Here is a 72,089-nt window from a genome sequence, read left to right as displayed (position 1 = left end):
TCTGCTCTCGGGCTGAACTTGCTGGGGCGGCCTGGCCTGAACAAGTTGGCAGTTGTTTCGAATCTTCTCCACTTGTAGATGATCTTCCGGACAGTTGAATGATTGATTTCAAATTGTTTGGAGATCTTTTTGAATCCCTTCCCAGACTCGTAGGCATCTATAACCTTCTTTCTGAAGGCCTCAGAGAGCTCTTCTGATCTAGGCATGGTGACGCCACACACTTCAACAACAAAGAGCAAACCAAACAAAATGTCTAAGGTTTAAATAAGACAGGTTCCTCCACGATCCTCTCTAACGATGTTCTAATCATTTGCACCTGAGCTGGTGCACCTGATTCTAATTTTAGGTATTTGAAGTAGTGATAAATGTAGGGGTGTACTTACTTTTTCCACATGCGAAATTTGCATTTATGTTTATTTAAATTATACAATGGACTACAAAATGTAAATGTTTCATGATATTTGTTATATTATATCACCTTTATCTATCAATATTGGTGAAATGAGGATCAAATAGCTGTATGATGAAATATGTTGAAAAATTCAAAACTTTACATGGGGTGTACTTACTTTTTCACGTGACTGTAGGTGTAATCCCCCTAACATTTATTCTAACCCATGTGTGCGACATTCTTTGCACTAGATATGCCCCCCCTAATGCGTTGAGCAGCTATTCTATCAGACTCACCCCCACAACTATCCGTGTATTTTCGGAATTTTCAAACTAAACACATAGCCGGTGGACACATTCTTATATTTACAAGCACAGAACTTAACCCTTATTTACAATACTACGACCCAGGACCTGCACTTTAGGAAAGAAATTGGAGGAAGGAAATCAAAGCACTTGCTGCTTGCATCTTCTTTTTTTGTGTGTGTGGCTAACAAAACCGGCTGGCCCTGACCGGCATACAGGCCATGTGAGACATCAGGGCCATCTAAGTCTTCATGTCTTCATTCTTGGCCCACAATTGCACCCAATTTCTTTTTCATTTGCCAGCAGGGCCACTCGTCATGTGGTCCAACTGCGTGGCGTCATTGCCACTCAACAGGTGGTCCGAAGGTGCAAGGTGAATTGCAGCAAGCTTCTGCACAGCAGAGGTGTGGGCCACAAGACTTGTGGTCCATAGGTGCAGCAAAATGGATTGGCAGCAGGGTGGTGCACAGTTCGGCCTCCAAATGGTCCTGGAGCGGGGAGGGAAGACAAGGCACAACAAGCAAACGGAAAGGCACACGGTGGCAAGTGACAAACAAGGTGACCAGGCACCACCATACCTGGTGCGGTGTGAGGGATGCGGCAGAGCGAGCGGAGCAAGCTTGTTCCTAACCGTCCGTACCCCCCACCGTTGGCTGCACTACCCTAGCCCCCCTTGTATTCACAATCCGTCTCTACATCTGGTCTCCCATATCCCCCTCTAACTCCAAATTCGTCCCCATATCCCTCCCAGGAAGAAAGGGATGGAACAAAACAATGTCTCACTCACATCATGATGAGTCTCACTGTCCAAACAGCTTACAGAGCCTTATTGTGTGAAGCTCGTCCTCCTCGGTGAATGGCTGTGGATGGTGTGAAGGGATCTCACTTCTTAACTACACTACTAACATTTACATCGTTAAACTACCCGGGGTCGTACCCTGCCAATCGGCCTCTTTAAACTATGTGGTTCTAAGAAACCAAATTCCCATTGCCCACACTGTGGTGCCCTCCAAATTTGGGTCTCACCCCACAAATTTTCTCGCTGTGCCCTCACACAATTTCGGGGCTGGGTCATATGGCTCCACTAGCAGGTCTACCTACCTGCGCACCTCTGTCAATGCAGCCGCCTCCCGCGCTTGCCTGCTCCTCACAACTACACTAACCGGGGAAGGCCCTCCCTGGCACTTACCCCCTCGATGCCCACCTCGGCATTTGGCAACCCGGGTCCTTCCCTGGGATCCTCGGGCCCCACTCACGCACTAACCTAACCGGCTCCCAGAGCCTACCTGCGGCCTTACCTGGCCGACAAGCTACCAGTGACAGAGTGCCTCAATAACCACACTCACCAATTAAGCCACACGCCCAGCCATTCCACCGTCTCCTGCACCTCACAAAACACTACTTTCTACTACCCGCACCACAGGTGTCAATATCCATTCAATTTACCTATGCCCTCTACCTGGCTTTACACTACCCCCCCCCCTGGGCTTTCGTGAATGGGTTCCACTCCCCCCCATTCAATCCTTCGCACCATGCATTCCACACCAATTATTCCACACCATTTATCTTGCACAACATTTATCTCGCACAACACTTATTTCCACACGCCTCAACACAATTCCATTTGTCTCACTCACAATTCCTCAAACACACAGCATCATCTATCTAACTAATTTCCCCGACAACTTGTGCTTCCCTCGTCATCCCTTTACACTATGCACACCCTTTATTAACAACCACCTAAACTCTCTACGTCCCCTCTACAGTTCAGGTGTCCTACTTAATTCTTGTCCCTATGGTCTTCTAAATCCCTATCAATTATCCTAGCCCTCCCTCGGCTAGCTTCGGTGCCCCATGGAGGCAACCATTGCTGCCCCCTACATGGGCCTAACACTGCCATCCCCCTAAACTAATGCTCATGCCCCCCCCCCCACATGGGAGGAATGGTTACACTACCATTCCCCCACGTGGGGTACACTACTCTCCACAGTCCTCTAAACTATGAGCCCCCATCTACGGAGGTGCCTTGTCACAGCTCGGCCTCGTAGGGCTGAGTGATCCATGCGGGTGGTTTAGTCGCCTGAGTGGGTTATCTGGCCGGCATTGACGATCCGAGGGGGGAGGGATTGATGGGCCCAGGTGCCGGGCTCCATCCCTGCGCAGGGCCCTTCGGTCCCACGCACCATGACCCAACCGGACACCTTCTGAGCACCTCACCTGATAAGGTGCGTGGCTCCGAAACTGCAAACCTCCCTTCGAACCCGGCCGACCGCCATTGCCGCCATACAGCGCCAACCATAATGTGTGGGTGCCGGAGGCACGAATCGTTCATGCCGGTCCTTGCGAGACCGACGCAGCACCGATTCCCTCCGGTCCCCATGGTACACAACTCACCGGGGGCTCACGTACGCTACTCGTCCCGCTAAGCTCTACCCCGGTCGGTGTCGATGCTTGAGCCACGTCCTCACATCTCGCGACCCACTCCACACTCGCACATCCAGGCACACACGCGCCCCCCACACACTCCATCATCGCACACTCCGGTGCACACTCTTTTTCACACTCCGTACTCATACTTGCACACCTAGGTGCACTCACGCCTTTCACACATTTCATTATCGCACATGCCGGTTCACACTCTCCCTTTACACACTCGGTCATCACACACGCTGGTGCACACTCTGCCCACACACTCTCCGGTGTGCATTCTTCTCTTACACACTCAGTTATGCACTCTTTCTCCATGCACTCCGGTGTGCACTCTCTCTCGTACTCCGTAACACCCTCTCGCTCCACACACTCCGGTACGCACTCCCTCTCATACCGCACAATGGGCCCTTCGCGAACGCCTAGGTCTCGCCGGATCCCCAAGCTCACCGGGCACCCGTGTGCACCAAACACATTTTTGCCAATTTTTCTCACCTCGGGGCTCTCCTTCCCCTGCTTCTCCGTCAGCACCTGCAAACTTTCCATTGGGTTATCAAGCACGGCATCATGGTGTGAACACGAACCTTGCACATGCTCCATAACTTCCTCCCGTGATTCACTCCCTGTCTCTCCAATCTTTTCAACCCCAATTATTTATTCTTCCCAGGTTACCTCCTCTATTTCCCGGTGCGGTTCCGAAATCTCCCCTTCTATGCGTTCCTCGCACTGCTTCACCTCGTCGCATACCACTGTGACCTCCTCGCTCGGCTTGCACTCAATCTCCTCCCCCATCTTTTTCCAGCCATAACTTGCTTCGTCCCTCATCTTTTACGAGCCACACCTTGATTCCTCCCTCATTTCTTTCATTTCCCTTCTTGATTTGTCCCCCTGGGTATCCATTTTTTCATTCATTTTATTCATGTCTTCACCCATCTTGATCATATATGCCCTCATTTGTGCCATAAATAGGCCCATGTACCCTGGCACCGCGGGCTCGGCTTCCGCTGCCACGTGCGAGGCGCCGCCATTTTTTTCCCCTACTGCCGCACCCTCTTCAGCTTACCCTACTACCAACTCTTCCTGCTGGTCCTGGGTCATTAATTATTCTTCATCTGTTACTCCCACCGGCACTCGGTCGCCTTTGCCAGCCATTGTACGAACTCAAGTAAATTTGGTTTTAAACTAAATTTAGTCCGCTCGTAATTTCGAGTGCGTGAAGCGCACTCCAGGTCCAAATATCCCACTCCCGGATACCAATTTGTTGCGGATCCCAAGCCCGTCGGCATACTGAGGGGGGATTAAGCCCTTCTCCCCCTCGAGCTTCGAGTCCACGAGGCCGCTACCCACTTTACACTCGTGGGAGTGGATTGCTGAGCAATTCCAGCCACCAAACCCGCAGCGAGCGCGCGGAAGGGTTTCCGGTCAAATACCTGAGTACCTTCGATACACGTGCCGCTGCGAGGACGGGGGCTGAACCTCACACGAGTCACGCTGGGTTGATACGCCTGAGCGGTTTGCGTGTCACGTGACTCGTGCCGTTAATTATTAGGAACCCGATTGAGCGGTTTTATCTCGTGCAATGCGAGGCCAATGGGGAAGAGACATGAACGGCCAAGTTGGAAGCAAAACACAGGTTTATTACAAATGTACAGTGGCGAGAGAAAAGAGACACAGGATAGAAGCTTAACCATTCTTACCTAAAAACCCAGACAAGGGCCCTCTGACTCATGTGGGGAAAGGGAGGAAGAAGAGGACGTGCTCAAAGCACGGTCGCTTGGTGCAGCTCGCCCCCGGACGGCTCGTTGGGCATGCCCCTTGTTACGGATTCGTCACTTCCGTCGTTGTGGTTTTCATCCACTGTAAGCATTTTTGGTTCCATGTACTATTATTGTTATCGTTTAAGTGAAATGGAGATAACTGTTTTCAAAAGGTAAAAAATTAGTGTTTTAAAAGAAACCGGAAACCGGATCGGGAGAAACCGGAAGAAGAAGAGGAGGAAAAAAAAAAGGTGGAGCAAGTGAGGTCGGGAAGAAAAGCCGAGCTGCTTTGAGGTCTCGAGGAGATGCTGGCAAACGGGGGTCACGAGCGAACTTTGGGTTTCCTGGGAAAGGGATTCCTGTGACAGAGTGGTTATCGCTGTAACAGATAAACCTACATGTCGGGTTTTGCGATTGATTCCGAAGAGAATCATTGGAGAGAAGGTACGCCTCCAGTACGGGCCCGCCCGCCATTTCGCCTCGCTCCCGCCATTTCACGACACCCAGCCGTCAGCCTGGTTTGCGAGTGTAACGTCGATTTTGATTAGGAATTTGTGGTTCTCCGTTTGGGAGCCGCTGAACGTTCATACCCGAAGGTGTGATTTCCCAGTCGCCTTTTGGGTGCACCTTTGCGCCTCTTTGGCAGCGTTGACTGTCAGTCGACTTGGATTCTGGTCTCGATTCGATATATTTCTTGCGATCACCCGAGTGTGGATCGACTTTGCCTTGGTGCCGGGACAGTGACTTTGGGAATGTTCTTTAACTCACTTGGAGCACAGTGAGTTATTGAATAAGAAACTGATGGTCCCATCATTGGAATTATATGGTATTTTTGTGGTGCAAATGAAACATATTGTACTTGCGCTGTTATACTTGTGTGACCTTAATACAATACTTGTTTTTGGTAACAATTGGTTGGTGTGGTTTCACCATTGGTCATTGACACACATTATAACACATCTTTCTGCCGTGACTCCTTTTGGGGCTCGGAGGTACACCGTGACCAGAGTTTGGGGAGGAGCACCTAACAGAAATTGGGGGCTCGTCCGGGATTGAATTCCCTAACATTCCCAAAATTCCCAAATTTGGAATTTTCTAACATTCCCAAATTTTTCTAAAAATTTGAAAATTTTTGTGTGAAGGTTAACAGGTGCTATCTAATAGTCACCATGGTATTTGACGCAGAAAAGTTTGCGACGTCCCCTAACGAGGCACAGTTCCAGGCGTTAAAAAGATCGGAACTCATGATATTGGCCAAATATTGTAACTTGGAGGTCCGAGTTAGTATGAAGAAAGCAGAGATTCAGACATTGGTGGTAGAATCTCTGGTGGGGCAAGGAACATGGGAAGAGGTAGCCTTGGATTGGTTACCAGAGGAAAAAGGAAATGTGGAGCTCCGGAAAATGGAGATGCAACTGCAGAGCCAGGAAAGGTTAAAAGAGTTGGAATGGAAAGCCGAGGAAAGAGCAGAGGAAAGGAGAGCCAAAAAGGAAAGAGCAGAACAGGAACGAGAACTCGAGCAGCGGAAAGAGCAGAAGAAAGGAAAGCAGAAAAGGAAAGAGCAGAACAGGAACGAGAACTCGAGGAGAGAAGAGCAGAGGAAAGGAGAGCTGAAGAGGAAAGAAGAGCAGAGGAAAGAGCAGAGGAAAGGAGAGCCGAAAGGGAGTTAAAGGAATGGGACATGGCTTATAAGAGGGAACTTAAACTCAAGGAGCTGGAAATACTGGGAGAACGCAGAGAAGTAGTATCCATGCCGGCTAGTTCGACAACGAGTCAGAACTCTTGGGATGTTGGTAGGCATGTGAGGCTGGTTCCACCCTTCAATGAAAAGGAGGTAGCCAAGTTTTTTTTACACTTTGAGAAGGTGGCTCAAATGTTAAAATGGCCTGTGGGATCCTGGACTATGTTAGTGCAAAGTGTTCTGGTGGGTAAAGCTCAAGATATCTATCCGGCTTTACCGATTGACCAATGTGCAGATTATGAGATAGTGCAGAAAGCCATTCTCAAAGCCTATGAATTGGTCCCTGAAGCTTACCGACATAAAAATCAGGAATGCCAGGAAGAGGGAGAGTGAGACCCATGTGGAGTTTGCCAGAATGAAGGAAACTATGTTTGATAGGTGGTGTGACTCGAAGGAGATTGGGAAAGACTTCAACCTTTTACGATGATTGATCTTGGTGGAGGAATTCAAACAGTGTGTCCACGTGGACATTAAAGTATATCTGCATGAAAAAAAGGTACCGGAGTTGTATGAGGCAGCAACAGTGGCAGATGACTATGCCTTGACACACAGGATGTGGTTTCACAAACCTAACTTCCCGCCTAGAGTTAGCCAGGGGAGTTACGGCTAATCAGGTTCGGAGAACAAATTTTCATGGAGGCGGCCGAGAGAGGACTATGGGGACAAATCTGATACTACGACTTTTAGGGATCAGAAGACTGCAGTTCCAAGGCATACCTATCTTCCGGGGGGCCCGAGGCAGACCACGAGTTTTTCCTCCGGGCCAACTTGCGCTTTTTGCAAGAAACCTGGGCATTTGATGTCCCAATGTTACGCCCTGAAAAGGAGAAATCAGGAGCGGAGTCAGACTAGTGCAACTCCGAATGCATTGGCCAATGCGAGAAATCGTCCTTGGAGGACAGTGTCTTGTGAAGGTTCCCATGCCAAAGTTATGGCATCACAGCACGACCTTGTCCAAGAGGGTTACAAACCTTTTATTTCCGAGGGGTTTGTGTCACTGGATGGGGACTTAACTAACCAGAGACCTGTTAGGGTATTGAGGGACACAGGAGCACATCAATCTTTGATGCTTGAGGGCATTTTGCCATTGTCGGAGAAGACGGCAATGGGGGTTAGTGTTCTTTTACAGGGGGTTGGTGGCTATGTTAAAGCTCCTCTTCATGTCATCCATTTAAAGTCTGATTTGGTGTCAGGACCGGTCACTGTGGGGTTACAAGCCACTCTTCCTGTAGAGGGAATCTCTTTTATTATCGGGAATGATTTGGCTGGGGTCGAGTTTCTGGTAATCCGATGTTGGTTGAAAAGCCCAGTATGGAAAATAACACAGCACAGTTCGAGCAGGAGATTCCTGGTATCTTTCCATCCTGTGCCGTGACTCGTGCTATGGGTAGGAAGTGCTCTGAAGAGAAGGAGAAGGAAGGCGATGTGGATTTGGGTTCCATGGAGATATTGTAGGAAAGGTCTGGAAGAGATAATAGGAAAGGGAGTGACATCAAGGAACCTAAGGAAAAGGTGGCATCTGGACCAAAAGAGGAAATGGAGTGTCCATCGGGACATCTGGGAACGAGGCTGAACAAACGGTGCTTGTCCGAAAAAGACTTGTTGAAGAACAACACAGAGATTCGGAGTTTAATTGGTAAAGCCATTACCGAGGAAGAGGCTATGAAGATACCTGTTGGTTACTTCATGAAAGGGGAAATACTCATGAGAAAATGGAGACCACCGGAGGTGCCAGCAAACGATGAGTGGAAAGTTCATTACCAAATTGTGTTGCCTCCGCCGTACCGGAAGGAGATATTGAGTTTGGTGCATGAGACACCTTTGGGGGGGCACCTTGGAGTGAACAAGACATGTGACAGAATTTTGGTACATTTTTTCTGGCCAGGATTGCGACGTGATGTGGCTGAGTTCTGTAAATCTTGCCATTCTTGCCAGCTTGTGGGAAAACCTAATCAGAAAGTCCCATCCGCACCTTCAAAAGCAATTCCAGCTTTTGAAGAGCCATTCAGCCGAGTCATTATTGACTGTGTCGGCCCTTTACCTAAAACTAAGGCTGGACATCAGCATTTGTTGACCATCATGTGCGCTTCCACGAGGTTCCCAGAAGCAGTGCCACTTAGAAAAATTACTGTGGCAGTTATTGTGAAGGCCTTGATTAAATTTTTCACTTTGGTTGGCCTACCTAAGGTCATCCAGTCTGATCAGGGTACCAATTTCATGTCAACGCTTTTTCAGCAAGTGGTACACCTGTTGGGAGTGGAGCAAGTAAGATCAAGTACTTACCATCCAGAGAGCCAAGGGGCCTTGGAAAGGTTTCACCAGACATTGAAGAATATGATCAGAACGTATTGTTTTGAATGTGACAAGGATTGGGATGAGGGAATACCCTTATTGTTGTTTGCTACGAGGGAATCTGTTCAGGAGTCATTGGGGTTCAGTCCTTTGAACTTGTGTTTGGACACGCAGTGCGAGGACCGTTGAAATTGGTGAAAGAACAGTGGCTACAGGAGGAGTCGCAGTCGACAGTGGTAGAGTATGTGTCAACGGTTAGGCACAGATTGGCAAAGGCTTGTGAAGTTGCGAGGGGGAACTTGAAAGTGACACAGGATAAAATTAAAGTGAGGCATGTCAAGAAATCTCAGAGAAGAAATTTCAGTCCTGAGGACCGGGCGTTAGTGTTGCTTCCTGTTCCAGGTCAGCCACTACAGGCTAGATATTTTGGTCCCCATGCAATCGAAAGGAGGGTTAATGAAACAGATTACGTGGTGACAACTCCCGACCGACGGAAAAAGCGGCAGCTGTGTCATGTCAACCGACTGAAGAAATATTATGAGAGGAAGCCTGTGAAAAAAATGGTTCCTGTCTCACCCGTCGTGCCTGTAGTCGGGGTGCAAGAGAATCCAGAGGTTGAGGCCGGTGTGAAGTTTGATAACATTTATGATCAGGCTTGTCCCAGATTGACGAACACGGAAGTGTTGAATAATTTAGATGAGAAATTAGGTCATTTGACGAGGTAACAACAAGGACAACTATCCAGCCTAATTTTTGAGTTTGCACATTTGTTCACAGATGTACCTGGTCGTACTGACTTGGTATATCATGATATTGAGGTGGGGGAAGCCACTCCTGTGATGCAACACCCCTATCGGATGAACCCTGTGAAGATGGAGTATCTTCAGAAGAAGGTTCAGTATATGTTGGAGAATGACATCATCGAACCAAGCAACAGTGAATGGAGCTCACCATGTGTGTTGGTTCCAAAACCCAATGGCAGTTTTCGCTGTTGTACAGATTTTAAACGGGTTAATGCAGTGACCAAGACCGACTCATATCCCATCCCGAGGATTGATGACTGTATTGATAGAATAGGCCTAGCTAAATTTGTAACTAAATTTGACTTGCTGAAAGGATATTGGCAGATTCCTCTTACTGATAGAGCCAAGGAAATCTCGGCTTTAGTCACACCAAATGGGTTGTATCAGTACAAGGTTCTTCCCTTTGGATTGAAAAACGGGCCTGCTACATTTCAACGGCTGATTAATAAGCTTATTGCAGACCTTGAGGGGGTGGAGGCTTATCTGGATGATGTCATCATCCACACCATGACCATGGAAGATCATATTAAACAAATCCATGCATTTTTCAAGAAACTGACCGAGGCAGGGTTGACCATCAACTTATCTAAGAGTGGGTTTGTAAAAGCATAGGTGGTGTTCCTAGGCCATGTAGTAGGTCAGGGTCAGGTGCAACCGGTGACAGCCAAGATAGAAGTCATTGATCGCTTCCAAGTTCCAAAAGGGAAGAAGGAGCTTATGAGATTCTTGGGTATGGCTGGTTGGTACCGGTGGTTCTGCAGGAATTTTTCTGATGTGGTAGCCCCTTTAACGAATTTGCTGAGGAAAGAGACCAGGTTTGTTTGGGATGACAAATGTCAGGCTGCCTTTGCCCACGTCAAAGCGATATTAATGAGCTCTCCTGTCCTAGCAGCCCCGGATTTTCAAGAACCATTCAAGTTGGCCATTGATGCAAGTGATGTGGGGGCTGGGGCAGTTCTATTACAGGAAGATGGTGATGGCGTAGATCACCCGGTGTGCTACTATTCCAAAAGGTTTAACAAACACCAGGCAAATTATGCCACGGTGGAAAAAGAGATCCTTGCTCTCCTGCTAGCACTTCAGCATTATGAGTTGTATCTGGGAACTACTACCTTTCCTATAAAAGTCTTCACTGATCACAACCCCTTAACCTTCATTCAAAAAATGAAAAATAAAAATCAGAGGTTGATGAGATGGAGTTTGGCTTTGCAGGAGTTCAACTTGGAAATTGAGCATGTAAAGGGCAGGGACAATGTCGTTGCTGATGCTTTATCCAGAGTAAACCAACTTTGAAAATTCCTGTAGGTTGTTTGGAAGTTTTGTTGCTTTCTTCTGGGGAATATTAATTATTGTTGCTCACGCGAGTTCATCATTTGGGTGTGAGTTTTACTTTTGTTTGTTAAAAAGGGTTTTTGCATGAAAAGAAAGTTTTCACTATCTTCCAACTTTCTTTCTTGAGGGTGGGGAGTGTTATGGATTTGTCACTTCCGTCATTGTGGTTTTCATCCACTGTAAGCATTTTTGGTTCCATGTACTATTTTGTTATCATTTAAGTGAAATGGAGATAACTGTTTTCAAAAGGTAAAAAAAATAGTGTTTTAAAAGAAACCGGAAACCAGATCGGGAGAAACCGGAAGAAGAAGAGGAGGAAGAAAATAAAAGGCAGAGCAAGTGAGGTCGGGAAGAAAAGCCGAGCTGCTTTGAGGTGTCGAGGAGACGCTGGCGAACGGGGGTCACGAGCGAACTTTGGGTTTCCTGGGAAAGGGATTCCTGTGACAGAGTGGTTATCGCTGTGACAGATAAACCTGTGTGTCGGGTTTTGCGGTTGATTCCGAAGAGAATCGTTGGAGAGCAGGTACGCCTCCAGTACGGGCCCGCCTACAATTTCACCTCGCTCCCGCCATTTCGCATCGCTCCAGCCTTTTCACCTCGCCCCAGACATTTCACCGCACCCAGCCGTTAGCCTAGTTTGCGAGTGTAATGTGGATTTCGATTGGGAATTTGTGGTTCTCCGTTTGGGAGCCGCTGAACGTTCATACCCGAAGGTGTGATTTCCCAGTCGCCTTTTGGGTGCACCTTTGCGCCCCTTTAGCAGCGTTGACTGTCAGCCGACTTGGATTCTGGTCTCGATTCGACATTTTTCTTGCGATCACCGGAGCGTGGATCGACTTTGGCTTGGTGCCGGGACAGTGACTTTGGGAATGTTCTTTTCGCTCACTTGGAGCACAGTGAGTTATTGAATAAGAAACTGATGGTACCATCATAGGAATTATATGGTATTTTTGTGGTGAAATTGAAACATATTGTACTTGTGCTGTTATACTTGTGTGACCTTAATACAATACTTGTTTTTTGTAACAATTGGTTGGCGTGGTTTCACCATTGGTCATTGACACACATTATAACACATCTTTCTGCCGTGACTCCTTTTGGGGCTCGGAGGTACACCATGACTGGGGTTTGGGGAGGAGCACGTAACACCCTCGAGGATGTTCGCGGCAAGGACGTCGGCCTCCAGTCGTGCACGCACGGGACTCTCTGCAGCGTGTCCCGAAGTCGGCGAGGCAAAAGCGCATGTGCAGGGAGCCCAGGCAGGGAGATCGCCGGAGTATAGGGCCACGGGAGAGATCGTCCCGCGAGAGCATTTATCTCAAGAAAGCGGGGCAAGACGGGAGACCAGAGCCAGGGAAAACGGGGCAGCAGAGTATGGGGGCAGAACGCAGAGATCTGGGCAGAGCGCTGAGAGATTCTTTAGTTTGGAGGCAGAGAGAGAGAGTTCGGGGATCGGGGCGGGTCTTATATCCCCACGGAGCCCCACTAGAATGTTCCAAGGGCCTCCACTGGCCGCTGAGGGTCACGTGTCGTGATAGCCCCCCCCCCCCCATCAGTTACTCCCCTTAGTCCTCATTGGCCGTCGTTGCTGGCCACTCACCATTAGCTCCATTTGCTGTTTGCTGCTTCCCAGCCACTCCCTCCGGCTCTTCCCTCGGGCCTCCTAGACTTGTCCTAGTCCCAGCACATGGCACTCCAGGCCCAATGAGGCCTACCCTTACTTACCTGTCTCAACGCATACATACACTGGGAAGGAGACTATACTTAACATTTAATAAGAAATACCTGGCTAAAGCGAGGCTACATGTTGTGGTGCAACTAACTAAAGGGGGGTTGCCTTTATTTCTCAAAACCACAACAATATATATATATTATTTATATGTGTGTGTGTTTGTGTGCGTGAGTATATATGTGTGTGTGTATATATATATATATATATGTGCATGTGTATATATGCGTGTGTGCCGGTATGCGTGTATATATATATTGTTACGTATTACCTCCCCAAACCCCGGTTACGGTGCACCTCAGAGTCTCGTCCGGGAACACGGCAGAAAGACTGTCTTGTTATTTTAAGTGTTCTAATAAACCATGGTAAAACCACACCAATTCAAGGAAAGAGGGTGGTGTGGGGTTGTTGTGGGTATTGTTAGCTAGGGTGACGGTTGAAGGGGTATTTTGTGGAGATGGTGAAGGGGAGGGTGGGGGGTGGTGTGGGGTTGTCATGGGTTTTGTTAGCTAGTGTGACCGTTGATGGGAGTTTGTGAAGAGATGGTGGAGGGGAGGAAAGAGGGTGTGGGGTTGTCGTGGGTATTGTTAGCAAGGGTGACGATTGAAGGGGGATTTTGAGGAGATGGTAGGGTGGGGGGTGAGGTGTGGGGTTGTCGTGGGTATTCTTAGCTAGGGTAACAGTTGATGGGAGTTTGTGAAGAGATGGTGGAGGGGAGGAAAGAGGGTGGTGTGGGGTTGTCGTGGGTATTGTTAGCTCGCGTGATGGTTGTTGGGGGGTTTTGAGATGGTGGAGCGGAGGGAGGGGTGAGGTGTGGGGTTGTCGTGGGTATTGCTAGCTCGGGTGATGGATGAAGGAAGATTTTGAGGAGATGGTGGAGGGGAGGGTGGGGGGGGGGGGGTGGGGAGGTGTGGGGTTGTCATGGGTATTGTTAGCTCGGGTGACGTTTGAAGAGGGATTTTGAGGAATTGGTAGAAGGGGGGGGGGGGGGGGCGAGGGGAAAAACGGTGAGTGTGGTTTGGTTGTGAGTGTTGTTAGCTTGGGTGACGGTTGATTTTTTTTCTTTATTGGAAAATTGAGATGCCTTAAAAACCAAGTCCATCTAAGTTGAACAGAGATCCAACAATAGTACCAATGGAAATAATCAAGAAATCCAAGTCAAATCAGTTGTATCAGCAGAAAACATCCTCCAATAAGAGATGGCAGAAAATGTGTTGTACGCTTGGAACAAGACCGCCAATAGGGTCGCCCGTAAGGTGGGTACTCTGCTAGTTGTATTGAGAACTCACATACACAATAATAACACTATTAAAGAAAGTACCATGAAAATGTCACTTGCATCAAGTGAACAATACATATGATGTTACCATCATATGCCCTCAATGCTCTCAAAGCAATAAACTCATGACACGCCAAACGTGAGTGGAATGTAACATTCCCCAAAGTCCGTGCACGGATCCCCACGCTGGTTGAAGCCGTGTAGAACGCCGAGAACAGGCAGGTATCGGCACGACGACAGACGAGGAGTTACGAGGTGAGAGGTCAATATGGGAATTGAGCCGATATGTAAACCAACGGCGATCAACATGATGATGTTGATATAGGAATCCCAGTGACAAAAAAAGATGTACCAAGCTGACAGTCTCTTCGAGGACAAAATGGCGTATAGGCCTGTAATTGATGCGCTGGCTCCCTCCAACGATAACTCACTCTTGGTGATAAAACCTGACGCTGGTTTAATTGCAATTGCAATATGTGACGATGTCACGGGCAATCCCTCCCCCGGGAAGCCTCAACGCATTCACGACCAATATCAAAAAGGTCTGCTTGCAGCCTCGATGCGACTCATGGCTGTATCTCTCCCAACTTATTTTTTACCTTTTACTAAAGTAATCTCCATTTCACACAAAAATCTTAACAACAATATTACCAGAAACTAAAAATATTCTACAAGTATATAATAACAACAAAGGCGGAAGTGACTGCTCCGTAACAATATATACACACGGGTATATATACAGTATGTATATATATATATATATATATATATATATATATATATATATATATTATATATATATATATATATATACATATATATATATATATATATATATATATATATATATATATATACATATATATATATATATATATATATATATATATATATATATATATACATATATATATATATATACATATACTATATATATATATATACAAGTAAAATATCTGTGGCACTATATAAAGTACTATATACAGTCACGTGAAAAAGTAAGTACACCCCATGTAAAGTTTCGACATTTTCAACATATTTCAACATACAGCTATTTGATCTTCATTTCAACAATATTGATAGATAAAGGTGATATAATATAACAAATATCATGAAACATTTACATTTTGTAGTCCATTGTATAATTTAAATGAACATAAATGCAAATTTCGCATGTGGAAAAAGTAAGTACACCCCTACATTTATCACTACTTCAAATACCTAAAATTTGAATCAGGTGCACCAGCTCAGGTGCAAATGATTAGAACATCGTAGAGAGGATCTTGGACGGACCTGTCTTATTTAAACCTCAGGCATTTAGTTTGGTTTGCTCTTTGTTGTTGAAGTGTGTGGCGTCACCATGCCTAGATCGAAAGAGCTCTCTGAGGCCTTCAGAAAGAAGGTTATAGATGCCTACGAGTCTGGGAAGGGATTTAAAAAGATCTCCAAACAATTTGAAATCAATCATTCGACTGTCCGGAAGATCATCTACAAGTGGAGAAGATTCCAAACAACTGCCAACTTGTTCAGGCTAGGCCACCCCAGCAAGGTCAGCCTGAGAGCAGACTGCAAGATGTTGAAAGAAGTCTCTAAGAACCCCAGAATGTCATCACGGGACCTACAGGTAGCTCTTACCACTGTTGATGTCAAAAGTCCACGAGTCTACCATAAGAAAGAGGCTCCACAAATTTGATCTGCATGGGAGGTGTGCCAGGAGGAAACCTTTGCTGTCCAGAAAGAACATCACGGCGAGACTAAAGTTTGCCAATGAACATCTAGGCAAAGACCAGCACTTCTGGAACAATGTGCTCTGGACAGATGAGTCAAAGGTAGAGCTATTTGGCCACAGTACCAGAAGACATGTTTGGCGAAAACCAAAGACAGCATTTGACCACAAGAACCTGATACCAACTGTAAAGTATGGTGGTGGAAATATTATGGTTTGGGGCAGCTTTGCTGAATCAGGGCCTGGGCATCTCACCATCATAGAATCCACTATGAATTCTTCATTGTACCAGAGGGTGCTTGAGGATAATGTGAGGCCATCTGTCAGAAATGTTGTGGGGGGGGGGGGGGGGGGGGGGAGGAAGGTGGACCTTGCAACATGACAATGACCCTAAGCATACCAGTAAATCCACCAAGGAATGGCCGAAAAGGAGGAAATGGAGGGTTCTGGAATGGCCAGGTCAAAGCCCGGATCTAAATCCCATCGAGATGTTTTGGGAGGATTTGAAACGAGCTGTGCATGCAAGAAACCCCTCAAACATCACACAGCTGAAATAATTCTGCATGGAGGAGTGGGCAAAAATTTCTCCCAGTCGATGTCAGAGACTGGTAGACAGTTATGAGAAACGCCTACTTGAGGTCGTTTCTGCCAAAGAGGGCAATACCACCTATTAGAGTCAAGGGTGTACTTACTTTTTCCACATGCAAAATTTGCATTTATGTTTATTTAAATTATACAATGGACTACAAAATGTAAATATTTCATGATATTTGTTGTATTATATCACCTTTATGTATTAATATTGTTGAAATGAAGATCAAATAGCTGTATGTTGAAATATGTTGAAAAAGTCAAAACTTTACATGGGGTGTACTTACTTTTTCACGTGACTGTATATATGTATTTTTATTTTTATTTTTATTATTATTATTATTATTTTTTTTTTTTGTATACAAGATCGAGGCTCGTGAAAGAGCGAACATTAATCACACAGAAAGACAAACAGACACATAAAACAAATAACATCGGGAGCGGTAGACAAGATGGGGAGAGAGGGGGAAGGACACAAACACAACATTTGAGAGCAGGGACCGAGAGACATGGAGACATCGAGAGATCTGTGGGAGGGAGAGGGCTTTGGGGGGGAGGCATGTGAAGGGGGGGAGGCATGTGAAGGGGGGGGGGGGGGTGGGAGAGGTATAAACATATGGACACTGCCAGGATTTCCAGGAAAGAAGTTGGAATTTCAAACAAGGTGGATCTGGGGTGAATTAGTGGGGGTAGAAAAGATCAAGGTTATGGATCGGGGAAGATAAGAGATGGTGGTGAACAGCTGTTTTAAAGACCTGGAGGGAGGAGAGGGATTGAAGGGAGTGTGGGAGTTTGTTCCACAGGCGGGAGAAAAGAGGAATGAAAGAGTGAAGGTGAGCAGAGAGCCGAGATTTCGGCAGTTTAACCATCAGAGGGTTGCTGGCAGATCTTGTGCGACCTGTAGGAATATTTGGGGGACAGAGCACAGAGAGAGCTGGGGGAGCAAGGCCGGAGAGGAGTCGGTAGAAGACAGAAAGGCCACCTACCTGCCTGCAGTGAGTGAGTGAAAGGCCCTCAGAGATAGCTTCATCGCGGGAGATTCCAATGATTTTGAAAGCTTTGGATTCAACAGCGTGAAGCCGAGCCAGGTGTGAGGCAGGAGCACCAGCCCATAGGGGAGAACAGTATTCCATTGAGCTGCGGATGAAAGCCTTGTATGTGGTGAGGAGCTCAGGTGTGCCGAGGAAGGACTTCGCACGACGGAGGATGCCCAGTCGGCGACTGGCTTTGGAGGCCAGCTTGGAAATGTGGTTTTCCCAAGAAAGATCATGGCAGATAGTGAGACCCAAAAGCTTGAGTGACAGAACTTCTTGGAGAGGATTGTTGAGAAAGTAGATGGGAGGGTTGTCCAGTCGATCTTTTCGGAGAGACATAGTAAGAGAGTGAGATTTGTCAGGATTGAAAGACATGTTCCACTTGTTTGACCAGTCTGTGATTTTGTCCAGGTCTTCAGAGAGTGAGGAGGCTGCAGACTGCCGATCTGAGGGAAGAGGAATGGAGCGGCAGAGAGTGGAGTCATCAGCAAAGAGATAGAGAGGATTTTCCAGAGAGTCAGAGAGATCATTGATAAAGACCAGAAAAAGCACATAGTATATGTGTAGAATAAGGCCAATTCCCAATAGTGATACCTGCGTTGTGTAAAAGAAATCATAAGCTTAGGTCCCATTCATTTTGCGGCCCACCCTCCAAATCTACCTCGTTGGGCAACATCCAGTCTGCACCCCATTGTTGCTATTGCCCTCGCATTGGGATGCTCAAACCAGTCAAACCAGCTTATAGTCACTATATATCTTTTTCTGTCACTATACTGTCACTATACACTATAGTGTGTCACTATATATATTTTGTATATGTCACTATATACAAAATGAAGTGTGTCACTATATATATATATATTGTTGCGGTTCTGAGAAATGTACATATATGGTTAATAAAGGTTAAAGTTTTTTCCCCATAGCTAGTCCACATGCAACACGTAGGCCACCTTAGAACATTAGTTATGTCATAGTATATGTGTAGAATAAGGCCAATTCCCAATAGTGATACCTGCGTTGTGTAAAAGAAATCATAAGCTTAGGTCCCATTCATTTTGCGGCCCACCCTCCAAATCTACCTCGTTGGGCAACATCCAGTCTGCACCCCATTGTTGCTATTGCCCTCGCATTGGGATGCTCAAACCAGCCAAATGCCACGAGGTAGGCCTGAAAAGGGGGAGTAGCGCGAGGTTGGGGTGTGGCCACATCAAGCAGACGTCAAGGGCGGAGCCGGTAAGAGCCAAAACGACCAACCAGGGCTCAGGTGGAATGGCATGAGGGGCGTGGTCAAAGCGCGTCTGGCAAATTCCAGAGGGTTCGCTGGGCGGCGCTATATAAATGCGCAAGCAAAGCCCTTCAAAAGGACTGACGCAACTGCAATCGTTGTTTGAAGGATCCTTGTGCGAAAGGACTTGAGGGAATTGCGCATGAAGAGGACTTGCACAATTTGCGCTTTGCATAAGGGCTCGTGAGGGAAGCCAAGCCTAGGAATTGTTGTGTGGAGGACTTATGCCCTGGTATCAAGAGGTGAAGAGGACTCTCGTGCGAAAGAATTGATAAGGACTGAAGGAATATACGCGCTTTGCCAGAGGACTGTTCAGGAGGCCTCGTGAGGCAAACGCATCAAGCAGCGCGTTCGAGTGCATTTATTACATATGCGACCGTGGTCGCCAGTAACCGCCAGCCTACTGTTTGCCGCATTCCACCCTATAATTGTCCGATCCGCGCCAACGACACGCGGGGAGCGCCTGCCGTCTGTCCTATCATCTACACCGCTGTACGAGTCAGGGACCCGGAGGACAAGCTGTGGACGCCATCCCTGGACCCTCAACCCCTAACCATCTACATCCCCATGTGAGTGTGTCTGTGTGTGCAGGCCCGTTTGTCTTCGGGATAAGTTAAGACTGTCCTTAAGGCTGCACTGTGTGTTCTTCTTCTTTACTGTACATAGTGTAATAAACCAATCTGTTCTTCCTTTTCCTCTTGATTCGACCGTTTTAGTGATTTCTCCATTGGGTAAACGTGGCACGATTAGGAACCGCTTAGAATCGGGTCTAGTCATTGTCAACGGCTCGGATCACGGATCGCTTCCGCTCGGCATTCCCATCTAAAACCGTGGTTCAGGCTGGAGTTTTTTCCTTGCTTCCTGGGCGGTGTTAGTAATTAGGTAATAAGAATTCGGCTTGCAACCCTATTTAACGCCGTCCCGAAGGAACGTCATAGCTCCGGATCCCGTCGGCTAGTCAAAGACAAGGGGACTAACCCCCCCTTGGTAAAAGGGGAAAGTCCAACGAGGAGATCCGCAGCAATATATATATAATTATATATATATATATATAATTATATATATATATATATATATATATATATATATATATATATTCATATATATATAAATATATATATATATATATATATATATATATATATATATATATATATATATATATATATATATATATATATATATAGTGACACACTTCATTTTGAAGGGTTGCTGCTGTTGAAAAGTAATAAAAATGGTAAATTTAGAAAGCTAGTAATAGATTTAAACGAAAAATTGGCTTAATCGCAAAGGGTTAATTTGGATCGCAAAGGGTGAATTTACTACTTTAACCCACAGCCCGACCCTGATATAAAAAAAAAATTTAACCACAGCCCACAAAGGTTGTGTTGGTTGTGGCCGTGCGTAGGATATTCGATAAGAAGCTCTGCTTTGCGTGAAGCTTGAGTAAATAACTCACTTCATGACAACATCGACTGAGCTGAATATCTCTTGGGTGTACTAGAAGCCATGATTGTCTTCCTATTCATTTCGTTCTTCTTCGGTAAGTTTCTAATGAAAAAATGATATGATCCTGTGAGAGTTTATCATTAGGTCAGTGGCTTAATGTTGGCATACTAAAATGGAGTGAGGGTGATTGCTCAGTTTGTAATTCTGTTTGTTCACGGGTTGTTCGTTCTTCTTGCTATATTTCCAGCCCAGTAAATTTCAATTTTTTGACTGTGACAAGAATGTCAAGTAATTTTGTTTTCTGTGCCATTCATTGGTTCCTCCTCTTGTGTCTTTTGCTTATGTCTAAACCGAATCTTTCCATGGATCTTTGCATTGTATTGATAAATTTCCGCTCCATTTTCCTTGCTAGACTTTGTTTCACTCCCATATATCATTGCTCCAGCCCCCTCCTCCATCGCAGTGCAGTCCGGGTTAATTCAGAAGGGTATGATGTAAATTAAATGTCAGTGTGCCTTACTCAGGGCAATTTAGTTCTGATCGTTCAAACCTTAGTCAAGTTATGGTGAGAAATGTTAAAATGTCTCTAACTGGGTTGTGGCCCTAAAAATTAGGTCAAGGTCAAAAAATTGTCAACCTCGCCTATTTTTAAATCCAATTCTAGATGCAAATTTTCATTCTGAAAGGCCCAGTCAGCTCTGAGATACAGCTCTGCAATTGGCAGTAAAAAAAAACCTAAAAATTTATTTGAAAAAACCCCAAAATTGTGATTCAATTCTCTTAGTACAGAATGCCCTAAACCTAAAGACGTGCACACTCGCCTCTAATGTGTCTAGCCAGGGTTTGAATCCCGACCCAGCTATAAACTGGTCATCCTGGTGTTTCACAAGCAGGGTGATGCAACAATGTGTGTGTGTAACATCCCTCAGATGGATGTGAAACGGCCAACGGGTGTCCCGTCTGCCAAACAAATCCAAATTCCTGCCCTAACCAGCAAATGGCATTTCAACAGTGGCACGGCCATGCCCTCGGCTAATGATGGTACCCCATATCCTTGTGCTGCATATGAACAAAGAATTACTCCTGGGGTCTAAGAAACTCTGAGGTACCATTAAAAATTGGGGGCACTAACTGTACAAACAATCCCTACAACAGCTATAAGCCTCTCCATATCCTAAAAGGGACGGCTCAACTAGAAAAAGCATCTTCACGTTGTCAGCATTTCAAACAAAAGAGATAGTGACACACAATTCCTCAAAAAAACAAAATCTACCAAGACACAGACTTGTAAACCCATGAAGGTACCCACCAGTCAGCCATCTGTGGAGGACTTCACATCAAATAAACGCATTAACCCTTTGTGTGCTCCATCTTGTTTTTTTTTTTTAATGTTCATTGAAAAATTACATTATTTGGTCATTTTCAACTATCCAGGCAAACCTAAACCAATAACCTAATTCGGTTTGGATTCGCCTTCACAACCAATACACAACTTTGGGCGAACGTTGGAAAATAGACGTCACAATTGCAACTAATAGGCAACGCTAGGCCGACGTTGGAAAATAGATGTCGCAATTGCAACCAATGGACAACTTTAGGCCAACGTTGGAAAATAGACGTCGCAATTGCAACCAATGGATAACTTTAGGCCAACGTTGGAAAATAGACGTCGCAATTGCAACCAATGGGCAACTTTAGGCCAACGTTGGAAAATAGACGTCGTAATTGCAACCAATGGACAACTTTAGGCCAACGTTGGAAAATAGACGTTGCAATTGCAACCAATAGGCAACGCTAGGCCGACGTTGGAAAATAGACGTCGCAATTGCAACCAATAGGCAACGCTAGGTCGACGTTGGAAAATAGACGTCGCAATTGCAACCAATGGACAACTTTAGGCCAACGTTGGAAAATAGACGTCACAATTGCAACTAATGGACAACTTTAGGCCAACGTTGGAAATTAGACGTCGCAATTGCAACCAATAGGCAACGCTAGGCCGACGTTGGAAAATAGACGTCGCAATTGCCAGCAATGGACAACTTTAGGCCAACGTTGGAAAATAGACGTCGCAATTGCAACCAATGGATAACTTTAGGCCAACGTTGGAAAATAGACGTCGCAATTGCAACCAATGGGCAACTTTAGGCCAACGTTGGAAAATAGACGTCGCAATTGCAACCAATGGACAACTTTAGGCCAACGTTGGAAAATAGACGTTGCAATTGCAACCAATAGGCAACGCTAGGCCGACGTTGGAAAATAGACGTCGCAATTGCAACCAATAGGCAACGCTAGGCCGACGTTGGAAAATAGACGTCGCAATTGCAACCAATGGACAACTTTAGGCCAACGTTGGAAAATAGACGTCACAATTGCAACTAATGGACAACTTTAGGCCAACGTTGGAAATTAGACGTCGCAATTGCAACCAATAGGCAACGCTAGGCCGACGTTGGAAAATAGACGTCGCAATTGCAACCAATGGACAACTTTGGGCGAACGTTGGAAAATAGACGTCACAATTGCAACTAATGGACAACTTTAGGCCAACGTTGGAAATTAGACGTCGCAATTGCAACCAATAGGCAACGCTAGGCCGACGTTGGAAAATCGACGTCGCAATTGCAACCAATAGGTAACGTCAACCCGACGTCAACAATGCGCTTGCGACCAATTGACCAAATGCCAACGTTGGCCCAACATTGTTGTGTTAGCTGGGAGGTTTCGTTGAACTCTGATAGAAACTCCCTGCACACACACAAACACACACAAATCAATGCACACACACACACAAACACACACACACACACACACAAATAAACACACACACACACAAATAAACACACACACACACACACAAACACACACACAAATCAATGCACACACACACACACACTCACACGGTCAATCATTGAAAATGAAATCATTGAAAAGGAAAAGACGGCATTGATGATTGAGATATCAGTACCCAGCGATTTTGGCCTAAACAATGCAGAAAGCAAGAAGATAACCAAATACCAGGACCTCAAAAATGAGGTCAAGAGATCTTGGAAGATGAAGAGCATCGAAATTGTACCAGTGATAATAAGAGCAACAGGAATGACGAGGAAGAACCTCATTGAGATTTTTAAAACCATCCCCAGGTATATTATCACAAATGAACTACAACCGGAGGCAATCCGGGGTTCGGTGCCGATCATGAAAAGAGCCCTTGGAACAAAACTGAGAACAACAAAAATTCAACTGGTCCATGAACCTTGATCCCTTACTGAAGTGGAAGTGGATACTTTGAGTCTTAGGAGGACTCCGTTCCACCTCCTGAAACCCGCAAATGGAGACAAAAACCAACGACATAAACACACAAACACACACACACACACACACACTCACACACACACACACACACACACACACACACAATTTATTGTACCTCTGTCTGAGGATTGGAAGACATATTTTGTAAATGAGGTAGGGATGCCAAATTGAAAAAAGGGAGACAAGGGAGGATGACAGGAGAGAGACTTGCTGTGTAATGATCAGTGTTCTAAGTGGTGGTGCTGGATCTTGATGTTATAAGTGGTGGTGCTGGATCTTGATGTTATAAGTGGTGGTGCTGGATCTTGATGTTATCAGTGGTGGTGCTGGATCTTGATGTTATCAGTGGTGGTGCTGGATCGTGATGTTATCAGTGGTGGTGCTGGATCGTGATGTTATAAGTGGTGGTGCTGGATCTTGATGTTATAAGTGGTGGTGCTGGATCTTGATGTTATAAGTGGTGGTGCTTAATACAGGCATTATTGGTGAAAGGGTCTTACCATTGCTTCAATGATCTTGCTTTGTTTTTTGGTTTATACACGTTGTTCCTTATTTTTCACTCTCCATCAGCTTAATTAATACTATTTGTTTACTTTGCCTTTAAAGCAATTTCAGAATCACAATCGACGACAGTAATAACAACAACGAGTGGAATGACTGCTATTCTCCCATGCGTTTTTCAATCCAAAGAAAAGACACCAGTTTATTCCGTTAAATGGACTACAGGAGAAGATATTGTAAGTAATTTTTCAGTTTCTGTTTGTTTTTGTATTTTAATTTTTGTTCTTTCATATTAACGAATTGTATCGCTATCTTCATCCAGAAAAATGTTTGCTTCTTAACATCATTTCTGCAGCACAAGTACCATACTTTCTATTATGTACTTCATAGTAGGCCCATAAAGGATCAACCTAGAGGTATGGCATCATAGTTTCCTGCTTTTATGCTCCTCACTTCTTTACTGATTAATTTTTGAAGAATACCCAGGTCGAAAATCCTGTAGAAAACCAAAAGGACAAATCCTATAAAAACCCCATAGGAAATTGGACCAGTAGGATTTACTGGTTTCAATAAAGAATGTGACATACTGCACCAGTAGAAAATACCAATAAAAAACAGTAGGCCATTGGGACCAGTAGGAGACTAATACAATACCAATATATAAATGATTAGGATTGAAAATAAACAATTCACAGATGTGGGAAAATTACATGCCCAGACTAGGAATTGAACCTAGGTATTCTGGTGAATTGTACCAATGGTTTGCCATCTGGGATATCTGGCTCTTGGATGGCAAAGAACTTGTATTCACATATACAACAAGAAAAAGAGCAATCAGAGATTGCAAACCCTCGCCAGGATGGATTTTCAGTGGTTTTTAAGGGTTTTGTGTTAAAACAAATATGGCGGCCGAACCAGGTGATTGATGACGTCAGCATTATTTTTTCTCTCCACTAATTTATTCCTAAATTATACTCAAGAAATTTCATCTTGATCGGGTGATGTTTTGTACTTGTCAAATTATGACGTCATAATGGAGGCACCTATGACATCATCATTCACAGATGTTATTCCACATGGAGAGTTCTTTACAATGAGCCATTACTCAATTATTTCTATTCAGCGTTTTCGGAGATATAGAGGTGCAAAGTTTTTCGATTTTTCCAAGATAGCGGCCGAACCACGTGACCTATGACGTCATAATTATCATTTTTAAAATCTACAGGTGGAGTTGCACCTATGTTGAAAATTACCTGTCAATCGGGCCTACGGTTGCAGAGAAAATCATATTTATTCTGTACAGACAAACAGACAAACAGACAAACAGACTCAAATGCAATACCCTCTCCTCAGGCGAGGGTAACAAAGACTCTACAGAGAAACTCTGCCATAAAGAACATGGCTATAACTCAATTCAATATGGAACTCTGTTTTGCGTTTGTTTATAACAAAATATAATTAAAGTATTTGGTTGGTCTATGGGTTTTCAGACCAATTAACACTAATGGTTTCTACAGGACCAGTTGAACTTTTTTGTATACAAAGTCAAGGCTCGTGTAATAACAACACATAAAACACAAAGACACAAAGAGAAAACAAAACGCACAAGTCAGGAGACGACGATGGTTCACGAGCGAGCGGTATTCAATGACAACGCTCAATGAGCAATGTTATGAGGTTAGTTAGCTACACATTACCGAAAATTCGGTTCGATTCCGACAACTTTGAAAATTTGACCTTTGTGACCTTCAAAGGTCAAAGGTCGAAGATTCTGAAATTTTTTGGAAAACTTGTATTTCACGATGTATGTGATAATATAAGATCATGTACGACATTTCACCCTATTAGGAAGCGAACAATGAAATAAAACCATCAAAAATCGACTTTTATAAATTTCGTGACCTTGTGACCTTGGGGCGAAAATGAAAAATCGAGCTCCATGGGGCTAGACACATGACATTGGCCTAACCAAATACCGAAACGCCTGTCAGATTCCACCAACTCCCCCGAAGAAGATGTAGCTTGAACTCGATTACCCCCTAAAAAGACATTTTTTCGGGCGTGGCTCCGCCCACAATGGGCGCAATACGCCCACTCGAGGCAGGACACAACTAGATCATGATATCAACCTCCCACCCAAGTTTCATCAAGATCGGATGATATCATCGGGTAGTTATGCTGCGGACAGGCAGACAGACAGACAGACAGACGCACACCCATGATGAATATAGTGGTCACTTGATAACTCGTGAACCAAAAATAAAGGGAGCGGGAGACAAGAGGGGGGAGAGAGAGAGGGAAGCACAACAACAGTAGCGAACATGGACATCAGTCACATCAGTAATTTAAAGGTTCCTCTTGGTTTCTATGGGTTTCAGACCAGTTGCATCTAATGGTTTCTATTGGTTTCAACCGAATCTGCTTTGGTTTCTACTGGAAAATCTACTGCTTCCTGTAGAAACCAATAGAAACCGTGATTTCCAATAGAGACCGAGAGAAATGTCCCAGTGGTCTCTATTGGTTTCTATAGGATTTTCGACCTGGGTAAGCATTTCCATTGGCAGAACAAATAAAACTGGAGAAATTATGCAGCCCGTTGCAGTTTTTTTTTTTGCAGGCTTTGGCAGCTGATAATGTAGTTGCTTGTTGAAAACAGCTTGGCAAATTAACCAAAAACACTTGAGCAAGTGGTTTTGACTTGACGTGTCACCAGAAACCTACAATAATTCCACTGCAAACTTTATCAGCTTCGGTACAACTGGGGATTAGCACCAGCTTTTTACATGCACACCATAAACAGGTTCTTATCGGTTCTTTTTGGCTTTAGGCCATGAGTCACTAGGATTGGTCAGTACTATCTGAGGAGAATAATGCTCATAGTGATTTTTGGCAAGGTATACACCCCGAGAGCTGGAAAATATATGATAGCATTGCAGCAGTGGTAATTTTTTGTGTGCCATCACCCTTTTTGTAACCCTATCCTAAAAAAAAAGGGAAAAAAAGTGAAAGTTAAAAAACTGAAAAGTATTTGTGTATCATTTATTTTGAAAAAGTTAATAACAATTCTGGGATACATATGATTACATGGGTTTGTAGCAAATTGATTGAGGAATCAAAATAACGAAATGGTATATATTGGTATAATGGTATAATTTATTTAGACATTTCATATAATATGCACTGAGTGTAATAAGCAATATAAATTGTTCAAGCTGAAACGAATTATAATCAGAATCATTTTCCAGCTCATCCTCATCCTCATTGCACTTTCCTCATTGTCTGAGGTGGATGCCTCGTTCTCACAGTCTGGCAGTCTGCACATATCGGTACACTTTTTTTTTCTTTTTTTTTTTTCTTTTTTTGTATACAAGATCGAGGCTCGTGAAAGAGCGAACATTAATCACACAGAAAGACAAACCGACACATAAAACATATAACATAGGGAGCGGTAGACAAGATGGGGAGAGAGGGGGAAGGACACAAACACAACATTTGAGAGCAGGGACCGAGAGACATGGAGACATCGAGAGATCTGAGAGAGGGCGAGGGCTTTGGGGGGGGGGGGGGGGCGTGGGAAGGGGGCGGTGGGAGAGGTATAAAACATATGGACACTGCCAGGACTTCCAGGAAAGAAGTTGGAATTTCAAACAAGGTGGATCTGGGGTGAATTAGCGGGGGTAGAAAAGATCAAGGTTTTGGATGGGGGAAGATAAGAGATGGTGGTGAACAGCTGTTTTAAAGACCTGGAGGGAGGAGTGGGATTGAAGGGAGTGAGGGAGTTTGTTCCAGAGGCGGGAGAAAAGAGGAATGAAAGAGTGAAGGTGAGCAGAGAGCCGAGATTTCGGCAGTTTAACCATCAGAGGGTTGCTGGCAGATCTTGTGCGACCTGTAGGAATATTTGGGGGACAGACCACAGAGAGAGCTGGGGGTGCAAGTCCAGAGAGGAGTCGGTAGAAGACAGAAAGACCACCTACCTGCCTGCGGTGAGTGAGTGAAAGGCCCTCAGAGATAGCTTCATCGCGGGAGATTCCAATAATTCTGAAAGCTTTGGTTTCAACAGCGTGAAGCCGAGCTAGGTGTGAGGCAGGAGCACCGGCCCATAGGGGAGAACAGTATTCCATTGAGCTGCGGATGAAAGCCTTGTATGTGGTGAGGAGCTCAGGTGTGCCGAGGAAGGACTTCGCACGACGGAGGATGCCCAGTCGGCGACTGGCTTTGGAGGCCAGCTTGGAAATGTGGTTTTCCCAAGAAAGATCATGGCAGATAGTGAGACCCAAAATCTTGAGCGACAGAACTTCTTGGAGAGGATTGTTGAGAAAGTAGATGGGAGGGTTGTCCAGTCGATCTTTTCGGAGAGACATAGTAAGAGTGTGAGATTTGTCAGGATTGAAAGACATGTTCCACTTGTTTGACCAGTCTGTGATTTTGTCCAGGTCTTCAGAGAGTGAGGAGGCAGCAGACTGCCGATCTGAGGGAAGAGGAATGGAGCGGCAGAGAGTGGAGTCATCAGCAAAGAGATAGAGAGGATTTTCGAGAGAGTCAGAGAGATCATTGATGAAGACCAGAAAAAGCACGGGGCCCAGAACACTGCCTTGGGGAACTCCAGCCTGAACAGGAAGAGGAGATGAGAGAAACCCATTCAGGGCCACACGTTGACGACGACTAGAGAGGAAGTCCGCCAGCCATGCGTGGAGATTTCCATGGATACCAAAGGAGGAGAGTTTGGTGAGCAGAGCGGGGTGCCAGACCGTGTCGAAGGCACGTGATATGTCGAGGGAGACAGCTCTAATTTCCTGTTTGGCATTGAGGACCTCCATCCATTGTTGAGACAGCAGAAGCAGCATGTCCAGAGTAGAGTGACCTGGTCTGAAACCAAATTGATGATCAGAGATCAAGCCATTGGAGAAGAGGAAAGATTTCATATCCGAAGCAATGATGGATTCCATGACTTTGCTGATAATTGGGAGAAGGCTGATTGGTCTGTAGTTGCTAGGATCTGTTTTTGCACCTTTTTTGTGCAAAGCGGTGATGTTGGCTGATTTCCAAGCAGATGGCAGTTGACCTTGAGCAAAAGAGAGGGTGAAGAGAACAGAGAGAGGGTGAGATAGAGCAGCAGAGCAGGATTTTAGGACCCGTGGGCTGATGCCGTCGGGTCCAGTTGCAGAATCAGAGTCGAGGGTTGACAGAAACTTTTCCACCTTGTCAGGAGGAAAGGACACGGAGTCCAGGAGCAGCAGGGTACGACTGGGTATGGTGGGTACAGAGAGGGATGGGTTTGGGACACAAGATTTAGAGGCAAACACAGAGTTGAGGCATTCAGCTTTTTCACGTGCGGAGTCAGCTGTGTAGCCGTTTGAGGTAAGGGAGGGGATGGAGGGGGAACAAACACCAGAAACGGATTTGACCAGACGCCACCAGGATTTGGAAGAGGGAGACAGATAAGAGAGTTCGGTCTTGAGAACGGAGAGATGTTGTTTCCTGGCTCTCCTGAGGGTGGACACACACTTGTTTCGGGCTTTGTGAAAGGAAATGAGATTTCCTTCCGTTGGATTTGCTTTCCAGGAGACGAAGGCAAGTTGTTTCTGGGCAACAGCCTCACCACAAGATTCCGTGTACCATGGACGGGAGGAAGGGTATGACAACTGAAGACGAGATGGGATAAATCTGTGCATGAGAGAGAGCAATTTACTTTGGAAGAATTCCCAGGATGAGTTGATGTCAGAGGTGGTAGAGATGGGAGACCAGCCCAGATGATTGATGGCTGCTTGAAGACCGTGCCAGTTGGCCTGAGTGAAATGCCAGACTCGTCGACGCTGAGCAGGCTCCCTGAGGATGGTCAGAGAGATGTCCACTTTAACAAGGACATGATCAGATGATCCGATCGGAGCAGAAGAAGAGCAGCAGACATTTTCAGGGAAGTTAGTCATAACCAAGTCCAGAAGAGAAGATGTTCCGTTGACTGAGATCCGGGTCGGGAAATTGACAGATTGTGTCAGTCCCAGTGAGTCGCAGAAGTCCTTTGCTGAGGAGCCATGGCTGGTGAGAGAGGTACCCACACCCAGCCAACTGGCATGATGACAGTTGAAATCACCACATATGAGGAAGAGAGAGTTGGGATGAGTAGATAGAAGTTGGTCCATATCATCAGACAGCGAGATGTAGATGGAGTCATCACTGTTTGGTGGACGGTACAACACACATATGAACAAGAGGTGGGAGCGATGGGGAAGCCGTAGCCAGAGGTATTCCTGGGGGTGAGGTGGAGAGAGTGCAGTGCAGGGCGAGTGAGGAAGAGAGTTTTTGATAAAGATAGCAACCCCGCCTCCAGGACGAGGCTCAGGTCTATCATACCGGAGGAGGGAGTAGCCCGGGAGAGATACTATGGAATCAGAGACATCATAAAGGAGGAAAGTTTCTGTTAAGCAGATCACGTCTGGTTTGACAGAAGCAACCTGTATGGAGAGATCAGTTAAGTTTGAACGAAGGCCCCGGATGTTTGAGGTCCATACCGTTAATGAAGAGGAAGGGGGAGCATCAGATACAGAACAGGGGGGAGGAGGGGTAGGGTAAGATGTGGAAGAGGTGGAAGAGGAAGGGAGAGCTGTTGAAGGTGTGTCAGAGATTTCAGAATAGCTCGGAGAAAGGGAAGGATGGGGCGGACAAAAGGTTTGATGGTGATTGGGTGAGCCACAATGAGGTGTTATTTGAGGAGGGGGAAGAGCGAGGCAGAAGGTTGGGGGAGATGGAGGTGAGAGTTTGAAGGGGGAAGAAGCGGGGAGGACGCTTTGAGGAGGGGGAGTGAGAGGGGGGAAATTGAGAAGCAATGAGGGTGGGGAGATTTGAAGGGGAGGGGTGAGGGGGGAGTTTGGGAGGGAAGGGACAAGGGGAGGGATTTGAAAGGGATGGGATATGGGGGAGATTTGGAGGGGAGGGGTGAGGCAGGAGTCTAGGAGGGGAGGGGTGAGGGGGCATCTTGGCGGGGAGGGGTGAGGGGGTAGTTTAGGAGGGAGGGGGCAAGGGGGGAGATTTGAAAGGGATGGGTGATGGGGAAGATTTGGAGGGGAGGGGTGATGGGGAAGATTTGGAGGGGAGGGGTTATGGGGAAGATTTGGAGGGGAGGGGTGAGATTGGATTTTTGAGAGTGTACGATTTATGGGAAACGAACATTTATTGCAAAATGAGTTTCTTGTGACCTTCGAGTTAAAAATACGTTTAAGGACGCTGGATGGAGGATGGAGTGCAGGAGAGTTTAGGGAATGTAGAAAAAAGGCACTATAGGAGATGGATATTTTTTTTGGGATGAATTGATTTGGTGAGCAAGTCGAAAGCAGCCTTTTAAAGAAGAAGAAGAAAAAGGTGTTATAAAATATGACGGAATACATAACTCGAGGGGAAAGTGTAAACATTGAAGGTTAATGAGTGAAAACTATCTGGGGAAATGGGGGAGAAACACGTGGTCGAAGAACGAACGAACGAATAAGAATGAATAAACGAATGAGAACAGAGAAGGAAATGTTGTTTGTTTTTTTTGTTTTTTTTTTTGTTTTTTTTTTAGTTGAGATTTACACAAGGAAGTAGGCTATGGGTGAAAAGACTGGGAATACAGAGAACGAAAGTTATTGGATCACAAACGACGGACCGCTGAGAAAAACAACGCCTCAAGGTTGTACAGTGCACACTGTACAAGGCCTCAAGACACGACACGAATTAACACGATTTTCAATACAGGTATGAAAGATTTGCACCGAAAAATCTTCGTCGGGACACAATATACGTACAACACCATAAATAAATACAGTTTTAACGAAAATACAAATGGGAACAATCACTTAACTTCGATTTCAAATCGTTCGCGACGCGGCAAAGGCCTTGCTCGCGACACGGCAAACAGACGATCAATTTATGAAAGATAAACACCGAGAAACAACCAAAGTTGCACACAATAACTTCACACACCGAAAGATAAATACAGTTTCGACAAAATACAATTGTGAACAGACTTAACTTCGAAAAACGTGGAGACCATGTGGAGCTTCGAAAATCCCTGCTGCCGTCTCCAAGATCTCGCAAGATCTCCTTGAGAACTTGAGTTCATTTACCATACACACACGTTTTAGCAGTTCACACTTTCTTGGACAGTTGCAGGCCAGTAGATCTAGGATGGCCTTAGGTGTTGGCTGCCCACCCATCCAGTGCACTACCAACTGTTCAGCTCCTTCTTCCTTCTCAATCTTCCACCCTCTGCCAACAGGGCTTGGCACCTGCGGGTCCTGTTCCAGACATCTTCTCCATACTCCAGCCTGGTAGTTGACTCTTTGTGCATGTTTCACCAAGCAGTCCCTGCATGGTGGAAGCTGATGACTCTCTATCTCACCTTTTTTTTTAGCACAGAACAGGTGGTACCTGAGATGATTGCTGTTACGGATTCGTCACTTCCGTTGTTGTGGTTCTCATCCACTGTAAACATTTTTGGTTGCATGTACTATTATTGTTATCGTTTAAGTGAATTGGAGATAGCTGTTTTCAAAAGGTAAAAAAAAGTTAGTGTTTTAAAAGAAACCGGAAACCGGATCGGGAACCGAACGACGAAGAGGAAGAAAAAGAGGAAAGGAGGTGGAGCGAGTGAGGTCGGAGAAGGAGCCGAGCTGCATTGAGGTTTTGAGGAAACGCTGGCGAACGGGGGTCACAAGTGAACTTTGGGGTTTCCTGTGAAAGGGATTCCTGCAACAGAGTTGTTATCGCTGTGACAGATAAACCTGCGTGACAGGTTTTGCGGTTGATTCCGAAGAGAATCATTGGAGTGCCGTTATGTCTCGAGAACGGACCGTTGGCCATTTAACCTCGCGCCTGATTTCGCATCGCTCCAGGTTTTTCACTTCGCTTCAACCATTTCACCGCATCCAGACGTTACCTGGTCTGTGTGTGTAACGTGGATTTTGAGTGTGAATTTGCGTTTCGCCGATTGGGAGCCGTTGAACGTCCATACCCGAAGTTGTGATTTCCCAGCCGCGTCTTGAGGACACTTTTGCCTATCTTTGGCAGTGTGACTGTCAACCAAGCGGGATTCTGGTCCCGATACAACATCGTTCTGACGATCACTGGAGCGTGGATCGACTTTGGTTTGAAGCTGGGACAGAGACATTGGGAATGTTATTTTCGTTCACTTGGAGCACAGTGAGTTATATTGTACGAAATTGATGGTACCATCATAGGAATGATATTGTTGCGGATCTCTAACGTCGGCCTTCCCCTTATCAAGGGGGGATTAATCCCCTTGTCCTTTTTACTAGCCGACGCGATCCGGAGCTATCACGTTCCTTCCGGTCGGTGTTAAATAGGGCTGTTGGTCGAATTAGTCCTATTACCTAAGTACTAACACCGACCGTGAAGCAAGGAAATAACCCCACCCGAACCATGGCGTTAGTGGACATGCCGAGCGAAGCGAGCCGCTATTCGGGCCGTTAACAGATACTAGACCCGATTCTAAGCGGTTCCTAATCGTGGCACGCTTACCCAATTGAAGAAAAGACTGATACGGTCGAAATGAGAGGAAACCAGGAAGAACAGGCAATTTATTAACACTTTGTACAATTAGAAGAGGAAAAGAAAGAAGAGAATGTACAGGGAAGAGGAAGAAGCAGATACACAGGGCAGCCTTAATAACAGTCTTAACTTATCCCTGAACACGGGCCCGTTCACTCTCAGACTCACTCTCAGGGTCACTCACACGGGGTTCGAAGATGGTCGGGTTGAGGGTCCACAGCTCGTCTGGTCCCCGACTCGTACCGTGCAGATGGTGGAATATGGCAGGCAGCTCTCCCTGTGGCATAGGCGCGATGCGGACAATTATATATCGGGGAAAGGTAAGCTGGCGATTAGATTTGGCGTACGTAATACTTGTACCGGCGCCTTTATACGCGTGCCTGGTATTGTTACGAACGAAGCGCCACTTCCCCAATGTCCTCCTTGACGCTGCAGTCCAATGCATGCTGCGCGCTCGCCCTTTGTAAAGCGCAATCAATCAATCCAGGCTTGTCACCGCGCGTCTCTCCCTCTCGTAACTACTCAAGCATCTCTCCCGTAACTCAACTCCGATCAGGTCAAGTGCCTCTCTCTCCCCGCTCATAACTCAACGCTTGGCATCATAACTCGAGTTCGTAACTCAGCGCCTCTCCCATCATAACTGATGTGGGGGCCTCGTGCAAGGAGTTATATTGCCACGCCCAGCGAACCCTCTGGAATGTCCAGCCACACCCTGTCAGGCGATGTCACTCGAGGCCTGATTGGCTGGTGAGGGCTTACCGGCTCCGCCTTGATGGCTGCTTGACGTGGCCGCACCTCCACCATTGTGCTCCGCCCCTCTTTCCGGCTTTTACCTCGTGGCCTTTTGGCTGGTTTGAGCGAGCACACGGGCAGCGAACGCTGCTGGCAAAGGAGGTGTAACAAACTGCGCGGGCGATGGAGTACAGACTGGGCAACGCTTAATGGCGTCGATTGAAGGGAGGCTGCAAAATGGACGGATGGGGCCTACTCTTATTTGTTTTACACAACGCAGATGCAACTATTGGGAATGGCCTTATGCTAAACACATACTAAGAAATAACTACCGTCCTAAGGTGACATACGTGTTGCATGTGGCCTATCTATGGGGTGCAACCTTTAACCTTTAATGATGTTACCTGTGTGGGTTCTCAAAACCGCAACAATATATTGGTTGTACAATTGATCACTATTGTTTTTGTGCTGTTATTCTTGTGTGACCTTGATACAATACTTGTTTGTTGGAAACAAGTGGTGTGGTTTCACCATTGATCTTTGACACACAGAATAACACATCTTTCTGCCGTGACTCCTCTCGGGGCTCGGAGGTACACCGTGACCGAGGTTTGGGGAGGAGCATGTAACAATTGCCCTTAGTGGATGATGCTTTGGGGGCGTAGAGGAGGCATGTGAATGCATCTAGTTTGTCCATCAGTTCTTCAGAGAGGTCCCATTCCTGACCCAACTCTACGAATGTGTCCTTGATTTCCCTGTTGCTAGTCAAGAGTTACAGGGCCTTTACCTGCAAAAGCACTGACAGTGTCACATCCGGTGCATGCATGCAATCCAATGAGAGCCCGAGAGACATCTATGCCAACAGTGGCAGTGATTTTCCTGATATCAACTACCCTTGTCCTGGATCTAGTGCCACATTTCTGGAACAATGGGACTCATATCTTGTCATGGAATGCTATACACATGATGAAGACATCTGTGTCCTCTGATCAGATCACTATGGCCTGATAGCCCTCTCTGGCAGCATGGGAAGCATGTAGAAGTAGGTGCCCATCTGCTTCTTCCTGCTGGCACGGGAGTGCTGGCACCTCTTCACTGTTCTGAGATGTGATTCTGTAGCACTTGTCATTCACAGTTACATATAGAACCTTCTCCTGTAGCTTTTCTCGGAGAATTAACCGGGGTAGAAAGATCAAGGTTTTGGATGGGGGAAGATATGAGATGGTGGTGAACAGCTGTTTTAAAGCCCTGGAGGGAGGAGTGGGATTGAAGAGAGTGAGGGACTTTGTTCCAGAGGCGGGCGTAAAGAGGAATGAAAGAGCAGAGAGTCTTGATTTTGGCAGTTTCACCAGAAGAGGGTTGCTGGCAGATCTTGTGTGACCCGTAGGAATATTTGGGGGACTGATCACAGATAGAGAAGGGGGGGCTAGGCCAGAGAGGAGTTGGTAGAAGACAAAGTCCACCAACCTGTGGGAGGGAATGTTTGAGTGTGTGGCGTGCAGGGACCGGTTTGAATGCATGGTGTGCAGGTGAAGGTTTGACTGTGTGGGGTGAGGGGGCAGTTTTTAGAGGATGAAGTAAGACTGAAACATTTAGAGGTGAGTGGGAAGCATTGAGAGGGTGGGGGTGATGACGGATGCAGAAGGAGGGGGAGGGCTGAATCTTTGAAGGGTTGGGTGTTGTCGATGCTTTTTCCTGATTCCAAATTCCCAACTTTGACAAATGGAAAAAAAGATCATGGGATGGGAGGTTAAAACGCTTGTTAAATGAACAGAAAGATGCTGCGCATAGTGGGTGAGCGTGGGTGAGGGGCATGGAGTGGGGGAGGTTTTTGGACGAGGTGCAAAGCAGACACCTCAGAAAAATAAGTCTCTTGAAGAAGAAGAAGAAGAGGAAGAAGAAGAGGCATTTATTGTGGTGGAGAAGAAGACCATGTGTAGCATTTGTGATAGAGGTATAAGGGCTCAAATGCATTCTTAAAATGTAATTTTTTTTAAGAGGAAACGTTTACATTTAATGTAGATTCAGTTTGGAGAACAGAGGGGGGTTGTAGTACAAGGATGAGAAGGAAATTCGTGAAATGAGAATTGAGAATCATTATGGAGTGAAATAGAAAGTTGTTTTTACCGTCCTAAGGTGACATACGTGTTGCATGTGGCCTATCTATGGGGTGCAACCTTTAACCTTTAATGATGTTACCTGTGTGGGTTCTCAAAACCGCAACAATATATTGGTTGTACAATTGATCACTATTGTTTTTGTGCTGTTATTCTTGTGTGACCTTGATACAATATACACAGGGAATCACCTGGGAATATACACAGGGTAAAAGCAGGACACACTTTCTCTCCAAAGGAAAGGCCTTGAAAAAGACCTTTCAGGCCTTGACAATGCTAAACAAATAGCACACCCTAATCCTTAAACTTTTGCTCTTTTTTGTTTCCTTTCTTGGTCTCCTGAAGTACTTGTCTATTTTGGTAGATTTTTTCTTACAAGGAAACGAGGAGTCCAAAGGAATCTTTTTCAAAGAGGTGGGCAATCAATCTAAAGCTGCGAGGCAATATACCTGCCGGAGATGCCACAATAACATTGCTAAATGTAACGGAGGACGACAAGGGGGAATACATTTGCAGAGTTTCAGAAAATTACCGTCCCAAAAAAGACATCAAAATCACGCTTCAAGTTCGTCCTAAAGAAGGTACAGTATAATGCAGTATATCTACAACAGTAATATCATGTTCATTAACCCACGTCACCTTTATATTGTTGTTTGCCCCTTTCCATTTTGTTCCATTTACATTCTGCTCTCGGTCTTCTAAAAGCCTTGACCTTGTGTACAAAAAGGTCTTTTGAATTACCGGTACTTTAAACATTGATAATGCAGATGTTATAAGTTTAGTGACCATGTAATTGGTGAGCAGTTACCCCATGCATGAAGGGTAAAGTGGGGTTAGGCAAATGGTTCACTCTGTCTGTCTATCTATCTACAGACATCAGTCTAGGCAAAGTTGTATGGAATCTCATCCCGATCACTCATGCATAGAGGAGTGCGGTTATTCCTTTAGTCTGTCTGCTTGCCTGGCAGTCAAAAATAAATTGAAAGTCATTCCAAGCAGGAAACTTGCTGTTTTAGGGACGTCATAAAGGACACAAACAACAGGCATGAATAACTAATGAAGGTGGTAAAAAAAATACACTGTTTTCCTTTAGCCTTTTGATTTACTTCAATTGAGTTATGTACTTGAACACTGTAGAACACAAATCACCTAGTTGTCACTTACAAAACATCTAGTTTTGCAGTATTTGGACAAAATATTACGCCATGCTAGACCATTTCAACCCATCAAATATGGCGGTCAGGCTCAGCATTGGGAAATATCGAGATTCCGATTAAATCGCGGATCCTAGGAAATATAGATCATGCTCAGAAATGCAAAGCAAAAGTTGAAAAGACCCTTCCAATGTCCATTTTCTCAAGACTGTGTGGGGTGTCGAAGATGCTCACAGCGTGAATGTCCACACACACCAGGAACAATTATCAAAGATTTATTATCTGGAGAAGATTCACTTGATTACAACGAGGATTACAACAAAGATAGCAGTACACTACACCGGCATATATGACCACAGAATCAGCACAACATTTCAAGCAAAACTTTTGCCCGACTCGGTTGAATTTAGTTCTTTTATGGCATTTCTGCAAACAAAGGAAAGTCTCCTGAAGCCTCGAGGGTGCAGATTGGTCAAAGATTTATCACTGAAGTATATGTTTCATTTTTATTGGCAATATACAGTCGTGGCCAAAAATATTGGCACCCCTGCACTTTTTTCAAATAACTCACAATTTTCTCTAAAAATAAGTTGAAATTAATAAAAGTATTTGGTGTCCACAATTCTTTATTTCACTGTTAATATTACAGAACCTTTGTTTTTGATTCAGAACTTAATATATCTTTTTAAATCAGGAAATAAAAAGAAATGGCATTGACAAAATTATTGACATCCTCGACTTAATATTTGGTAGAACACCCCTTGGACAACATAACTGGTCAAGCACTTCCTATAGCCATGAATGAGCTTCCTACAGCTCTCCACTGGCAGTTTGGCCCACTCTTCTTGTGCAAACTGCTCCACTTTTTCCAAGTTTGAAGGGTGCCTTCTCCCAACTGCTGTTTTCAGATCTCCCCGTAGCTGTTCAATGGGATTTAGATCTGGACTCATTGCTGGCCACTTCAGAACAGTCCAGCATTTTGTTTTGAAGCATTCCTGGGTGCTTTTTGAAGTGTGTTTGGGGTCATTGTCCTGCTGCAAGACCCATGACCTTCGACAGAGACACAGCTTTCTGACACTGGGTTGAACATGGTGCTCCAAAATGCCTTGGTAATCTCCTGATTTCATGATGCCATGCACAAATTCAAGGCACCCAGTGACAGAGGCAGCACAGCAACCCCAAAACATCACTGAACCTCCTCCATGTTTGACTGTAGGGAAGGTGTTCTTTTCTTTGTATGCTTCAATTTGTTTTCTGTAAACATAGAGATGATGTGCTTTACCATAAAGCTCTAATTTGGCCTCACCTGTCCACAGGACATTCTCCCAGAAGGATTTTGGCTTGTTACGGTGTGTTTTGGAAAACTCCAGTGTTGCTTTCTCAGCAGTGGGGTCTTCCTGGGTCTCCGACCATATAACTCCCTCACATTGAGTTGGCGACGGATGGTGCGAGTTGAATCTGTTGTACTTTGTGTCTGAAGGTCAGCTTGAATCTGTTTGGCAGTTGATCGAGGTGCTTTCTCCACCATTCGAACAACCCTTCGCTGCAATCTTCGATCAAGTTTTCTCTTGCGGCCATGTCCAGGGAGGTAGGCTGCAGCTCAATGGGCCTTAAACTTCCTGATAAGATTGTGTACGCTGAACACAGGAACATCAAGGTCTCTGGAGATGGACTTGTAGCCTTGAGATTGTCCATGCTCGGCTACAATCTTGTGTCTGACCTCCTCAGACAATTCTCTGGTTTTTTCTTATACTCTATGCTCATTACGGTACACACAGTGACACAAAACAGCGGAATTCCTCCTTTTCTCTATTCAAGCTGGTTGAATGAGTGATTTTTCTATTGCAGGTACCTGCAACTAACCACAGGTGAGTTCAATTCCAAAGTAAAGGAGAAACACCTGCTTGAAATCCAATTATTTCTAACAACTTCTGAAAGGTGCCAATAATATTGTCCGGGCCATTTTAGAATTTCTGTGTGGAATAAGCTATGATTTAGTAATTTTTTCAGCTTTTTTGTTTTGTTCCACTGCAAACTAAAGAAATACATTTGTGGATACCAAGAGATTTTTTAAATTTCAACAATTTTCTTGAAGAAATGCTGCATTATTTGAAAAAGGTGCAAGGGTGCCAATATTTTTGACCACGACTGTATATATATATATTGAAGACTATAATAACTGGTGTCCTTGTCTTGACCCGTGAGGATTTAAACAATTAGTGAGAAGAGACCAGCATTGGAGGTTTGCCATTGCCTTTAAACAGCAACAACAAATGACACATCAACCCTGAGAATTAAATTAAGTGAAAAACAAATTTGAAACAAGATGCCGTCGATAGCTCGCCTACTCTCAAGAGAAAGACATCTCATGAACAGTTGGAAATCTATTCAAACTTCCACAGGGGTAAGGTGTTCTCCGAACTCCCTAGTTATCTTTTGTAATTAACCAGTGAAAGTGCAAGCCTTGTCAGTCTTAATGCACTTACATGTGCACCGTGTATCTCATTGGTACACATCCGTCTCCTAGTCATTAGGACCTCCACAAGACCTTGTCAGTGGTAACGGTATCTGGAAACAACTTTTTTTTAAATTATCTGGAAACAACGGTATCTGGAAACAACTTTTTTTTTAATTTAAAACGAACAAGAGGCAGGATTTGGAGTACGTGTTTACTATAGATACAATAGAAAACACAAACAATGTCTTCCCTCTCAGGGATAGAGTGGGATAATTGGTTACCGGTTGAAAGGGGCAGGTAAACAATAAGGTATTCCTACGGTTGAGGGATACATGAAATAAACGGATTGATAGAAAACACTGGGGATGATTGCACAGTGAGGGCCAGTATCTATATAATAATAGCGTAAGGACTCGACTTTGTTATCCCTTTTACGCCGCACCCAGTGACCCGATGCCCGCGGCACTAATGGATTTACGATCTACGAACCGCGCTCTTTCTTTATCACGTACAGCCATACTCGAAAAATCTGAATTAGCCGACGTTGGGGCCCAAAAGCATCCGATTAACTGCCGATACGACGCCATCTTACGACGCCATCGTATTGGCGTCTGCTGGGCGAAGGCGAAGCGAGCCATCCGCTGATTGGACAGTCGAGTGGTGTGAACATGGGTGGTGTGAACCAAATGGTCTTTTTATTCCCTTGAACATTTTAAATTAGGATATATAAGGAAACGTCTTTATCGTCATTTTAATAAAGTTAAATGGAGTGACGTTGCGATACTCGGGGTGCATTGCATAAATCCTCGTAACTCAGAGAGGCGTAGCAGGTGGCGAGATGTAAGGAAGCTTAAAGATAACGAGCTGAAAACAGACGAACGATATGTCAATCTCTTTCTACACCGAACGGAAATAAAAGTATGAGAGCGGGAAAGCATGGCCTGAGCACTTCGAGCAGAGAGGACTGATTGGACTTAACTTAAAGAGAAAAAATTGGAGCTTAACGGAAGAAGAAGATCCCATGAGCGCTCCCCTATGCCATCCATAATGGTACACTCTATCCATACACCACATCCTCCCTTCCATGGATGTTCCACGGGTTTCGGCTAGTCTATATAATAATAGCGTAAGGACTCGACTTTGTTATTCCTTTTACGCCGCACCCAGTGACCCGATGCCCACGGCACTAATGGATTTACGATCTACGAACCGCGCTCTTTGTTTATCACGTACAGCCGTACTCGAAAAATCTGAATTAGCCGACGTTGGGGCCCAAAAGCATCCGATTAACTGCCGATACGACGCCATCTTACGACGCCATCGTATTGGCGTCTGCTGGGCGAAGGCGAAGCAAGCCGTCCGCTGATTGGACATGCAAAGGCGAAAGCAAGCCGTCCACTGAGTGGACAATCCAGAGCATGCATTTGTGCCGGTGTCGGCGATCCTTGTTCATATATGCTCTCTTCATTCTCATCTTTCTTCCTAACTCTTACTCGGACAAGCAAATCCCCTATGCCATCCATAATGGTACATTCTATCCATACACCACATCCTCCCTTCCGTGGATGTTCCACGGGTTTCGGCTAGTTTTTAGTAATGCCTTTGTACAGTGTGGTCATATATGCATCAAGGCTGGAAAAACAACCTTTATAAATTAAAGACACAAGAATCTCAATCACAATGCATAATATGAAGGGAAGCAGCCGGAAAACAAAGGATTGGAGGCCATGTTTTCCGAAGGAGGACAGACGTTATGTTTTCACCACTGTCTGTCTGTTACTTGAAAAATCGAAGTTCCGCAATTAACAGACAGTTTGTTACTTGTGAAAAATATGCCAATAAAGAAATTAACAAAAAATCTTTATTTGGTTGCAATGGGGTGAAATCGTCATGGAAACCGTTGACATGTCAAAACGGTCAATGGATAGTTCTGATTTTTGGTGAACCAATTCAGGGACCGAATAGGCAAATCCTGCTCAAATTTCAAGTCGATCGGATGAAAATTCACGATTTGTGACCTTGACCATTGACCTTTTGACCTTATAAACAATAGGCGTCTAGCGTTTTGTTAGCTGTCGCAGTTGGTTAAGTTTCATGAATATTGGTGTCGAATTGCGACATGTGGGCCAATATACAATACTTGCAAATCTTAAATTTCACAAGGAACAAACAATGGTACTTCTGTTATTGTAGTGTTATGTTTTTATCCTCATTATTTTATCCTTATTATTATATTTTTTATCCTTAATTACCTCATACAAGAGCTCTCTCAAGTAGGCCCTAAATATGATACAATGTGAACGACCTGTAATATTCACTATTGGTCAATTTTAAATGTCGTGTTATGTTTATATCCCTGCACAGAACCAAAAAATCCTAAAGGAGATAATATTGACGATGCACAAAGACAGGGTTTGTCAACTACAATGGCTGTGCTACCTTTTGTTAGTTCAAGCAAAAGTGATTCACCCAGAGTGAATTCACCCAAAGGTGGGTGTACCCGCGTGTTATTGAATAACCTCAAGATCGAATTGGAAAACTTTCAGCATGCTGTAACATCAAAGTTATAACAACCGAATAACCTTTTATTCCCCCAGAATTACTGATGGTATGACTTGTGATAATAGACTGGTAGCGATACCATGCAATGCGCACGACATGGAGGTAATTGTGGTGCTCCCAGGACCTTGAACCCCATAACTGATATTTTTCCCCTGCCTAAAACCTCTCCGGGCACCACCCAGAAGGATTGGATATTGATATTGATCCCGGGCACCACCCAGAAGGATTGGATATTGATATTGATCCCGGGCACCACCCAGAAGGATTGGATATTGATATTGATCCCGGGCACCACCCAGAAGGATTGGATATTGATATTGATCCCGGGCACCACCCAGAAGGATTGGATATTGATATTGATCCCGGGCACCACCCAGAAGGATTGGATATTGATATTGATCCCGGGCACCACCCTCACTGTATGTCAGACACCATCCACCCCCCTGCAAGCCCATGTTCCTTCTTTGATTGAGTTATCTTGGTATCTGTCGAAGACAATGTCAACCCTGTTACATGTTTCGGAGAACTATACAACCCCATACATTTTAAAAGTTATCACACCAGTTACCAAATGTATATTCCCTTCAGGACGATTGGCAAGTTTCTGCACGATTGCCCATGCCATCCAATATGCAGCATGTCGCATCAATGTTTTCAGGTGGCTGACTCTAGGCCATGTCTTGTTCCATTATCTTGCCCAGGTGTGTTTGTTGGATATCGCAATTTGTGGCCAAGAGCGGCCAAAGACAAAGATACAGGAGACAGCTCGTGTGTTTCAGCAACGTATCAACATCAACATCAAGTTCTTGCTTCAAGAGCAACAATCATTTGGCGGAAGAGATTGCCACCTACCTTGATGGAAACAGTTGTTTGTTTGTCCACACTAACAGGCACTGAGTACATCGTATCAAACGTCATCAGTTTCTGCATTTTTAAGCTCTCATGGAATTTGCCTGTCTTGTTGATCAACCGACTATCCACACAGTCAGAAATGATCCTCTTACCTGCTTGTTCTGCTGTTGGCAAAGTCATCTTCACTTCATCAAGGATCTGAGGATTAGTGAGCAGGAGTGTGACACCAGATCCGAGGATTCGCGATTCGAAAACATTGAATAGCTGGAATTGTTTGACAAGCCGGTTGACATCTTTCTCGTCCATTTTCATTAGTTTTTGAACAAACTCTTTGTACTTCATTTCACCATTGTCATCATCAGCTGCACCGGTCAACATTAACATTGCTCATGTCTCGTCTGCAAGCTTAGCTCTCTCACTGTATGTCAGACACCATCTGTCCCTGGCGGATTCGTTTTGTGTGATGCCAACTAGTCCTCCTGCTACTTTTCAAACTTTGTTCACATGTTCAAGAGCCTGGTCATCAGTCATCAGCGATCTGGCTGAACGTTGGAGCTGTTTCTTTTGTGATGAAATCACCCGTTAGAAAGCCTCAATACACCTCTGGTGTAATATATTCATTAGTACCAACAATGTGGGTATAGCCAGTGCTCCCTACCTCTACTTGGTCTAGAAGAAACCACCTTTAGAGGCCATTTTTCCCCGCAGAGCAGGGGTTGGCGTTTTTTGGCACCATGGGTCCCCTTTTTTTGGAGCAATGGAGCCAGTTAATACTGTTCTCCCCTATGGGCTGGTGCTCCTGCCTCACACCTGGCTCGGCTTCACGCTGTTGAATCCAAAGCTTTCAAAATCATTGGAATCTCCCGCGATGAAGCTATCTCTGAGGGCCTTTCACTCACTCACCGCAGGCAGGTAGGTGGTCTTTCTGTCTTCTACCGACTCCTCTCCGGCCTTGCTCCCCCAGCTCTCTCTGTGCTCTGTCCCCCAAATATTCCTACAGGTCGCACAAGATCTGCCAGCAACCCTCTGATGGTTAAACTGCCGAAATCTCGGCTCTCTGCTCACCTTCACTCTTTCATTCCTCTTTTCTCCCGCCTGTGGAACAAACTCCCACACTCCCTTCAATCCCTCTCCTCCCTCCAGGTCTTTAAAACAGCTGTTCACCACCATCTCTTATCTTCCCCCATCCATAACCTTGATCTTTTCTACCCCCACTAATTCACCCCAGATCCACCTTGTTTGAAATTCCAACTTATTTCCTGGAAATCCTGGCAGTGTCCATATGTTTATACCTCTCCCACCCCCCCCCCCCCTTCACATGCCTCCCCCCCTTCACATGCCTCCCCCCCTTCACATGCCTCCCCCCCAAAGCCCTCTCCCTCCCACAGATCTCTCGATGTCTCCATGTCTCTCGGTCCCTGCTCTCAAATGTTGTGTTTGTGTCCTTCCCCCTCTCTCCCCATCTTGTCTACCGCTCCCGATGTTATTTGTTTTATGTGTCTGTTTGTCTTTCTGTGTGATTAATGTTCGCTCTTTCACGAGCCTCGATCTTGTATACAAAAAAAAAAAAAAAAAAAAAAAAAGGATGCCCTTCCTGCCACCAACCCTGTTAGTCGCCTCTTGCAACACACAGGGAATTACCAGTGAACTGGTACTCAATTTTCCGACCTCGGAAGGATGACAGGCTGAGTCAACCACCCTGGTCGTTAATTCAGCGACCAACCAGGATTCGAACCCAGGATCCTACAATCCCCAGCCGGCACCCTAACCGCTAAGCCAACACCAGGCTTACTTGGTGTAGAAGCCAGGATATTAAGAAAATTGCATGTCAAATTTGCTCGTGTGGCGGCCATTTTGCATTTCAAAATGCCCACCACACAAGCAAATTCTAAGTTGGAAACAGGTCTAATTACGATCAGTAAAAAATATGCTTCAAATTGGTAGCCTACCTGTTTCCAAATTACACGACAAACATTTAGCAAAAACATTTTTGCATTAGCTGCCTACAGACTAAGGTGTTGACCCGCCGGTGAGGCGGCGGTCAGCTCTCGGGCTGCATCAAGAAAAGTTGTCTTCAATCGATCTATGGAGATTGTCTCACCACCACGGCACCACCAATATCGAGTATTAATGTGTTCTCAGAGCATTGTAGAACTTTGTAAGGTCCTTCATATTGTTGCTGCAATGGTTTCCATACAGCGTCATGATCTTCACCAAAGTCGAATTCGTCTGCCACACACCCAACCCGTTAACCATGTTTTGTCCGAATCTGTCCTTAACTTTTTGAGATTTCGTGCTCTTTATCGTTTTTGGCCCTAATCTCTCAAAGGTGAATAACGACTTAAAAAATTATCATATCCGTTTCCGCATCCGGATCATGACCACAAATGTGCGTTGCTGTCCTTGGCAGATCAACTACATACATAAAAATTGCTTCAAAAACGATTACTTCAAAACTGGACAAAAATCGTGTGACAAACAGACAGCCAAACAGACACTACAGACCAACAAACTCGGCGAAATACTTTCACCAAGCAAACAGACAGACAGGTAAACAAGAAAGACGTCGTGCAGAGCACGATACTTGCGAAATCCCAAAAACAAATTTGACCTTTAGGCATCAAAAATAATTGGTGGTTGAATTCACTGACCTGATACGCAAATCCTGATCAATTTCAAGTCAATCAAGTGAAAATTGAGAATTTTAGAAATTCCACCTCGATTGTTGACCTTTGGCCAATGTTGACATCAAAAATAATTCGTAGTTAAATTAAATGACCAAATTTGCAAATCCTCTTCAAATTTCAAGTCAGTCAGATGAAAATTGACAATTTTTAGAAAGCTGGCCTATGTTGGCCTTTTGGCCTATGTTGACCTAAAAAATATTTGGTGGTTGAATACAGTGACCATATATGCAAATCCTCTTCCAATTTCAAGTCAATCAGATTAAAATTGACAATTTTTGGAAAGCTGGCCTATGTTGGCCTTTTGGCCTATGTTGACCTAAAAAATATTTGGTGGTTGAATACAGTGACCATATATGCAAATCCTCTTCCAATTTCAAGTCAATCAGATTAAAATTGACAATTTTTGGAAAGCTGGCCTATGTTGGCCTTTTGGCCTATGTTGACCTAAAAAATATTTGGTGGTTGAATACAGTGACCATATATGCAAATCCTCTTCCAATTTCAAGTCAATCAGATTAAAATTGACAATTTTTGGAAAGCTGGCCTATGTTGGCCTTTTGGCCTATGTTGACCTAAAAAATATTTGGTGGTTGAATTCAGTGACCATACATGCAAATCCTCTTCCAATTTCAAGTCAATCGGATGAAAATTGACAATTTTTAGAAAGCTGGCCTATGTTGGCCCTTTGGCCTACGTTGACCTAAAAAATAATCGGTGGTTGAATTCAGTGACCATACATGCAAATCCTCTTCCAATTTCTTCAAGTCAATCTGATGAAAATTGACAATTTTGAGAAAGCTGGCCTATGTTGGCCTTTTGGCCTATGTTGACCTAAAAAATATTTGGTGGTTGAATTCAGTGACCATACATGCAAATCCTCTTCCAATTTCAAGTCAATCAGATGAAAATTGACAAATTTTAGAAAGCTGGCCGATGTTGGCCTTTTGGCCTATGTTGACCTAAAAAAAATAATTGGTGGTTGAATTCAGTGACCATACATGCAAATCCTCTTCCAATTTCAAGTCAATCGGATGAAAATTGACAATTTTGAGAAAGCTGGCCTATGTTGGCCTTTTGGCCTATGTTGACCTAAAAAATATTTGGTGGTTGAATTCAGTGACCATACATGCAAATCCTCTTCCAATTTCAAGTCAATCAGATGAAAATTGACAATTTTGAGAAAGCTGGCCTATGTTGGCATTTTGGCCTATGTTGACCTAAAAAAAATAATCGGTGGTTGTATTCAGTGAACATACATGCAAATCCTCTTCCAATTTCAAGTCAATCAGATGAAAATTGACAATTTTTAGAAAGCTGGCCTATGTTAATAATAATAATAATAATTCATTTATTTTGTATAGCGCTTTTCATGAAGCCCAAAGGTGCTTTGACAGAGTGCAAAACATAATGCATAACAAAACATGAAAACAACAATTGCAAAAAGACAAGAATCAACAGGGAAATATTTAAAGCAAAAGGAGGGAGAAGGAGAAGTGATAGTCAGGGGTTAAATGCTGTGGGTTGAATGTTGAATGCAGTGCTGAACAGGTGGGTCTTGAGTGATGTTTTGAATGTGGTGAGTGAGGAGGAGTCTGATGGTGTGAGGTAGCGAGTTCCAGAGGGTGGGAGCAGCGATGGAGAAGGCCCTGTCCCCCCAGGATCTGAATTTGGTCCGGATGGGGGGGGTCAGGAGGTTGGTACCAGCAGAGCGGAGGTTGTGGGTGGGAGTGTGTCTGGAGAGGAGGTCAGCCAGGTAGGATGGGGCCAGGTTATGGAGGGCTTTGTAGGTCAAGAGGAGGATTTTGTACTGGATTCTCTGGGAGATGGGGAGCCAGTGAAGCTTGTAAAGGACGGGGGTGATGTGGTCACGGGTCCGGGAATGGGTGAGTAGACGGGCAGCGGAGTTCTGAATGTATTGGTGTTGTTGGTGGTGTTGGTGAATGTTGACCTAAAAATAATCGGTGGTTGAATTCAGTGACCATACATGCAAATCCTCTTCAAATTTCAAGTCAATCAGATGAAAAGACAATTTTTAGAAAGCTGGCCTATGTTGGCCTACGTTGACCTAAAAATAATCGGTGGTTGAATTCAGTGACCATATATGCAAATCCTCTTCAAATTTCAAGTCAATCGGATGAAAATTGAGGATTTTAGAAATTCTACAAAGTTGTTGCCCTTTTGACCTCAAAGTCAACAGGCTTCTTGCTTACGACCAACTTTACCATTTCGTGAAGTTTCGTGAAGATCGGTATGAAATTGTGACCTGTAGACGATTGACATACAAACAAACAAACAAACAAACAGAATCACAGACCAGACCAACCAATATACGTGAGAATCTTCGATTTCGCAAGCAACAAACGGACCCGAATGCAATACCTCTCATCTGGTGAGGATAATGAATGAATAATTGCAAGATTTATTTACAGATTAGTTATTATGGTAAATAAATATGCACAGACATGTTATATAAAATAATTATATTTATGTGTTAGTAACAACCTAACATCTTTTCTCCCAATTACCCTCACCCTACCTCGTTTTTTCCCCAGAATCAATTCTTCAAAGGCCTTGGATCATAGCATTGATTTCTATACTGGTTTTTGTTGTTCTATTTTTGGCTGGAGTTGTACTTTTTGTCATGAAGAGATCAAAAAAGGCAAAGCAACACGATTATAGGTAAGAATTTAAGTTATGAATATGTTCTTTAACCCACGATTTGTGAGCAATGATGTTGCTGCACCGAAACAGCTCAGCACAATACAGATCATTTCCTCTTCGTAAAAAATTTGTTTCGTAAACTTCAAATTGCTTTTATTGTGAATGAAGTATGAAATCCCAGTGCAAAACAAATTGAGGCAAGAGGCAGTTATGATACAATGGCTGATTTTTTTTAATGGGGAGTGAATTAATTGTCTCTGGCATTGACATTTCTGAGAATAACAGCAATGTCGAACTTTTTAACATTATTTCAGGCAAGAGGGTGACAAAGAAATGAAAGAAGTAACAGCATCTTCATTGTATGAGGATATGAGGTAAGTATTATTATTAATTGTGCATTTATGACTCATATTGTAATTTATTTCACACACAGTAACATACTCAATCATTGCTTATATATTAGAATCATAGAATTTATTTAATCACGAACAATAACCGAAAAATCTTCGATTACGAAAATGAAGTGTGTGTGTGTGTGTGTGTGTGTGTGTGTGTGTGTGTGTGTGTGTGTATCCTCTTCGGGCCAAGTGGCCCACAAGGCTGCAGTGTGTACTCTCCAGTCTGCCCTGTTTCTGGCTATAAGCTTAGCTTCATTCGATGATATGATGACCATTCCTTTTGCACCGTGACAAGGCATAGGGCTGCCGAAGCAGTTTCCTTGGCTAGTGGGTACAATCCTGGATGGGTCGCCACTCCGACGTAGGATACCCGAATGGCTCATTCATCCCAGCAAGCTGGTACTCAATTTTGCCGACCTCGGAAAGATGGCAGGCTGAGTTAACACCCCTGGCGTTAATGCAATGATCGACCGGGATTCGAACTCAGGATCCGAGGATCCACAGCCAACACCAGGCTATAAATGTGCATGTGTGTAATATATCTTAAATTTATATATATACAGACTTGGCATTTAATATGGAATATTTTTTTTGTGGGGGTGAACTTACTTTTCAAGATGTCTTACAACCAAAAGTTCATTGGAATTATGTTGAAATTATTCTAGATTTTGTTAATGTGACCTTTAAAAGAAACAAAAACCACATTTGACATTTCGAAACAAATAAATTGATCCTTGAAAGTGATGTAAACTGATATCGAACTCAATTCATGGACAGTACTGTGTTAAACTTCTGTACGTTTTCCAGAAGTATCTCTTTATTTTGCACATTAGCCAAATATTTTTTTAACAAAAACAAAAGTTAAATTACGACTGGGATTACGGACAGTAAAATGACAGTTCAGTACTTCGTGTAACCCCCACGAGCATTCAGGAGAGCACGTACACGTTGAGGCATGCTGTTCACGAGATTTGCCAAGGTTTGGACAGGAATCGCTTGCCATGCAGTGACAATAGCCTGCTGCAATTCACGCACAGAGGTCGGCTGCTGGTCCAAGTGGTCGATTTGATGCGTTAATTCTGCCCACAAGTTCTCTATCGGATTCATATCCGGGGACATGGCAGGCCACTCCATATGCTCTACACCACGGTCAGCAAGAAAGTGTTGGATCATGCGAGCAGGATGAGGGCGTGCATTGTCATCATGGAAGACAAAGTTTCCTCGAAAGGCTGCACGAGCAAATGGAAGCAATGTTTCTTCCAGAATGGCCCTGTGCTTGAACTGTTTCAGGTTTCCATTCAGAACAACCAGGTCAGTTTTGCCCCCTGCATGAAAAGCAGCCTAAACGGTCACCCCACCACCTCCAGCTTGGACTCTTGGCACTATACAATCTTTGTTGTAGGCTTCATGCAATTGTCTGCGCACTCCGACGCGGCCATCTTGACGATAGACCAGAAATCTAGACTCGTCACTGAAGATCACGTGATTCCAGTGTCCTGGCTGCCATTGACGGTGCTCTCTGGCCCACTGCAATCGGCGCTGGCGGTGTTGTCTGGTCAGGCGTGGCTTTCTCAGGGGACGCCTGGCACGATAGCCTGCTTGAACCAGTCATTGGTTGACTAGCCTTCTGGATACAGGCACATTTGTCAGTTGCTGCCACTCAGCCCTAAGCCGATTAGCTGAATTGGTACAGCCATTGCGGACTAACCGGTGCAGCTGGCGATCATCCCTCCTTGTGGTTCTGCGGGGACGTCCTGGCCTCGGTATTGGAGTAGGGACACCCCTCTGAGCATTTCGTTTCAGGATCTTTGACACCTGACCTTGAGTGATGCCATAGTGCCGAGCAATAGCACGCTGTTTCATGCCTTAATTTCGTAAAGCCACCACTCCATGACAAACAGCATTGTCTAGTTGACGGACCATCTCCAGAGGAAGCGGCAATAACTTTTGGAGACGTGCAGCAGTTGTTTTCCACTAATACAGAACGCAACAACCCTTGTATACCCGACTGTGAAGCCAATCATCAAATGCACCTGTCCGTACATTTTGCCACGCCACCTGTGATATAATCCTTTTGTTGACTTCTTGCTGCGACAGACAATCAGTGACATGGTTCTTTTAACAAATAAATCACCAAAGTGTAAAGGAAACTCACGAGATTGATATACTGAGTCATATATAAATCAGATTGATATACTGATTGATATAAAGTAAACCCAAGTCAAGAAAAAAAAAAAAATTCCATATTAAATGCCAAGTCTGTATATATATATATATATATATATATATATATATATATATATATATATATATATATATATATATATATATATATATATATATACAGTCACATGAAAAAGTAAGTACACCCCATGTAAAGTTTTGACTTTTTCAACATATTTGAACATACAGCTATTTGATCTTCATTTCAACAATATTGATAGATAAAGGTGATATAGTATAACAAATATCATGAAACATTTACATTTTGTCGTCCATTGTATAATTTAAATAAACATAAATGCAAATTTCGCATGTGGAAAAAGTAAGTACACCCCGACATTTATCACTACTTCAAATACCTAAAATTAGAATCAGGTGCACCAGCTCAGGTGCAAATGATTAGAACATCGTTAGAGAGGATCTTGGAGGAACCTGTCTTATTTAAACCTCAGACATTTAGTTTGGTTTGCTCTTTGTTGTTGAAGTGTGCGGCGTCACCATGCCTAGATCAAAAGAGCTCTCTGAGGCCTTCAGAAAGAAGGTTATAGATGCCTACGAGTCTGGGAAGGGATTTAAAAAGATCTCCAAACAATTTGAAATCAATCATTCAACTGTCCGGAAGATCATGTACAAGTGGAGAAGATTCCAAACAACTGCCAACTTGTTCAGGCCAGGCCGCCCCAGCAAGTTCAGCCCGAGAGCAGACCCCAAGATGCTGAAAGAAGTCTCTAAGAACCCCAGAATGTCATCATGGGACCTCCACGTCGCTCTTGCCACTGTTGATGTTAAAGTGCACGAGTCTACCATTAGAAAGAGGCTGCCCAAATTTGATCTACATGGGAGGTGTGCCAGGAGGAAACCTTTGCTGTCCAGAAAGAACATCAGGGCAAGACTAAAGTTTGCCAATGAACACCTTGGCAAAGACCAGCACTTCTGGAACAATGTGCTCTGGACAGATGAATCAATGGTAGAGCTATTTGGCCACAGTACCAGAAGACATGTTTGGCGAAAACAAAAGACAGCATTTGACCACAAGAACCTGATACCATCAGGGCCTGGGCAGCTCACCATCATATAATCCACGATGAATTCTTCATTGTACCAGAGGGTGCTTGAGGATAATGTGAGGCCATCTGTCGGCAAGTTGAAGCTCAACCGAAGGTGGGCCTTGCAACATGACAATGACCCTAAACATACCAGTAAATCCACCAAGGATTGGCTGAAAAGAAAGAAATGGAGGGTTCTGGAATGGCCAAGTCAAAGCCCGGATCTCAATCCCATCGAGATGTTGTGGGGGGATTTGAAACGAGCTGTGCATGCAAGAAACCCCTCAAACATCTGTTACATATTTATGTGAATGTATGGGAATTACCATTCAGGTTGCTTATCCGTGTGTATTATATTAAGGGTTGTTGTGATGGGAGGGTCAGGAGCCCTTCGGAACCAGTGGCCGGAAACGGAAGTGGCCGGAAACGGAAGAAGAAAAGACACGAGGAGAAAAAGGACGGGGATTCTTCTTCCTCGCCCCGCGACGACGAGAAGGTGGAATCGACCTTGCGCTGCGCGGAACAAAGAGGCGTTCCGAAACCCGTTTGGCGAGAGGAGTTACCTGGACGCGTAATTACCTTTTGACACGTCAAGTCCCCGTGAGTTCATGCACGGAACCAAGCGGTCGCACGTGGGGCCGCGCGCGCGCGTTGCAAACCGCTCTTGGTTTGGCCCCGTCTACAAGGACGCGTACGGGTCACACGTTGAGCCTCGCTCGCGTTGCAAACCGCGTTTGGTTTTTGCCCCGTCTACAAGGACGCGTACGGGTCGCACGTGGAGCCTCGCTCGCGTTGCAAACCGCGTTTGGTTTTGCCCCGTTGCTTGGCAAGGAGGTGCGCTGCAACAGCTGTCCCCGGTACGAGACGGCACGTTGGAGCACGTCCGCCCGGGGTTCGTTCAACCGCCCGTGTGCGGAGACGAGAGACATTGTGGGAGACATTGACCACGGAGGGAGTCAGGAGTGGGGCTCACGTGAGGAATATATAAGATGGCCATCTTAGAGTTTGTGTAGATGAGTATACCTTTGTAATATTGACTGTGCATTGTTGATGGTTGTTGATTGCTCAAAGAATATATTATTGATTATTCCGGATCCTTGGTGTGGGGTTTCTTCTTGACCGGAATTCATATTGATTGCGTTACGAAAGCGAATAAACCATATATCTTTCTGGCGGGGTCCCTCCCACGGTCCGGGGGATCACCCAGACCAGGTAGTTACCGGGAGGACCACGTAACACATCGCACAGCTGAAAGAATTCTGCATGGAGGAGTGGGCAAAAATTTCTCCCAGTCGATGTCAGAGACTGGTAGACAGTTATAAGAAAGGCCGACTTGAGGTTGTTTCTGCCAAAGGGGGCAATACCACCTATTAGAGCCAAGGGTGTACTTACTTTTTCCACATGCGAAATTTGCATTTATGTTTATTTAAGTTATACAATGGACTACAAAATGTAAATGTTTCATGATATTTGTTATATTATATCACCTTTATCTATCAATATTGTTGAAATGAAGATCAAATAGCTGTATGTTGAAATATGTTGAAAAAGTCAAAACTTTACATGGGGTGTACTTACTTTTTCACGTGACTGTATATGTATACTAGTCCCATCTGCCATTGGCGTTCGCTTCCAGTTCTGCTGGCGTGGCTGTGTATTTCCAAGCTCTCCACACAATCAATGTAAAGTATTTTTCCCGTTTGTATTTTTGTCAAAACTGTATTTTTATTTTATTCTGTTTCTGTCTACTGTGTGTTTCTAGTAAGATCTCGGTGTAAATCGTGCATACCTGTGTGTGATAGTCAGTTGTTCCTGCCGCGTTTTCCGGCCTTGTCCCTCAAGGCTTTTTTTTAAATCTCCTCGGCAGCCTTTTGTTGTCCATTTACTTTCGTTCTCTCACTGTGTTACTTTTTCCTTTGTCTGTCTTTTCAGACATATTTCCATACTTCCCATTAAAAAAAAAATCCTAATTTCCTTCTCTCCCAGTAGATTCCTCTCCATCAATCGTGACAACGTGTTTCGCTCCACCCATTTTTTTCTCTACTTCCTTCATAATGCGATCCTCTCCAGCTGACATCTTTCCAATTCTAGTTTTCACCATACGCCTTCAACTTTCTCCTTCTTCCTCTGATCCACTTTCACCTAACCTTCAAAAAAAATATTGCCGAAGAATTTAAAAAGTAGGCCCCTCCTTCCGTACTAACACAAATGCTTATACACCTCCCTGTTCCTTCGTTCTCTGCTCTCCTGGCTGTCAATCTCCTAGTCTTCTGTTCCTGCTTCTGAACCTGTGCTGGAATCATTAATCCCCCTTAGGAATCCTTCATGCCCTCATTTAGGGAATTTCCCCAGATAGTTTTCATGGTTTAGTTTTAAAATGTTTAAACTTTAGCCTTCAGTGTTGTATTCTGTTGTATATTATAACACACTTTTCTTCTTTTTCTTTAAAAGGTTGTCTTCGATTTGCTCACCAACTCTCTTCACTTCAAATAAAAATTCAATCTCTTACAGTTCTGCCTTTCCACATTACCTAAACTCGCCTTCATTCCACCCCTCCTCCAACGTTTTCAAACAGATCTCTGACTCGAAAATCACAAGAAACTCAGTTTGCAATAAATGTTCGTTTTCCACTAATCGTCCAACACTTTCTAAAATCCAAACTCACCCCTCCCTTCCTAAACTCCCCCCTCACCCCTCCCTTTCAAATCTCCCCCCTTGCCCCTCCCCTCATAAATTCCCTTCTAAAAACTCCCCCCTCCCCTTCAAATCTCTCCACCCTAGGTTTTTCTCCAATTCTCCCCTCTCACCCCTCCTCCTCCTCAAAGCATCCTCATCCCCACTTCCTCTCACTTCCAACTCTTACCTCCATCCCCTCCAACCCTCTTCCTCACTCTGCCCCCCCCTCTCAAACAACACCTCACTGTACCTCATCCAATCACCATCAAACCTTTTGTCCTCATCCTCCTTCCCTTTCTCCTAGCTCTTCTGAAATCTCCAACACACTATCAACAGCTCACAGCCTCCTCCTCCTCTCCCTCATCTTTCCATACCCCTCTCCTCCTCTTCCTTAACGGTATGGAGCTCAAGCATCCGGGGCCTTCGCTCAAACCTGATTGATCTCTCCATACAGGTTGCTTCTGACAAACCAGACTTAATCTGCGAAACATAAACTTTCCTCCTTCAAGATGTCTCTGATTCCTTAACATCTCTCCCTGGTTACTCCCTCCCCCGGTATGATAGACCTGAGCCTCGTCCTGGTGGTGGGGTTGCTATCTTTATCAAAAACTCTCTTCCTCACTCGCCCTGCACTGCCCTCTCTCCACCTCACCCCCAGGAGTACCTCTGGCTATGGCTTCCCCTTCGCTCCCACCTTTTGTTCATATGTGTGTTGTACCGTCCACCAAACAGTGATGACTCCATCTACATCTCGTTGTCTGATAACATGGACCAACTTCTATCGACTCATCCCAACTCTCTCTTCCTCATATGTGGTGATTTCAATTGTCACCATGCCAGTTGGCTGGGTGTGGGTTCATCTCACACCAGCCATGGCACCTCAGCAAAGGACATTTTCGACCAACTGGGACTGACACAATCTGTCAATTTCCCGAACCGGATCTCAGTGAATGGAGCATCTTCTCTTCCAGACTTGGTTATGACAAACTTCCCTGCAAATGTCTGCTGCTCTTCTTCTGCTCCAATCGGTTCATCTGATCATGTGCTTGTTGAAGTGGACATCTCCCTGACCATTCTCAGAGAGCCTCCTCAGCATTGATGAGTCTGGCATTTCACTCAGGCCAACTGACACGGTCTTCAAGCAGCCATCAATCATATAGACTGGTCTCCCATCTCCACTGCCTCTGACATCAACTAATCCTGGAAATTCTTCAAAAGAACATTGCTGTCTCTCATGCACAGATTTATCCCATCTCGTCTTCAGTTGTCATACCCTTCCTCCCATCCATGGTACACAGAATATTGTGGTGGGCAGTTGCCCTGAAACAACTTGCCTTTGCCTACTGGAAGGCAAATCCAATGGAAGGCAATCTCATTTCCTTTCACAAAGCCTGGAACAAGTGTGTGTCTTCCATCAGGAGAGCCAGGAAACACTGAGCCCTGTGCTCTTTCTGGTCTTCATCAATGGCTCCGACTCCGACTCCGAAACGATCAATCAGGCTCCGACTCTCTGGAAAATCCTCTCTATCTCTTTGCTGATGACTCCACTCTCTGCCGCTCCATACCTCATCTCTCATATCGGCAGTCTGCAGCCTCCTCACTCTCGGCAGACCTGGACAAAATCACAGACTCGTCAAACAAGTGGAACATGTCTTTCAATCCTGACAAATCTTACACTCTTACTATGTCTTTCCGAAAAGACCGACTGGACAACCCTCTCAACTACTTTCTCAACAATCCTCTCCAACAATTTCTGTCACTTAATCTTTTGGGTCTCTATCTGCCATGATCTTTCCTGGGAAAACCACATTTCCAAGCTGGCCTACCAGGCCAGTCGCCGACTGGGCAACCTCCATCGTGCGAAGTCCTTCTTTGGCACACCTGAGCTCCTCACCACATACAAGGCTTTTATCCACAGCTCAATGGAATACTGTTCTCCCCTCTGGGCTGGTGCTCCTGCCTCACATCTAGCTCGTCTTCACGCTGTTGAAACCAAAGCTTTCAGAATAATTGGAATCTCCCGCGATGAAGCTAACTCCGAGGGCCTTTCACTTACTCACCACAGGCAGGTTGGTGGTCTTTCTGTCTTCTACAGACTCCTATCCGGCCTAGCCCCCCCAGCCCTGTCTGTGCTCTGTTCCCTAAATATTCCTGCAGGTCACACAAGATCTGCCAGCAACCCTCTTCTGGTGAAATTCCCAAAATCAAGACTCTCTGCTCACCGTCACTCCTTCATTCCTCTTTTCTCCTGCCTCTGGAACAAACTCCCTCACTCTCTTCAATCCCACTCCTCCCTCCAGGTCTTTAAAAAAGCAGTTGACCACCATCTCTTATCTTCCCCCATCCGAAACCTTGATCTCTTCTACCCCCGTTAATTCACCCCAAATCCACTTATTTTATTTTGAAATACTGACTTTTTTCTTTCCTGGAAGTTCCAGCAGTGTCCATGTGTTTTATGCTTTCCCATCCCCCTCCCCTTCCCATGCCCCTACCCCAAACCCTCTCCTTCCCACAGATCTCCCGATGTCCCTGCTCTCTAATGTTGTACTTGTGTGCTTCCCTCTCTCTCCCCATCTTGTCTCCCGCTGCCTTTATTGTATGTTTTTTGTTTGTCCGTTTTTATTTTTTGGTGATTAATGTTAACTCTTACACGAGCCTCGATCTTGTATACCAAAAAAAAAAAAATCCCCTCCTTTAAGGTTAATGTTATCTGCCCTTTATAAACTCGTCCTTCCCTCCTATGGCTGATGCTCCTGTGCCTCTGCCGTTTGTTTGTGTGTGTGTGTGTATGCTGTTTAATCATACAAATACCTTTGAGCAAGACTTGGGGCTTAATGTAGCGGTTCCAAGGGTTCCAATTTTTTATTACTCTATGAAAGCAGGAGCCGTTTAGAATAAAGCTTGACGGACTTCGAAATAGCACACAAAATTATCGCAATACTCGGCATTTTACCCGTCGCTTCGCTGATGGCTTTAATCAAAAGACAACATGGTGTACTTCACAAACATCCTGCTCTACGCACTCCATCATTAGCCTGAGGTCATCTTGAAGCCGCTTGGAAGTCAGCTAACATCACCTTCATCAACCATCCTTGCTCCTTCTATTTTGAAAATATTCTCACTCAGATTTCAACATCACCGTAATGCATATTATAAAGTTGTTTAAACATACAAGATGCTGTGTAATACTGGAATACTGGAAACCACCGGGTGGCGCTATCTAATTTACATTTACATGGAGAGAATTGGGGTCTTCTCCCCATCCAGAACCCTCTCCCCCAGATATGTTACCCCGACAGAAACCACACTTGGGGGGTAAGGTACCCTTAGAGTTTTATAGATTAGGATGTTTATGAATTTTATGCTTATCAATTCTTTTTTGCATTTTCAGTCTTTTTCTGCAGAACTTCTCAGTGCTCTATTGTTCTCATATCCTAATGCAGTGACAGATTCTGTACAGGTGTATGAAAGAAAACATCACAAGTACAGTTAGAAAGCACCTGAAAATGCAAAGCCCGTCCACGTTCGTTTGTATTCAGGCGTCTTCTTCTTCTTCCGTATGCTAAAAATAACGGAAACAGTTTTTAAAAAGTACAAAATGAAAATTGTTGATTTTATGCAGCCTTGACCTTTGAGCTTTTGATCTAAGAAAAACAATCAGCTTGTAGCTTTTCATTGGTGAACCAATCCAGTGACCCAAAATGTGAATTCTTAAAATTTCAGGACAATCGGATGAAAATTGATGATCTTCAGTGATGCTGATCTTTGACCTTTTGACAAAATTATTAATTTGCCTTCTCCAGAATTTTAATCTCATAATAAAGCTTAGATTAAAATTTGATGACAAAACTGAAATGGTAAATTGAAATTTCAGGTCAATTGAATGAAAATTGATGATATTAGTGTGACTCTGACCTTTGACCATTTTGACAAAATTATTAATTTGCCCTCTCTGCATTATGATAATAAAGCTTTGGTAACATTACGTATTATCATAATACATTTGATGACAATAGCTCAAATGGTAAAGAAGTTACGGCCAGGACAGACACAGACAAAGACACACACACACACACACACAGACACACAGACATACACAGACACATACAGACACATACAGACACAGACACATACAGACACATACAGACACACACAGAGACACAGACACACACACACACACACACACACAAAGACACACACACACACACACACACACACACACATAGACACACAGACACAGACACACACAGACACATACAGACACAGACACACACACACACACACACACACACACACAAAGACACACACACACACATAGACACAGACACATACAGACACAGACACACACACGCACACAAAGACACACACACACACACACACATAGACACAGACACAGACACACACAGACACAGACAGACAGACACAGACACAGACAAACACACACACAGACACACACACACAGAGACACAGACACACACACACTCACACACTCACACACTCACACAAGTGATTACAAACCCCGTCTCCTGCTATGCAGCTAATGAAATTGTACCTGTGCTTGTAGTGTTCCTTATGATGTATTTTCATACAACTGACAAATGGGAAAGTGTTCCGCATCACACTACGTTATCCTGATAATGGGTTCATTGAAACTTTTCTCATCCTTTGCATTTGCAGACAAACACAGCCTTATCCAACAGAAGAGGCTGAATCTGGGAAATATTGGAAATATTCGAATAACCCCACTTACAAATCCTCAGGGCCTGATCCCAGCCGGCTGTACGAGAACACGATCATCAAGACTTGAATGTGTCGCCTTACAAAGAAGAACATTCACATTTGTTTTTCTGACCCACTCTTATAACCTCTCTGCTGATTTTATCAATTAGTCCCTTTAATTTTCTATAGCTAATCACGTTGCATTCATTGTGTCGCGTTGTCCACTCTCTCACTCTTCTTCAAGTACTCAACCCTCCCCCACTCGTCTATCTCCCTTCCCTCATCTCCTTTTTATCTGAACTTTTCATATATGGCACATGAGGATTGTAAATTGTACTAATCGCTGAAAATATCAATAGCTCCACTAATACTACTACTTGAACAGCTTCAATTAAACTCGCACCTTTATTGTGGGGTTGGGAAGTTTTTGGGACAAACTTTTCCAAAACGAACTTGATAACCTGAGCCGATGTTCAACTGAAAGTAATTTGGGAAGAAATCTGGAATTTTATACCCACCAACTAACAGATGGGACACCCATGTTTATTTATATTCAGGAGCACAATTGAACAACTCCAAATGAAAGACCCATGTGCTAGACGACCCTCTGCACGATTTTGCTAGAACATTCTGATTCTGATGTAACATACTCTGTTGCAGGGCGTCAGTGCTGCCAAAAGATTTTTGGGAAGGGGTGTACTGGTGGTTTGCCATTGCCTTCCCAGCACTAGTTAGGGCGTAGATTTGGCCATGGTGTCAACGATCGCTCGCCTACCCTTCACGAGGGACACTGTGGGATCTTTAACATCCACCAACTAATGCCGGCAGATGTGACGTCCAGTTTAACGTCCCTCGACGGGATGGCACAAACATCGGTGAATCACCCTGCCTGTGAAACACCAAGATGGCAGTTTATAGCTGCATCGGGATTCGAACCGCTGAACCTCGTCTTAGACGAGACGGATTTTTGGAAAAAGGCCATGTATAAGCTTCTAGATGCATTTTTGGGTAAAAGTTGGGAACCTCACTTTTTAACATAATTAGGGTATGCTGAATTCGATTAACCCGGTTCCCAAGCCGAATTTTGAGTTGTTTTATTGAGTTTTGAAAAAACTGCTGAAGAACTTGGGCATTGGTGAACTCGCAGAGGAGACAATAAAATCTGCAGAAGCGTTCGTCGGCATAATATATAATGTGCACAGAACAACCTCTGTTGATTCAGCATGACATATGTTGTTCTCCAAGATTGGTAAACCAGAAGCAATGTCACCGACAAGTGATGCTCTTCATTTCCATTGATGCGAGTATACCATCAAGCCATGGTATGGAGAAATGCTCATTGTGCCATACCTGACCTTCCTGTACCTGTGGAAATGGGCTGGAAACGTGGTGATTCAGGACTAGAGCCTATTCTGATGTCACTGCGTCCAATCCCAGAAAGTTGCCTCGAGATGATTTGTTGTGCATGCCAGAAGCAATGCAAGACTCGACGCTGCAAATGTCGCTGTTCAGAGTTGAGGTGCACATCAATGTGTGCCTGTCAGAAACAGAGTGATGATCAGACCCCTTGTATGAATTTAATGTAGTTTGGCAAAACAACATGTGTGACATTCCTGAATGTTTGTGCTTCATGGCCATGTATATTGTATACTTAATTTTAGATTAAATTGCGGTCTGAAACATTGTCTTATTAAAACCATTTCCCATTTTATAGTGTCCAATTTCAATATCAGTTTGAATGTCTCTTTCAATATGTCACCAACCATAATATAGACGAGACGGATTTATGAAAAAGGCCATGCATAAGCTTCTAGGTGCATTTTGCGGTAAAAGTTGTAAAGCTAAAGTAAAAGAGCTGCATGTACATACATGATATATAAATGCTTGTTCAAAGAAATTGTCCAAAAATGGCAATTTGGCGGCCATTTTGTTTATGCTAATTAGAATGTCAAAAACTCAAGGTTTGGCTTGGGAACCGGGTTAACCCTAATTCAGCATACCCTAATTATGTTAAAAAGTGAGGTTCCCAACTTTTACCCAAAAATGCACCTGACATTCACATTTCTCAGAAATCTGTCCCGTCAATCTGGTACTTGGGTACAGAACAGAATACAAAGAACAAATCACGGAAGGGTTTCGAAAATACTAAAAAAGGCGATTTGTGTTCTACATTGTTCAAGTATATATTGTAATTAAGTTTAAATAAAACAAAGATTTAAACGTTGTAGAAAAAAAGTTCCGGAATGTTACCGCAATTGACGGAGCGTCTTTTACACCACCTTATTTAACACGCTACATTAGTTCTTCGTGTCTGTTGTTTGTGTCCTTTTTCGGCGCTTTTTCTTTTGCCTGCAAAGGGTTAAAACGGAAGCTTCTTCTTTGGTATGCAGTAGAAGGTTGTGTGGTGGCATCATTGACCGAGGGCATGGCTGTGCCACTGATGCAATGGCCTTTGTAGGTGGTGGCTGTGTGTGTATTCCGCCAGGCCATCCTGCCATTCCACGATTACTATTACATTAGGGAATTAAATCTGAGCATCATTAGTGATCCCAGCATCGTGATCCTATAACTATATTCTCGTCATGGTAACTCCTAATAATCTGACCCAATCCCATGTACATTCCATCTGTCCTTGTAATATCGCAACTGATGGCGATACTATAACTGAATCCTCCCTCTGTCTAACCCCAATTACATGCTTAGAATATCGACCAATCAACATGACTGCATCCTTATCATGTAACTTTTATCTTCACACATCATGTATCAATATATTAAAGTTGTACACCATGGCAATGAGAATCTGCGGTCATCTCACGACTAAATTCATCAGCACTGTCTCGACCACTGGACTTTGCCAACGTTGCAGACAGGAACCGTTTGAGGGAGTAAAAGGAGTTGATGGGGTAACGTTCGAAAAGTCAACTTCTCCTTGCTTCCCGGAATGATATGGTCAGCATACCTCACTCAACATTCTGTTGATTCCATCAATTGTTAGCTCACCTGGAAGGAAGTTCAGGGGAGCTGATGCGATGGCGCGTCATCCGTCCGCCAGTCCGTAAGCACTTGCAACTTCTTCTCCGAAACCGCTGATGGGATTGTGATGAAACTTGGCACAAATGATATTTGGTATGTTGTAACTCAAGGTTGTTCACGGCATTAAATAAATCGGGGTATAAGGAGGTATCCAGGTTTGACCACCCAAAAATAGGAATTTCCTTTTTCCTCTGAAACTACACACACTATTTTGATGTAGCTTGACCCCAACATTCATCACCATAATAATTTCAAGCAAGTTGTCGCAGTTGGCTCTCTTCCAAGCGAATTGGCTGTCTTTATCTTCCAAGTGAATTGGTATTTACCTCCTGAGGCCATTTTGTACCTGTATAAGGCAACTATATGTCTCCTCATGGAGTACTGTTGTCACGTTTGGGCTGGAGCACCAGCTTGCCACTTATCTTTACTTGATAGGCCCCAGAAACGCATAGTCAACCTGGTTGGTGTGGAGATGGGTTCAACTCTTCAACCTCTCTCTCTCACCGTAGGTCGATTGCCACTCTTGGTTTGTTCTACAGATATTTTCATGGCAAATGTTCTGTTGGACTTTCTAACTCGGTCTCGCTCTGGAATTCACTACCTGTAACATGCTTCACATTATCCTGCGATTTACTCTGCTTTAAGAGGAATGTCAATTCATACCTCCTACATCTTTGAGGTTTAATTGCATTTTACCCGACCTCTGCTACTTCCGGTGTCTTGGATGTTTTCTTGTTATTTTTTATTTATTTATTTGTATTTTGTTTTGCTTTATCCTTATATTTTTCTAAAGTTATCTTAGCCCCCTTACCTCGAGTGGCTGTATGCCTTGCCTGGGGTGATATCCATAAAAAAGAATCACCCATGATGTAACAAAGTTTGCTCACGGCATTAAGAAAATCGAGGTCTGAAGGGGTCTATGGGGGGTCAACGTGAATCCAGGTTTGACCCAAAATAGGTACTTGCTTTCTTCTCAGAAGCTACACACACAATTCCAATGAAACTTGACAACAACTTACCGTTCATGACCCAGGATGTACCAATGTTTGTTCACGGCATTTTAAAACATAGGGGTCCGATCCCCGCCGGCCCTCGCAAACACCCCTGGTGCTCACATGGTAAAATAAACTGAATACTGCACTGATTAAAGGTAGTTTAATCCAATTTCAATAATTGCTAGAAGACAGGGCAGCATGTAGAATCATACTAACTAATAAAAATTAACTGACATAATAAAAACTACCTAATAATAAAACCAACTAACGAATAAAAACTAACTAAATCATACTAATAAAAATACAAGCCAGTCGGTGAAGATACTATTCAATAAAAGCACAATAATCGAAAACACAGAAAAGAAAAGAAAAAAGATAATAACCGGAAAGGAAAGGAATTCAAAACAGTACAATGAACTAGAAAAGAAAAAAAAACAACAGGAAAACCGACCACACACTGATTCAATCCAAACAAACCTACAAATATATTGTTATGGATCTCAGAGATGGCACTCCCCTTAACAAGGGGGGGGGGGGGGGGAGGGTTAATCCGCTTGGCCTGTTAAGCTGGCCGTCTCTAGTCCTGGTACTTATAACGCTCCTTTGCGGGGTGAAATTGGTCAGGGTTATTGATCAAGGTGTTCTCCCGAATACCTTTACCAGTCCCTCCGCAAAGCAGGGAGACAAGGAGACAAAGCTTGCCACATATATAAAAGCCATCTTTCACCAGCCATGCACAAAGCAGCTGGAAGATGGCCGCCGCCATGTTTGTCTGAACCTTGTGAGATGAATATCTTGAAAAATAAGCGAAGTACCAACTTCTAATTTGGTGTGAGGGTGTATCTCGGCATAAGGAAGAACGTTAATGAAAATTGGGTCGCCATGTCAAAATCCAAGATGGCCGCCGCCATGCATGTCTGAACCTTGTGCGATGAATATCTTGAAAAATAATCGAAGTACCAACTTCTAATCTGGTGTGGGTGTATCTCGGCATAAGGAAGAACGCTATTGAAAATTAGGTCGCCACGTCAAAATCCAAGATGGCCGCCACATAATATATGTCTGGACCACGGAGAGGTCCCCTCGAACCACGGACAAGATGGTATTTGCCGAGGGGTTTAGCAATCGCGATTCGAGCCGTTAGCAAGAGACTAACCCGACTCCGAACGTTGGCCGGATCGCGCCACAGGTACTCAATTGGAAGAAGGGACTAAAGCGATCGGGGGGAGAATGAAACCAAAAGGGGTAAGAAATAACAGACATTTATTAGTTATGTACACCAAAACCAAAGGAAGAGGAAACGAAAGTAATATACAGGACGAAGAAGAATAAGATACACAGGGCAGCCTTAAACAGTCTTATATTATACCCCAGGACAAACACACAGACTTACACGAAAGGGGAATAGCAGGCAGGAATGACTGGAAGAGGGAGAAGGTCCAGGTGGGACAGCAGGGCTGGAAGGTTCGGGCAGAGGCACAGCATTGAGGTCCGCTCAAGGTCCACGCTCCGGGCTGGAAGTGAACAGCCAGCGGCAGCTTCTGGTCTCGTATCTCACACGGCCGGACAATGCGAATAAAGTGCGGGATTGTCGCCATCAAACGGACCCACTCTCCTCCTTTCAATGCTCCGTATCCTCGTCGGGTACCTCACTCATCTGCCGGATCATGTCTTCCTTGCACATTCTCACCCGACTCCCTCACTCCTCTTGAACCCTCTCACTCAACTCAAACCTTCTCACTCAACTGTTCAAGCAGCCCCTCTCAGCCGCTTTTATTGTTCGTGTTGGAATCAAGCCGCCGGCTCTGATGACACGCCTACCGGTTGGCTCACCTCGGCGCTGGTTGGTCGGTAAGGGCTCGCTGACTCCACCTTTGCTGACGAGTCGATGTGCCACACCTTGTTCTGGTGGCTCCGCCCCCTTCTTACTCGGCTTGACCGCATGGCTTATGGCGGCGTGGTGCCAGCAAACCGCTCAATGCAACGGCGGCGAACGTAGCTGGCAAGCGAGGTACCACAATTTGGAGAGGGAGAGCAAAATGGACGGAATGTGGCCTATCTTATTTGATTAATGCAACGCAGATTCAACTATTGGGAACAGATCCTTAACTGAAACACATAATAATGAAATAACCACGGAGAGGTCCTATGGTTCGCTATGTGTTGTACATGGACTAACGAGGGTGCGATCTTTAACAAAGCCAATTGATGGGGATATTTACAGGGGGTCATTTATAAGGGAAACATTTACTAAAATTTACTAGTGAAGGTTCTAAAAACCGTAACACAGCACCCATCTTTCCTCTCAGGCCGTCCAGGCCCGAAATAACTTTACTTAATGTGACACTCAGGTGAAGTAGCCCTCTACTATTAACCTTACCCTTTGAGTGCGACAGTTTTAAAACAACTACGTATGTCCCGCCTGCTACGTTGCATCCTACCTAACAAACTCACGCCCACAGAATAACCGAATTGCAGAATTATTCACAAACTACACATATACGGTGGGGAGCATTATTTACAAAACACTAATTTGTATTTACACGGCAAACCCAGGACCTGTCATTTTGGGAGACAAAAAGAAAAGATATTTTGCAAGAGGAAGGAGCATGCACTGCACTGCACCGATACACCATACTCAAATGCCTGGGGATGCACAATTGATATTGCAGTGCACCCCCGAGCACAAGAGCATTACAAAGCACCAAAGCACCAATCAGCACCAATAAGCACCAAAGCACCATCCAGTGCTCATTTCACACATTTCAATAAAAAAACACAAACTGTTGACCTGGTTGTCAGCTCCTGCTTCCCTTGCTCTGCTGGTCCGATGTTTCTTGCTGTTATTCTGGTCTTGTGGCTTGCTGCCTATTTGAAAATAATAAAAAGGCACCCAATGCGTCCATTTTTATTTAGGGCCAACAGGGGCCAACTAAGGGTGGTCCACCTGTATGGCAAAAGGGGCCACCTCATCGTGGTCTGCAAGCAAGGACTCTCTCTGGCCATCATGGCCGGTCCCAGCAGAGGGTCCAGGCCCCAACACGTGGGGTCCATCAGTGTGTTGTGCTTGGCCACAGAAACGTGTGGTCCATAAAGTGGTGCTCGGCCACAAGTCGTGCGGTCCATAAGGTTGTGTACCGGTCCAGGCAGGCTGTGCAGCGGCGACTCAGGCACACAAGTGCGGCTACCTGCACACTCCCCCCCGGACCCAAAAGAACAAGCCGTGAGTGGGGAAGGAAAGGACACAGCAAGCATCGGAGCAAGGTCACAAGGGTACACATCCAAACAAGGTAATGCAGAGGTGAGGTGTGCATGGGAGCGAGCGGAGAAAGCTCGTCCCTACCGTACGTCACCCCCCCCCCCCCTGTGACCTACCCTACCCTTGCCCTTACCCCGTATTTACAAAACTCTACACATTTACAAATTCCGTCTCTACTGTCTCGTCTTCCCCATATCTCCCCTAATACCAAATTCGTCAACAATCCCTCTTTCTAAATTTGCCATCAAGCCCAATTTCTCATCAATTCCTCATAAGGAGGAAGAGATGGAACAACAAGCACAATGTCACCCCCACGTCATGATGCGTCTCACCATTCCAAAAAATCTGCAACAAAAAAACATGGTGTGGAGTCCTGTCACCTTGGTGAGTGGATGTAGATGGTGTGAAGAGATTTTCTCCTAACTACCTTCGAAATGACTTTAACACACTTACTCTACCCGGGGTCTTTCCCTGCCAAACCATTGGCCATCGTACACGATGTGGTTCTAAGAACCGAATTCCCATTGACCAGTCTGTTGTGCTCATCAATTTGGGGTCTCACTCCTCCGATTCTTCACCCTGTGCCTTCGCACAATTTCCGGGCTGGGTCGTGTGGCGCTCCCAGCAGGTCTACTCCTCTGCACACCTCCGCCACTGCAGTTGCCTCCGAGCTGACCTGCTCCTTAACCTAACCTACCTGGGGAAGGCCCTCTGGCTCCCTTAACCCACTCGGTGCCTTCTCTGGCACTGGGCTACCCGGGTCCGTCCTCCGGATCCTCGGGCCCCATTCACAGCTACACAACTCTACTGGCTCCCAGAGCCTACCTGCGGCTTCACCTGGCCGACAGACTAACAGTGGCGGAGTGCCCATTTATCCATACACACACTAACAGGCCACATGCCCAGCCATTTCCACTTCACTAATGCACCCATCCAAACACCATTCTACCACACGCACCACAGATGCCAATATACAACCACAATTTACCTACTCCCTCTACCTACTTTTAAACTACCCTCCCCGGTTACTCGTGAAAGGGGTCCATCTTCCCCATCCACTGCTTTCGCACCAACCACTCCACTCCACATATTCCACATTACTCACACCACACCATCCATTCCATACTCCATTCCATCTATGCCATACTCCCTTCACTCCATGCTCCATTCACTCCAGACCATCTATTCCCCACTCCATGTATTCCATGCCATTCATTTCATCCAACCATTCTCCATGCACCTGTGCTTCACCTGCACACCTGTGCCCACACACATGGTGTCACCTGCACACCTGGTGGCACTTGCACCCTTCTTTCCTCACAGGCTCATTCATTCAATACAACTCACAATCACACCTTTCACCATACTCTGCTCAATACACAATCATGCCAATCATCATGCTCACCACAAAGACCTTCCTGCACACACACTGCATCGGCTAAGCTGACTATTCCCTTCTGAAACTCGCGCCCCCCGTCTTCCCTTATACTAGGCGCTCTCACGTCGTTATCATCCACTAATCTGCTACGTCCCCCCTACAGGTTCATGTCGCTACTTAACTCTACAGTTACCAACTGTCATCTTTCTCTAAATTCCTATCATTTTATCCTAACCCTCCCAGGTTAGTTTGCACAGCCACCCCAAAAACTATTGCTCATGTGCCCTGGTGGATGGGAGGGATGGCATAGTTGCCATCCCTCCACATCGGGCGTCTCCCATTATCAATTCTGCCCATCAAATTTTCCCAATCAAATTTACCAATCATTACTGCCAATCATATTCACTATCCCCAATTTCGAATCACTAGTAATTCCAAGCCAATTCCCTATCAATTTCAACCAATAACACTATCATCCTCACAGTCCGCTATATCTGAGCCTCTCGGTATGTCATGACATTTTCAAAGCTCGGCTTCGCAAAGCTGAGCAATGAATTCGGGTGGTTTGGTCTCCTGCGGTTGGGTCCATCCGGCATTCGGTTCAGGGGAGGAGGTTTGGTTGGGCCAAGGTTCAAAACACCATCCCTACGTGGGGCCTTTCGCTCCCATGCGCGGTGGGCCAACCTTGCCCGGCCGGAATGCCGCCACCACCAGGGGGCACCGTTCCGACCCCTCCTACCTTCCCTCGAACCGGGCCGGTCGCCTTGCCCGGCAAAGTGCAGACTCGATCATGCAGGGCGGGCCCGGCCCGAATCGTGCACGACGCTCCGAACAGGAGCGACGCGGCACCGATTCCCGCAATACACAAAGCCCGGCACGGACCGGGAGCTCGCATCGGCTATACGTCGGTCTGAACGCTATCCCGTTTAATGTCGATGCTCCCCGTACATGCTCACACCACGCGTTCTGTTCCTTATTCACACATCCAGGTGTCTCCATACACTCTGCACATTTCGCCACCGCACTCTCCCTCCGTGCACACCACGCAGGCACACTCATTTCGCTCACAGACTTCGTTACACCCCTGACCACCACACACCTCGCACACTCGTCGTTCGCACACCTCATTCCACACCTTTCTTCCCCGTTACGTCCTCCGTAACACTCACCACGGGTGTGCACTCTTCTGCACACCCCCTCACGCGCTCCGATGTGCCCTCCCACACACGCGCCACCACCAACTCAGGTGTGCGTTCTCGCACACTCTCTCCATCCATCCCAAGTGTGCATCCTCGCACCCGCTCCTCATCCATCTCACTCTCCCTGTCACACTCGCCACACATACACTCCGACGTGCATTCTCCCTCGCACCCGGTATCACACACGCGCTCCGACGCCATTCGTACACGCGCGCCGTTCACCTTCACACACCTTTTCCTCACACGCGCGCCATTGCCATCCATAACGCGCACCATTGACCTTTTACGAGCGCCCGGGTTACGCCTTGATCCCAAACACGCGAAAATTATTTTTGCACTAAACACCTTCCCGCAAAACCTCTTAGCACCATACACAGCCCGTCTCACCTTCGGGGTTCTTCTTCCTCGCCCCACACGCACCTGCAAATTATTATAAGGATTATGCAGCACGACATCATGATGCGAGCACGGACTTTGCACATTATCCATTTCTTCACCCCGCGAGTGCTTTTCTAAGTCTGTCTCTCCAATCCCAATTTCCACTATTGGTTCGGTCATTTGAATTACTTTTTTTTTCTCGACGACCGCGGGCGCTAATAAAATTTTCTCTACTTCGGCGGTCGCCGGCTCCCCCATACCCCGGGTCGCAATTTCTACCCCGGTACAGTTACCTGCGCTTTGCTCCAACTCGCTTTTCCCACGCTTCTCAAGCCGCGTTACCTCGTCGCGTACCCGTGTGCTCTTCCCACTCAACATGCGATCCATACTCTCCCCACATTTTTGTATGCTCTCACCCATTCTGTCCCCAAATTTACTTATTCGCTCCAATTTGCTGTCTAATCCCTTGAAGCTATCCCCTGTTTTGGCCACAAAGGCCATCATGTATTTCATAAATAGGCCCCAGTCCATCGGTGCCGCGGGCTCGGCTGCCGCGACCATGTGCGAGGCGCCGCCATCTTGTGCGCCTGCAACCCCTGCTACTGCACATTCTTCAACCTCCTCCACTATCTCCGCCATCTCCTCCCTGGGTCCTGGGTCGACTCTAACTCCTCATCCTCCCCTACCGGCATCTGATCGCCTTGATCATCCATGGCACGACTTTAATTTGGGATATTAAATAAAAATTTCGGCCGCTCCAAATTTTTGACCAAATTTTCAGACGTTTTAAAAATTTGGTTCGGGTCCAAATCCCAACTCCTCAACACCAATTGTTACAGCCAAAAGCACAATTGGTGTCCAAAATTTGGTCTAAATAAATTTAGTCCCAGGTTCCAGATCCCAACTCCTGACTACCAATTGTTACGGATCTCAGAGACGGCACTCTCCTTAGCAAGGGGGGGTTAATCCCCTTGGCCTGTTAAGCTGGCCGTCTCTAGTCCTGGTACTTATAACGCTCCTTTGCGGGGTGAGCTTGGTCAGGGTTATTGGTCAAGGTGTTCTCCCGAATACCTTTACCAATCCCTCCGCAAAGCAGGGAGACAAGTACCGCTCGAACCACAGACAAGATGGTATTTGCCGAGCGGTTTAACAATCCGCGATCCGAGCCGTTAGCAATTGACTAACCCAATTCTGCGGGTTGGCCGAATCGTGCCACAGGTACTCAATGGGAAGAAGGGACTAAAGCGATCGGGGGAGAATGAAACCAAAAGGGTAAGAAATAACAGACATTTATTAATTATGTACAAAACCAAAACCAAAGAAGAAACGAAAGTAATATACAGAAGAAGAGGCAGAAGAAGATACACAGGGCAGCCTTAAAACATTCTTAATTATCAACGCCCAGGACAAACACACAGATTTACACGAAAGGGGAATAGCAGGCAGGAATGACTGGAAGAGGGAGAAGGTCCAGGTGGGACAGCAGGGCTGGAAGATTCGGGCAGAGGCACAGCATTGAGGTCCGCTCCAGGTCCACGCTCCGGGCTGGAAATGAACAGCCAGCGGCAGCTTCTGGTCTCATATCTCACACGGCCGGACAATGCGAATAAAGCGCGGGATTGTCGCCGTCAAACGGACCCACTCTTCTCCTTTCAATGCTCCGTATCCTCTTCGGGTACCTCACTCATCTGCCGGGTCACGTCTTCCTTGCACCTTCTCACCCGACTCCCTCACTCCTCTTGAACCCTCTCACTCAACTCGAACCTTCTCACTCAACTGTTCAAGCAGCCCCTCTCAGCCGCTTTTATTGTTCATGTCGGAATCAAGCCGCCGGCTCTGATGACACGCCTACCCGTTGGTTCACCTCAGCGCTGGTTGGTCGATAAGGGCTCGCTAACTCCACCTTTGCTGACGAGTCGACGTGCCACACCTTGTTCTGGTGGCTCCGCCCCCTTCTTCATCGGCTTGACCGCATGGCTTATGGCGGCGTGATGCCAGCAAACCGCCGAATGCAACGGCGGCGAACGCTCCTGGCAAGCGAGGTACCACAATTTGG

The 72,089-nt window shown here is 45.1% G+C and overlaps 1 protein-coding gene across 1 annotated transcript; it reads left to right on the top strand.

Moving 5' to 3' along the window:
• The first annotated feature begins 20,086 nt into the window (after positions 1-20,086).
• Positions 20,087-61,497, top strand: LOC137426386 (uncharacterized). Its single transcript, XM_068114959.2, has 7 exons — positions 20,087-20,235; positions 24,066-24,196; positions 36,717-36,933; positions 42,329-42,454; positions 48,618-48,744; positions 49,041-49,100; positions 59,747-61,497. Exons 1-7 carry the CDS (start codon positions 20,202-20,204, stop codon positions 59,874-59,876), a joined length of 825 nt encoding a protein of 274 aa, XP_067971060.2. The 5' UTR covers positions 20,087-20,201; the 3' UTR covers positions 59,877-61,497.
• Positions 61,498-72,089: the final 10,592 nt, after the last annotated feature.

This window comes from Myxine glutinosa, chromosome 1 (assembly GCF_964187855.1).
Source record: "Myxine glutinosa chromosome 1, kmMyxGlut1.1, whole genome shotgun sequence".
NCBI classification, from domain to species: Eukaryota; Metazoa; Chordata; class Myxini; order Myxiniformes; family Myxinidae; genus Myxine; species Myxine glutinosa.
This window is presented reverse-complemented; position numbering and strand designations above follow the sequence as displayed.

Bases quoted from the DNA above. Each gene is read 5' to 3' on its own strand.
- LOC137426386 (XM_068114959.2), top strand. From the start codon at position 20,202: ATGATTGTCTTCCTATTCATTTCGTTCTTCTTCG. The intron at 24,197-36,716 runs GTAAGTAATTTT...CTATTTTGGTAG, and splicing joins GGACTACAGGAGAAGATATT to ATTTTTTCTTACAAGGAAAC. The intron at 42,455-48,617 runs GTGGGTGTACCC...TTTTTTCCCCAG, and splicing joins CAGAGTGAATTCACCCAAAG to AATCAATTCTTCAAAGGCCT.